The 72,089-nt window shown below is 38.9% G+C and overlaps 1 protein-coding gene and 2 long non-coding RNA genes across 3 annotated transcripts; all 3 read right to left on the bottom strand.

Annotated features, from left to right (window-relative positions):
- Positions 1-19,329: 19,329 nt before the first annotated feature.
- On the bottom strand, positions 19,330-20,451 carry LOC122020529 (probable WRKY transcription factor 75). The gene is made up of 2 exons (XM_042578492.1): positions 19,849-20,451; positions 19,330-19,706 (listed from the first exon to the last, which is right to left on the bottom strand). Exons 1-2 carry the CDS (start codon positions 20,208-20,210, stop codon positions 19,529-19,531), a joined length of 540 nt encoding a protein of 179 aa, XP_042434426.1. The 5' UTR covers positions 20,211-20,451; the 3' UTR covers positions 19,330-19,528.
- Positions 20,452-31,518: 11,067 nt separating this feature from the next.
- On the bottom strand, positions 31,519-33,121 carry LOC122021152. The gene is made up of 4 exons (XR_006122464.1): positions 33,094-33,121; positions 32,962-33,026; positions 31,825-32,051; positions 31,519-31,761 (listed from the first exon to the last, which is right to left on the bottom strand). It is a non-coding gene; the product is annotated as an uncharacterized LOC122021152 (long non-coding RNA).
- Positions 33,122-35,366: 2,245 nt separating this feature from the next.
- Positions 35,367-35,934, bottom strand: LOC122021153. The gene is made up of 3 exons (XR_006122465.1): positions 35,715-35,934; positions 35,483-35,537; positions 35,367-35,401 (listed from the first exon to the last, which is right to left on the bottom strand). It is a non-coding gene; the product is annotated as an uncharacterized LOC122021153 (long non-coding RNA).
- Between the last annotated feature and the right edge of the window lie 36,155 nt (positions 35,935-72,089).

Genomic DNA, 72,089 nt, shown 5'->3' with positions numbered 1-72,089 from the left:
GAAAGGGTCTTGAACCCTTCCTTATAACAGCATGGGTGTACCAGTTGTCAGTTTAATAGAGTCAGTTAGTGAAATTTTGTTTTACCCAGTTTCCGCACAGTACAGCACAGTAGCTTCAGTAGTTAATGTAGCATTCCGGCTCACAGCTTAGTACTTAGGAGTTGGGTCGTTACATTTAGTCATCCTACCACTTGAGATATCAACTCTAACACATATCACTAACTAAACCTGAGTTTTCACTTTGTTCATCTCTTTACTGTACAAATTTTCCCTAATTTATAAATAACTCCTAATGCATACACATTTAATATATTATTATACTTGAAGAACTGAGCAACTTTTTTTTTCAAAATCCTCTCATTGTTAATTAGTTCCTAAATAGAAAGAAATGGTGAGAACCTGCAACAACATAGCATATTGGTGTTGAAATGATTTGGTTTGTCGTGTCCATTATAAATATCCGCTCATGGATGGGTGTCGTGTGGCATCATTTCTTGTTTTTTGAAATAATTTTTTATACACATTCTGTATACAAATCACTAGTTTATCTTTCTTATTAAATCAACGGTTTATTATACACAAGCCATTTTGATCCAACGATGGTTAGCCATGTCATAAAAATCCTAAATACTCCTTAATTCCACCCCTTCACCTTCATCGACTCGCTCTTCAACAACCTCTTTCTTCCTTAGCCTCTTCAATTTCTTGTGCCCTCTTGCTTTCTTAAGCCCTCCTACATTGCTCCTTCTCCTTAAGAACCCATTAAGTCGTTCCTCCTTTAGTCATTTTGGTGCTTTATCATGGCGGAAGAATCATTCATCCCTTGATATGCTTGTACCCATTCATCCTTCACCAAAGCTGATAGAGCAACCATTTGCCTTCAATATGAGATTCCTAAGGATTATCGTCTTATCATTCCTAATCGAGATGATCATCCTCATCTTCCCTCTGAGAACAACATTACTTTCTTTAAAGATCAACTAGTAGCTGGTTTGCAATTTCCTCTACCCTCTTTCTTTTCAATAGTAAGCCAGTATTTTAACATTCTGTTGCAGCAATTTGCCCCCAATGCCTTTCGCTACCTTTGTGGAATACACATGTTGTTTTGTCTTTTTGATATCCCACTTACACCTCGGAATCTTTTTATGTTTTCCTATCCTAAAAAATTGAAACCAGGAGTATTTCGTTTTCAATCCTGACTTAAAATGATTTTCTTTACAGAAATGCCTATATCCAACAAAGATCAGAAGTCACATTTCTTTTTTGTAAGATTTTCCGAACCAGCTCCTTGGTCTACTGCTTGGCAATCTTCCGTTCCCCCTCTTCCTAATGTAAAGGAACTTTATCGGGATCCCACCTTTCTTGATTATGCTAATAGATTGGTTGGTAACCATTTTCTCATTCACAAATGGCTATGACCAAATTTCTTGTATCTGTTTGGCCTAAGTCCTGTTCAAGAGAAAGTTCATTGTTCTTTTAGTAATATGTGATGTCTTCATTATCATTCTTTTACTAACTAAAATACTTTTTGTTTTATACAGTGGATGCCATTTTTGAAGCCGTGGTGGATAGAAAGATTAGTTTGGAGGATGAGGCACTCTTGGCCAAAGAACTAGAGCTTCAAATTGAGTGTGGCCTACTCCCCACCATCTCCTCGGGTGAAACATCTGGAAATCAAGCAAGTATATCTGGGTCGACAGCTGCCCCTGAGGAAGCACCCATAGCTCCACTTCTCTTACCTGAAGATGTTCTCTCCGAATTGGAGGTTACACCTAAGAGGAAACGTAAGGGGCGCAAACTGACCTTAGCGTGTTCTCCCAAGAGACAGACCCCTTCTACTCCAGAAGATATCCCTTCCATGGATATTCAAATGGAATCCCCTAAACCAACTCTATCTTCTTTATATCTCATTCTTGCTACTTCTCCACTCCTTCAACCTTAGGAAGACCTCCCGGCTCCGAGCAATAGTTTGGAACTAGGTTTTGTTATGACCTTTCTAGGACACATTTCTTTACCCCCTCAAGAGACTCATGACCGTCCTTTCTTTATTTTTTTCCTACCTTCTGAACAAACTTCCCTACCTTCCTCATCAACACCCCAATCTACTCTTCCCATATTACTGGGAGGTTCCCTAGCAATCGCTTGGGAGACTCACCATTAGCTCAAAGGACTCACTCCCATTAAGTTAGTAGACAAACTCTCTTTTGAAGAGATCAAGGTAAAGGACCACTTTATTACTTATATTATTTTTTACTTTAAGTTATTGCTAACAACTTGTGTTTGGCCAGTGTTGGTTTGTATATATGGAGTGTTAGGATGTGTAAAATGTGATTGTATCTATGGATTGTAAAATGTGATGTTTGTATATATGAAATGCCATCGCTTGTGATGGTTTTATATAGATATGTAAATTGTAAACAAGGTAGATCTCGAATACAAAATGATCATTTTTATTTTTTTTACCGATAGAAACATTATTTCTGTCCTGTATTCCCTATTTTATATTGGCACTGTGTGTCAATATTTATCGACAAAAATAATAGTTTCTGTTGTACCCCAAGGTCATTTTGATGTGATTAAACAAGTTAGGTTAGGTCCTGTTGTATTTAATCCTGTGTCTAAGTGTGCAGGAACTTAGGAACACATGATGTCGAGCAAAAGACGCAGCTAGCAAGAAGGATGGCACGGGAGAGAGCCAATGGGCTTGGTGTATCTAAGGGACGAGGTGTTGCGGAAGAGTATGCGGGCGGACGAGAAGGAGGCGTGCGACGTTTTCGAGGTACGAGAAGCCGGAGCGAAAGCTTGCTCGAGAAGGCTGGAAGTTGGGTTCGGGTGAGCCATATTCCGGATGGCCGAAATCACCCAAGCGAGCGGAGTCAGAGCGGAAGACCCAGACCGAATCAAGCGAAGCCGAAGCTAGAGGCCCGGAGAGAAAGTCAACAAAAGTTGACTTTCCCCTTTGGGGTGCCCGAAACCATTCCGAGCGCCCGGAGCAGTCTAGGGCGCTCGGAACCATTCCAGGCGCTCGGAGCAGTCTGGGGCGCTCGGAACCCTTCTGGGTGCTCGGAACCCAAGTTTTATCAGTTTCGACATGGCCTTTGACCATTACATCGGGGATAAAGTTTTATCCCACTCCAAGAACCTAGAAGGGGCGCCCTAAGCAGGGCTATATAAGCAGCCCTGCTCCCAGAAGCTAAAACAACAAGAATTATTCAAGCAACACTTGTTCACGCTTCTTTGTCTATTTTAGCTTCATCTTTCTGTGCTTCATTGCTGTAAATGTTTCATTGCTATAAAGAGGCTTCTCCGCTAGAAGGAGAAATTAGCGCGATTTTACTTCTTAGATTAACAACCTTCTTGGTTGTAATTAAGTAAAATTCTCTGTGTCTTTGTTTTTTTAGTTTATTTCTTATTTTATCCTAAAGATAACTGTCCTAAATTGAAGAACAAGGGCAAAAACAAGAAGCCCATCCAAACGAACAAGCACAAAAACTTGAAGGCGATGTGGGACGAAACATCATTCGAATCAGAGATTGAGGCTTTCTCCGGACTTGCATTAATGGCAAGTCATCAAGAAGATGAAAATGAAGTAAACTCGTCTGAAATGAGCATCGAGAGCATCGATAAAGGGGAAGCGATATCAGAAGAAAGCAACAGTTTAGGAGGAGCTACATATAACAAGATTGATAAAGTTAGGTATGATCTCTTCCTCCCGATAAGTTATTTAAATTTGTTAAATTATTATCTAAAGACTATTGCAAACTAGAAAAAGAAAATTAAGAATTAAAAAAAATTCTAGCCAAATCTTGTCTATTAGAAGATTTTGAAAAATTAAAATTGAAAAATGATAAATTGAAAATGCAAGCAGAAAACTTGAAAAATCGTGCATGCTTAAATGTGAAAAATCAAAATATTAGGAAATATAATTTGAACTGGTATTTTAATTACCACAAGGGATAAATTAGAAAATTTTCTCAAAAATATATTCCTAAGAGATTTTTAATTAATTCAGTTGGAAGGAGCCTATATTGGATTCTAAAATCTTATATAAGTTAAAATCATAATTGGAATTAGTGCTTTCAGCGAGAAAATTAAATGTTTGACTTCCTTAAGAGGCTTTGTCTAGAAATTGATTGTTGGTCCAATAACCAAGAAGGCCTAGTGCCTTGCCATAGCCAGGAAGTCAATTAATGAAATAAAATATTTAATTGACTAACTGACAAAAATATTTAAATGTAATTAAATAATGCTTTAAATAGTTACTCAAACATTTTGCAGTGTTTTTAACTTAGAAAATTTTTTCTTCTTAGAAAATTTTTACTTAATTTTTTTTTTGAAAAACTTAATGTTTCTAAAATTATTACAAAATTTTCTAACTGATATTAAAATAATTTTCAAAATTTTTCAAAGTTTTCAAAAACTTGATAAGTTTTTTAAAATTGTTTGAAAACCAGAGCTTTAGAAAAACTATTTTTTTTAAAAAAAAAAAGTTTCCCTTAGATTTTTTTTTGGTACCCCATTTTTTTATGTGATCAAAGGGGGAGAAGGGAAGATTAAGTCTAGGGGGAGGTAGTTTAACCTTTTTTCAATTTTTTGCACTTCTATTGTAAAATTTATTTCTTTTACTTTATGTTGGTTTACCCTAAGTTAACTTGGGTTGCTCACATCAGAAAGGGGGAGATTATTGGTACCCCAAGAATATTTTGATGTGATCAAACAAGTTAGGTTAGGTCATGTTGTGTTTAACCCTATGTCTAAGTGTGCAAGAATTTAGGAGTACAGGACGTCGAGCAAAAGACGCAGCTAGCGAGAAGGATGGCACGGGAGAGAGCCAAAGGGCTCGGTGCGTCTAAGGGATGATGTGCTACGGAAGAGTACACAGGTGGGCGAGAAGGAGGCGCGCGATGTTTCTGAGGGACGAGAAGCCAAAGAGGAAGCTTGCTCGAGAAGGCCGGAAGTTGGGTTCGGGTGAACCCTATTCCGGATGGCCGAAATCACCCAAGTGAGCAGAGCCGGAGCAGAAGACCCAGACCGAAGCAAGCGGAGCCGAAACTGGAGGCCTAGAGAGAAAGTCAACAAAATATTGACTTTCCCCTTCGGGGCGCCCGGAACCATTCTGGGCGCCCGAAGGAGTTCGGGGCGTCCGGAACCCAAGTTTTATTAGTTTTAACATGACCTTTGACCGTTGTATCGGGGATAGAGTTCTATCCAACTCCAGGTACTTGGAACCCTTCCAGGCGTCCCGAGCAGGGCTATATAAGCAGTCCTACTCCTAGAAGCTAAAAACAACAAGAATTATTCAAGCAACACTTGTTCACGCTTCTTTGTCTGTTTTAACTTCATCTTTCTATGCTTCATTGCTGTAAAGAGACTTCTCCACCGGAAGGAGAAATTAGCATGACTTTACTCCTTAGATTAACAACCTCCCCGGTTGTAACCAAGTAAAATTATCTGTGTCTTTGTCTTTTCAGTTCATTTCTTATTTTGTCTATGCAAGTGTTTTATTCTAAGCTATAAGTCCAAGAAAGATATTTATTTTGTTTAATTTGTGCAGGGGCTATTCACCCCCCTCTAGCCTGCTGCCTAGGATCCTAAGAGTTTCTGTCAGTAATCACCGACAAAAACAGTGATTTCCGTTGATAAATGTTGGTTGTTGGTGTTGGTGCAACCTTAGGTCAAGGTTGACCTGGTTGACCCGACTCGAGTTGACCTGACTCGAGTTGTATTTTAATGTTTGACGAGAACAGAAGAGTTGTATTTTGATGGGAGATTGTTGGTGCAACCTTAGGTCAAGGTTGACCTGGTTGACCTGACTCGAGTTGACCTGACTCAAGTTGTATCTTGATGTTTGACAAGAACAGAAACTTGGGAGGTTGTGGGTGCAACCTTTGGTCCAGGTTGACCTGGTTTACCCGAGGTGAGTTGACTTGGCACGGAAAAGTCCAAGCAGGGAGCTTGGCACGGGAAAAGTCCAAGCAGGGAGCTTGGCACGGGAGAAAGTCCAAGTATGGAGACTTGGCACGGAGAAGTCCAAGTATGGGAACTTGGCAAGTGGAAGTCGGAGAGGGCTCGGTAGCTCGTTCTCCGGACTATGGTCAGAGAGGGCTCGGTAGCTCGTTCTCTGGACCGGATGTGAAAGTCGGAGAGGGCTCGGTAGCTCGTTCTCCGGACTAGGTCAGAGAGGGCTCGGTAGCTCGTTCTCTAGACCAGGAAGGCAGATAGAAAATCCTGATGAGTAAAGCCAGGTGAAAGTCCTGGTGAGTGAAGCCAGGCAGACGGAAAAGTCCTAGTGAGTGAAGCTAGGCAGTTTGGAAAGTCCTGGTGAGTGAAGCCAGGTGAAAATCCTGGTGAGTGAAGCCAGGTGAAAGTCCTGGTGAGTGAAGCCAGACAGATGGAAAGTCCTGGTGAGTGAAGCCAGGCAGACGGAAAAGTCCTGGTGAGTGAAGCCAGGCAGATGGAAAGTCCTGGTGAGTGAAGCCAGGCAGACGGAAAAGTCCTGGTGAGTGAAGCCAGGCAGATTGGAAATCCTGGTGAGTGAAGCCAGGTGAAAACCCTAGTGAGTGAAGCTAGGTGAAAGTGAAAGTCCTGGTGAGTGAAGTCAGGCAGTTGGTGAAAGTCCTGGTGAGTGAAGCCAGGCAAGGGAAAGTCCTGGTGAGTGAAGCCAGGCAGTTGGGAAGTCCTGGTGAGTGAAGCCGGGCAAGGAAAAATCCAGATGGATCAAGGCTGATCGGACATCTGGTGTTGTGAAGGTCAAGTAGGTCAAGGGAGTGACCGGATACTTGGCACGAAGAGAAAAGTCTAAGTGGGTCAAAGGGATTGACCGGACACTTGGTAGGGAGTCTTAGCAGGTCAAGGGAGTGACCAGATGCTAAGCATGAGATACCAATAGGTCAAGGTTGACCGGATATTGGTTTGGAAGGCGTGGGACTTGGTTTGGGCAAAAACCAAGAGCTGGATCGATCAGTGGATCGATCCAGTGATACACTGGGTTATCTGATCGGTCTGGTGACCGATCAGTAACCAAACAGTATGCTACTGTATGTTATCTGATCGGTCTGCAGACCGATCAGAAAGCGAACAGAAGTTCGGGAGAAAAGGAAGGGACATGCATGCTAATCGGTCCCTGGACCGATCAGAGGAAGCTCTGATCGGTCCCCAGGACTGATCAGGGTCTTCCTGGACCGATCAGGATATGTCCTGATCGGTCCAGGTATATCCGTTGAGATTCAACGGGTATCTCCGTCTTCTTCGCTGTCTGCTTTGCAGGTGCAGTTGCAGGTTCAGGCTATATAAAGGAGATCGAGGGCTTCTACAGAATAGTTCTTCTTCTTCCTCTCCTCAGCTGCTACCTCTTGCTTCTGTAAGAGCTTGCTGTTGCTGAGCTTTGCTGAGCTCTTCTTAGCTGAAGCTTCGCGTGAGCTTCCTTGGCTGGGGTCTCCAACAGTTGCTGCTGTATTTGGCCCGTGAAGTTGCTGCTTCATCAACATCCGACGAGAAGGCAAGATTGTTTGTTTTTACATTCATATTGTTGCTTCTTCTTGTGTATTCTTGTACTCCTATTCTTGCTGGTGCAAGAAAGATTGTGGCGAGGTTTCTCCACCCAGAAGGAGTATATATATTAGCCGGTTCTCCGGGGACTCATCCACCTACGGATTGATAGGCTTCGTCCACCTTACGGACACGCCGAGGAGTAGGAGTATATATCCGAACCTCGTTACATCGACGCGTGTTGAGGTTTGATTTCTCCACTTTCATTTCTATTATTTTATTTTCCGCTGCGCTAACGTCAACTTGTAGAAAGAAACGAAGATTTGGGGTCGGCTATTCACACCCCCCTCTCTAGTCGCGACCATCGATCCTAACAAGTGGTATCAGAGCGAGGTCGCTCTTCATTGGATTGACACCCGGGGGAGCACGAGCTAGAGAATGGATCAACTCGGAGAAGACATCACAATTCCACCCTTCTACGATCGCGACTACTTCGTGTATTGGAAGGTAAGGATGAAGTATTTTCTTATGACTAACATTGAAAATTGGAGTTGTGTACAATTAGGTTTCACTCCTCCGATGGATAAAGAAGGAAAACCTCTTGAGAAGAAGAAGTGGACGAAGGAGCAAATCCACCAATCCACAATCAACGACGAGGTAATGAAAATATTTGAATTCTCATTACCTAACGATATATTGTGTAAGATAGGTGGTTACAACAATACCAAGGAGTTGTGGAACAACTTGGCCAAGTTGCATGAGGGGAGCTCTTCTTCAAGCCATGAAGAGGAGTCAAGTGAGCTAAGTAGCTCACACCATGGAGATGTGGAATTAGACGTTGAGGGTTACTCAACATCTAAGGAAGAAGAGGAGGAGAGTTCTTCCTCAAGATCAGAGCAAGAAGAAGAAGCTTCTACCTCCGGAAGGGATGAAGGAGAAGGCATACACCCATCCTCAACCCTAGGTAATTCAAGCATTTTAATTTTGAATAAATTACACATAATGTGCTTTGAGTGTAGGGAATATGGACATTATAAGAGTAAATGTCCAAAGAGTATAAGGAAGACTCCACCGGCGCCAAAGGTCAAGGAAGCCGGAGTCCCGATACGCAAGGGCAAAGAGCACGTGGTGTGCTTCCAATGCAAGCAAAGGGGACACTATAGGAGTCAATGTCCGAGGGGGAGGCAACCTCACAAGGACAAGAAACCGAGCACATTGATAGGGGGAGCTAAGGCAAACCCTAAGGTACCTTTTAAGGCACATTATTGCAATTCTAATAAGACACATGCTAGTAGTTTTATTGCAATTGCTAATAATGATAAGCATGTTAATTATAGGAATCAATATATGTGCTTAGGTGCTAAACATGTTAGCTTGAATAAGGACAACTCTAGAAATGTCAACCCTAGGATTAACTCATCTAAGGTTAAGGGAAACCTAGATAGGAATCCCAAAACTACTAGACATATGCCTAGGAGTACCTCAAAGAACAATGACAAATTAAAACTTGAGGTATTAGAAAAGGAGAATCAAGTCTTGAGGTCAAGACTTGACACTTTAGAAAAGACCCTTAAAAATTTAGAGAAGTCAACTCTAGGGTCTAAGGGTCAAAAACCCAACTCCAAGGACATGAAAGGTTTGGGTCACAAACCTAAGTCCCAAGTGGTCAAGCCCACTTACCATGATGTTCCATTCGATTATGGAACAAAACCTAGGACTAGGAAGACCATCACCAAGGTCACAAGGGGAGTCACCCCTAGAGTTGATCTTGATGAGTCCCAAATGACCAAGGCTTCAAAGCCTAGGAGGGTCATTAGGAGGGTTGCTAGGGAAGTCATTCCTAGTGAACATTTAGTGAACCCAATGAGCTCAAATAGGTATTGGGTTCCTAGGAGCGTGATTTCATCACGCTAGATGAGTTAGGGTGTGCCAACCTTACTTGAATAGGTAGTTAACCTAATCATGGCAAAAGGTGGCACTTTAGGAATTTTCAAGGTGTGATCAAGCCTTGAAAATGAAATTAAGAATTATTCCTAAGGTGATTAGAATGTGCCAACTACATTTGAGGAGTTCTCTTAGGTCAGTTTAATTGGCACATAGTGATCTAAACATCCTTGGTATATGATTTTAGGTCTATTACTCTTAGGAATATAGAACCTATGGCAAAATGATCAAAATTATCAAAAATGGCAACTAAGGCTAGAATTAGGTATTTCCTATACCTTTACATGTTATTTTCCATATATTGTTAGTCATATGCCATGTCATGACATCATATTTAATTTAGTATCATTTGAAATGTCATGATAATGCTTAGGTTATTTATATGTCATGCCTTAGTTAGAGTTTCACACTTTATGCCATGACATCATGACATTGCACATGTTCCATTTATGATACTATTTTATGCTATGTCATCATCTCTTGCATTTATAATCAATGAAATTGATTTAAGGACTAAAACACAATTTGATATGGAGATCAAATTGTTGTTTAGAAAATGCATGAGAACCTAGTTAAGATGACCTAAATCCATATCTCACATCAAAATTGACTTGGATGTGTTTGATACACCTTAGATATGTGTGATATATTATGATGATGAGTTAGGATCAAGGTGCATAGTTCTTGTACCTAGATGAGCCTAATTCGAAATTGGAGGATCATAGGGAAAACTTGTGTACAAGTCATGTACATATAGTCCTGAGATTATGGTTCTAAATTAAAGGGTTTAAAATCATTTTAAAATTGATTTGAAAAACCTTGATGAAGCTTTTCTAGTGATAGCATTCATCATTGAGCAAGTTGAAACAAAGTTGAGTTAAACTTGAACTATTTCAAAGTTTTTCGAACTTTGTATCAAGTTTTGAAAATGGAAGTTATTTTCATCGAAAATTATTTTTCCGTGATAATATATGTTATGAGGAATGTATCCTCAAAATTTTACAATTTTTGAAATTTTATGTGATTTTTGAGAGGTTTCTGAATTTCGGAAGTAGAAAAATCAGAAACTTCTGATATCAGAGTTGGGGACCGATCAGAGGGGATTCTGATCGGTCCAGGGCACTTTGGATCGGTCACTGTGACCGATCTAGGGAAGGTCTGATCGGTCTGGTGACCGATCAGGGTGTGCCAGTTTCGACTGTGCTGTCTGAAATTTCTGAAATTTCAGCAATGAAGTTGGTGTTTTGGATTTCTAAAGGGTTGAAACTCTCCAAGACATTGTTGGTGCAATGGTCAAGGGGGAGTTGACCTTTAGGGGGAATTTTACCTATTAGTCAAGGGGAGTTGACTTTTAGGGGGAGTTTTTACTCCTAAAGACTTGAGTGATATGGGATTATCACTAAGTTAATTGTTGACCTTAGTATCAAGGGGGAAATTAAGGGTTTCAATGAAAGGTATGGGACCTTCATTAGAAAGAAACTCTTGACCTTGATTCACTCTTTTTGATGTGTGTCAAAAAGGGGGAGAGTGTAGGTTTGGGGAGAATGTTCAAGGAAGAACATTAGAAAACCTAAGTTAGGTTATGGTTTTGTCAAACATCAAAAAGGGGGAGATTGTTGGTGCAACCTTATGTCAAGGTTGACCTGGTTGACCCGACTCGAGTTGACCTGACTCGAGTTGTATTTTGATGTTTGACGAGAACAGAAGAGTTGTATTTTGATGGGAGATTGTTGGTGCAACCTTAGGTCAAGGTTGACCTGGTTGACCTGACTCGAGTTGACCTGACTCAAGTTGTATCTTGATGTTTGACAAGAACATAAACTTGGGAGGTTGTGGGTGCAACCTTTGGTCAAGGTTGACCTGGTTGACCCGAGGTGAGTTGACTTGGCACGGAAAAGTCCAAGCAGGGAGCTTGGCACGAGAAAAGTCCAAGCAGAGAGCTTGGCACGGGAGAAAGTCCAAGTATGGAGACTTGGTACGGAGAAGTCCAAGTATGGGAACCTGGCAAGTGAAAGTCGGAGAGGGCTCGGTAACTCGTTCTCCGGACTATGGTCAGAGAGGGCTCGGTAGCTCGTTCTCTGGACCGGATGTGGAAGTCGGAGAGGGCTCGGTAGCTCGTTCTTCGGACTATGGTCAGAGAGGGCTCGGTAGCTCGTTCTCTGGACCTGATGTGGAAGTCGGAGAGGGATCGGTAGCTCGTTCTCCGGACTAGGTCAGAGAGAGCTTGGTAGCTCGTTCTCTGGACCGGACGAAGTCGGAGAGGGCTCGGTAGCTCGTTCTCCGGACTAGGTCAGAGAGGGCTCGGTAGCTCGTTCTCTAGACCAGGAAGGCAGATAGAAAATCCTGATGAGTAAAGCCAGGTGAAAGTCCTGGTGAGTGAAGCCAGGCAGACGGAAAAGTCCTAGTGAGTGAAGCTAGGCAGTTTGGAAAGTCCTGGTGAGTGAAGCCAGGTGAAAATCCTGGTGAGTGAAGCCAGGTGAAAGTCCTGGTGAGTGAAGCCAGGCAGATGGAAAGTCCTGGTGAGTGAAGCCAGGCAGACGGAAAAGTCCTGGTGAGTGAAGCCAGGCAGATTGGAAATCCTGGTGAGTGAAGCCAGGTGAAAACCCTAGTGAGTGAAGCTAGGTGAAAGTGAAAGTCCTGGTGAGTGAAGCCAGACAGTTGGTGAAAGTCCTGGTGAGTGAAGTCAGGCAAGGGAAAGTCCTGGTGAGTGAAGCAAGGCAGTTGGGAAGTCCTGGTGAGTGAAGCCGGGCAAGGAAAAATCCAGATGGATCAAGGCTGATCGGACATCTGGTGTTATGAAGGTCAAGTAGGTCAAGTGAGTGACCGGATACTTGGCACGAAGAGAAAAGTCTAAGTGGGTCAAAGGGATTGACCGGACACTTGGTAGGGAGTCTTAGCAGGTCAAGGGAGTGACCAGATGCTAAGCATGAGATACCAATAGGTCAAGGTTGACCGGATATTGGTTTGGAAGGCGTGGGACTTGGTTTGGGCAAAAACCAAGAGCTGGATCGATCAGTGGATCGATCCAGTGATACACTGGGTTATCTGATCGGTCTGGTGACCGATCAGTAACCAAACAGTATGCTACTATATGTTATCTGATCGATCTGCAGACCGATCAGAAAGCGAACAGAAGTTCGGGAGAAAAGGAAGGGACATGCATGCTGATCGGTCCCCAGGACTGATCAGGGTCTTCCTGGACCGATCAGGATATGTCCTGATCGGTCCAGGTATATCCGTTGAGATTCAACGGGTATCTCCGTCTTCTTCGCTGTCTGCTTTGCAGGTGCAGTTGCAGGTTCAGGCTATATAAAGGAGATCGAGGGCTTCTACAGAATAGTTCTTCTTCTTCCTCTCCTCAGCTGCTACCTCTTGCTTCTGTAAGAGCTTGCTGTTGCTGAGCTTTGCTGAGCTCTTCTTAGCTAAAGCTTCGAGTGAGCTTCCTCGGCTGGGGTCTCCAACAGTTGCTGCTGTATTTGGCCCGTGAAGTTGCTGCTTCATCAACAGCCGACGAGAAGGCAAGATTGTTTGTTTTTACATTCATATTGTTGCTTCTTCTTGTGTATTCTTGTACTCCTATTCTTGCTGGTGCAAGAAAGATTGTGGCGAGGTTTCTCCACCCAGAAGGAGTATATATATTAGCCGGTTCTCCGGGGACTCATCCACCGACGGATTTATAGGCTTCGTCCACCTTACGGACACGCCGAGGAGTAGGAGTATATCTTCGAACCTCGTTACATCGAGGCGTGTTGAGGTTTGATTTCTCCGCTTTCGTTTCTATTATTTTATTTTCCGCTGCGCTAACGTCAACTTGTAGAAAGAAACGAAGATTTGGGGTCGGCTATTCACACCCCCCCTCTCTAGCCGCGACCATCGATCCTAACAGTTGGAACAGTATTCCTGACAATGTATACCGACGAAAACTACCGTTTCTGTTGGTAAATATTTTTAGAATTTACTGACGGAATATGTATTTCATGGGAAATATTAACGACGGATGTTTGCGACAAATCTTCTCTCAACAAACGATTTTTTGTCAGAACTCTATCGGTAACCGAATATGCCAATGGAATTCCGACGAAAAATTCTATCGGTAAACCAAGAGATTTTGGTAGTGTTTTACATGGTGAAGGCAAGTGAGAGATCATACCCAAGTAAAGATTTTTTTTTTTAACAAGCACCAGGTATCTAGTCCTTCAAGTGGACTAATCCTAGAGATGACTAACTCATCCCATTGAAAATTTCCACTGACTTAGGGTAAATCTAGAAGTACTTGTAAGATCCTATTAGTAGATGAAGAGCATAAAAAAAAAACTATAACACTCGAGATGGGAGGAAACTACTTCTTATTTTCTTCATATCTAAATTGTTAAATATATAGGGTATTTATAGGGAGTATCCAAGACGTATCTACATAAATACATGAATGAATATTAAATGAGGTGCATGCATTATCCAAAGAGTCATTCATGAATTTTCCAATATTCATGCACATAACTTTAAATTCTGGTTTATATTTTAAATATCCCCTCTTAAACTAGATTCATTACTCCAAGTAAAAAATGAAGTTTCTTGAAAACATCAAATTTCAATGGTTTGGTGAAGATATCGACAACTTGATCTTGTGACTTCACGTATTCAAGCTTCACTTCTTCCTTCGATATACAATCTAGAATAAAATGATACATTGTATCAATATGCTTGCTTCTTTTAAGAAACACCGGATTCTTGGCCAATGCAATTGCAGATTTATTATCAACATAAATCTCCGTCGGATCTTCTTGTGACAGATTCAATTCTTTCTACAAACTCCTTAGCCAAATAGCATGTCAAACACAAGAAGTAGCAGCTACATACTCCGCCTCACAAATAGAAAGAGTCACAATAGGTTGCTTCTTAGAATTCCAAGTAAAAGCTGAATTTTCCATAAAGAAAAAAAACCCAGTAGTACTTTTTTGACTATCAATATCACCATCCCAATCACTTTGATGTAGCAAAGAATTCTTTTGGCAATTTTCAAATGTAAAGGAGTAGGTGTTTCCATGTAACGACTCACAAGTCCAACGCCAAAAAGAATATCTGGTCTAGTACAAGTTAGATACCTCAAGCTTCCAACAAGACTCTTGAATAAAGTTGGATCAACTTTTTCTCCATTTTGATTCATGTGTGGCTTGATTCCACACTCCATAGGTGTCCCAACCGACTTGCAATTTTTCATATCAAACTTCTTGAGAATTTCTTTAGCATATCCTTCTTAAGAAATAAATATGTCATCATCTCGTTGCTTCACTTCAATCCCAAGATAGTAGGACATTATGCCAATATCCATCATCTCAAACTCCTTTGTCATAGCTCTCTTGAAATCTTCAAACATCTTTGGATTATTCCCTGTAAAAATTAAGTCATCTGCATACAAGAAAACAAGTAACATATCACCATTTTTATCATTCCTTGCATAGAGAGCATGTTCATGTGGACACTTGATAAAACCATTTACTAGAAAATATTTATCAATTCTGCTATTCCAAGCACGAGGGGCTTGCTTCAAGCCATAGAGAGCCTTCTTCAATTTTAGCACTTTATTTTCTTCGTTAGGCACTACATAACCCAAAGGTTGATCAATATAGACTTCTTTCTCCAAGTCTCCATTCAAAAATATGGATTTTACATCCATTTGATGGATTCTCCAATAATTTTGAGCTGCAATAGAAATGTTCAACCGAATTGTTTCAAGACGAGCAACAGGTGCAAATACCTCATCATAGTCAATTCTGGCCTTTTGCTTGTACCCCTTGGCAACCAATCTTGCTTTGTATTTTTCAACCTCGCCTTGCGCATTTCTCTTTATTTTGTACACCCACTTCACACCAATTGTGTTCTTGTCATTCAGTAATGATACTAGCTCTCATGTATCATTCTTTGTGATTGCCTTGATTTCTTCATTCATGGCATTTCTCCATTTGTTATCATGAGCGACATCGTCATAAATTACAGGCTCGATTTCTGCTAGTAAGCAAAATTGAGTAAAATCACTAAAATTTACCTCTTCAGTGGCATCATAAATATCACTCAAACTTCTAAATCTTTGAAGCCCTTCACTCGAGCTTGTTTCATTTGTTTGTGAATCTTGTGGTGGTGGTGTTGGTGGTGGAGTATTAGGTGGTGCCATGCCTTCTTCCCCCTCATCATCATCAAGGAAAGAACTATATCCCCTCTCTTTCTTTGTAGTACTCCACTCCCAAACACCTGCTTCATCGAACTCCACATCTCTGCTTATGACAATCTTCTCATTGCTTGGATTATACAACTTGTACCCTTTAGAGCTTTGATCATAGCCGATGAAGAGATACTTTGCATTTTTATCATCAATCTTTGTTCTTTTCTCATCATAAACATGTGTGTAGGCAATGCTTCCAAAAACCCTCAAGTATGAAACACTTGGCTTGTATCCACTCCAAGCTTCTTGAGGCGCCATACCATGAACACTTTTGGTGTGACACCGATTCATCAAGTATAATGCATAAGAGACAATTTCGGCCCAATATTTATTTGGCATATTCTTGCTCTTTAACATACTTCTCACCATGTGGAAAATAGTTCGGTTCTTCCTCTCTGTCATTCCATTTTGTTGTGGTGAGTATGGAGTCGTCATGGGACGATGAATGTCATTTTCTTCACAGAAAACCTTGAATTCATTAGATATAAATTCTCCACCTCTATCGGACCGAAGAGCTTTGATTTGATAGCCACTATGTTTCTCCAACATTAATTTGAACCTTTTGAAGGTTCTAAACACCTCCAATTTTGCCTTTAAAAAATATACCCTAGTTTTTCGAGAATAGTCATCAATGAAAAGCACAAAGTAATTATTCTCACCAAGTGATAATGGTTTGATTGGTCCACACACATCCGAGTGTATCAACTCCAATGGATGTTGAACCCTTGTTAAAGACTCCTTTGGAAAACTTTTTCTCGCTTGCTTGCCAAGAAGACATCCTTCACAAAGTTGATTAGGATGGTTTATGGAAGGCAATCCTTTCACCATTCTTCCTTTGCTCATCATTTTTAGCCCATCGAAGTTCAAATGCCCAAATCTCATGTGTCATAGCCAAGATGAATCTTTGAAACAAGATTTCAAACACATAGGAACATCACTTTAAATATTTAGCAAAAACATTCGGTTCTTTGTCATGGGCACCTTAGCAAGCAATCTTCCACTATCATCTTTCAATGTCAAGTATTTATCTTTTAGGCGAATATCATAATTCTTTTCCAATAATTAACCCAAACTCAAAATGTTACTTTTCATGGCCGACACATAAAAGACATTGGAAATTAATTGATGACTCCCATCTTTTGAACGAATCAAAATCGTACCTTTTCCTTTCACTTGAACTTTCGAAGAGTCGCCAAAAGTTATATCTCCATCAATTGATTCATCAAGTTCCATGAACAAATTTCTCCTTCCGCAAATGTGGCTACTTGCGTCGGAATCAAGATACCATGTACTCTCATTCTCATCTTTATCATTTTTGCAAGCTAGAAGCAAAGTAGGGCCCAAATCTTCTTTTACATCATTGCTCTCCACAAAATTGTTTGTCTCCTCCAAATTATTTCTACATTCCCAAGAATAGTGGCCAAGACGATGACAAGTAAAACACTCAACTTCAGATTTGTCATACCTCATTTGATGACCTCCATGACTTCTACCTCTTCCGTAACTTCTTCTTTGATTGAAGTTTTGACTCCTCTTATTATTATATGAGGTGTTTTTATCACCTCGTCCATCTCTTCCATAACCACGATCTCGACCTTGACCCTGCCCTCGAGATCCTCCATGTCCGCGGCCTCTTTGGGATGTGCCTTGGTTTGTGTCCTTCAATGATAGCTTTGCTTTCAAAGCTTGTTCAACCGATTCTTGAACCAGTTTTATCAATCTTTCTTCGTGTGCTTGTAAAGATCCAGCAAGTTCATCAATGGTCATGGTGTCTAGATCTTTAGACTCTTCGATGGCAACCATGATATAATTAAATCTTGGATCCAAAGATCTCAAAATTTTTCCAACAATTCGATCATCTTTCATATCATCTCCGTATCTTTTCAATTGATTTGTGATAGCCAATACTCTTGAGAAATAATCCGAAATAGATTCGGAAGCCTTCATGCGTAGAGATTCAAACTCTCCTCTCAATGTTTGGAGACGTACCTTCTTCACTTTATCAACACCTTTAAATGAAGCTTGAAGAGTTTCCCATGCTTGCTTGGAAGTAGTTGTTGCAGCAACTTTCTCGAACATCTTTTCATCCAAACTTTGATGGATGAGGGTGAGCGCCTTTTGGACCTTCTTCTTGGCGGATGCCACATTTTCATCAACATCATTCTCCACAGGATCCCAAGCTTCATATGATCCAAGCAAAGTCTTCATTCTTATGCACCAATTATCATAATTTTCCTTGGTGAGAGATAGAACAACAAATGGAGTTCCATTCGACATTTTCCTTCAAGCTTTGTCTCCAAACACAAATGGTGGCTCTGATATTAATTTGTTAGCAGATAAAGAACATAAAAAAAAAAAAAAAACTATAACACTAAGATGAGAGGAAACTACTTTTTCTTATTTTCTTCATGTCTAAATTATTAAATACATAGGATATTTATAGACAGTACCCAAGATGTATCTACATAAATACATGAATCAATATTAAATGAAGTACATGCATTATTCAAAGAGTCATTCATGAATCTTTCAATATTCATGCACATAACTTTAATTTTAATTTATATTTTCAACAGATCCAACAGTCAAACATCTTAGATTTATCATTTTATCAGAGGAAAATAACATACAGTGTGTAGCCCGAGGCCAAGTAAAGATTGTACCTGGAAGGCACCATGCTGTAAGGTCTCTATTTATTTAGCTTGAAATGACTCAGGAAGGCTGTGTCTGAATGCCACATTAATGCTAGGAGACTAGATGGGCAAATATGTATGAAGCTCGGGATGTCAAGGCATATCAGGGGCGTAGGCTGCCGAGATAGATAGGATGCTCAGGAGAACTCAATTAAGAAAGGTGTTTGGGCCACCGGAGTCTCAGAATTAACGTTGGATAGAAGTGCTCTAACCATGAACTAGGGCTGCAAATAAATCAAGCCGGCTCGCGAGCTTTTCGAGCCGGCTCGAAAAATATTCGATTCGTATTTGAATTTATCGAATTCGAGCCGAACTCGAACATGTTCGAACTTTTTTTTCGAACCGAACTCGAGCTTAAATTATATTATTCAAAACGTTCGCGAGCCGCTCGCGAGTCTTAATATTTATTAATATAAGTTAAATATATATTAAATAAATAAATTTTGAGTCTTTCGAACCTATTTGAATAGTTCGCGAACATATTCGAATATTTCGAACCGAATTCGAACCTGAGCCCTAATTCAAACCGAATTCGAATAAGATATTTTAAATTTTTCGCGCTTCGAATCGAGCTTGAACTTGAATATACCTATTTCGAGCCGAATTCAAGTTTTACATTTTTCTATATATTCGGCTCGATTCGATTCATTTGCACCCCTACCATGAACCAACCAATTATGATATTATCCCAAAGGGAAGTGCTCCTCCCAAGGACTGATATACTAATGCGAGGTGAAATCCTCCTGATTTATTTATCTATATCGATCTAATAGGGAGCCAGTGATTCTAAACCGTCTCAAATGATTATTACTACTTTTGCGACAGCAATGGAAGGTGCTTATTAGAGTCACATGCCCTCCTCCGTATTGATCCTGAGACAGATTGACGGATGTGTTGGGGGTGAACGTATTCACCTTTTGTCACAATTATTAGAGTCACATGTGGCATGTTGCCAAGCAAGAGATTCCTATCGATGCAGAAGGCAAATAGAAGAAAACAACCATCAACATCATGGCGTTGCATATTTATTCCATACATGATTTGATATTTCTTGTGTCCGTTCATGAGGATCGGACCATCATATTCTCACATTGTTTTACATAAAACCTGCCCTCTAAAAACTAGTATTTGTTCACATTGTGCATGACTGAATCATCTGAAACATCGACCATTTACCCAAGCTCGATCAAAAGTTGGCGTAGATCTGCATTTGGTTGAGGATGTCTTCGAAGTTGTCAGTCTGCTTCTGTATCGGATGGGTATGCATTCCCTCGTACGTCGTCACCACCATTCCTTCGTCCCTCGACAATCTCTGCACTTGCTTCTTCACATTGCAACCCTGATGCGTGCACCGGTAGTAGCTCCTGTAAATAAAATATATACAAACAAAGCTCGGTCATTAATTCATGGTCACGAAAACCAAGTAGGTTCGAACTCTGACTCGATCGATTGCTTTTTGCTTTTTTGCTTGAAGGAGATCGAGGACAATTAAAGAAACTAGTGTACCTGGCGAACTTGCTGTTCTTGACGGCCTTCTGGCCGTACTTCCTCCACCGGTACCCGTCGTCGAGCACGTCGACTTGGCTGCGAGTTTGGAACGCGAACCGCGGCTTCCTCGCCTTCTTCTCTTTCGCCGACTTCTTCTTCGTCAAACCGTCCGTCGGAGCCTGATCGCCGCCGCCTCCGTGGACCGAGCCTGAGAGCTTGCTCTCACCGGCGCCAGCGTCAGCTAGGCTCCCACTGCCAAAGCCATGTGCGGCGATAACGTTGGGATATCGAACGAACGAAGCCGACGACGACGACAGAGAAGAGGGAGAAGAAGAGGAGGAGAAGTGATCCGTGGGGAAGAGAATCGGAAAACTCTCCATTATTTGTTCCACACGTACGAAATTATTAACTAAAAGATGATCCGCCTGGGGCTGGGCCTTTAAGGGGGCACGGAGAAACTGTGCTCGGCGGCGGAGGAGCGAGGTGGATCGAAGATTTAATGGAGTCGTAGACGGCACGGAAAATTATGCTCGTAGAAGGTGGGCGATCGGTGCAGGAGATTGGTCTGCCTCCGTTTGCAAACATCAGACCGTGCGTGGCGGCGGCGGCGAGTTGGAGTTAACTGGCGATTTGTCTAAGATCAAGGCGACACGTGCATGGACCGGGCGCGTTAAAATTCCACGACCAGCGAGGCCTGCGACTAGTCTCGGATTTTTTATTTTTTTTTTATTTTTTATTTTCTTGGTTTACCGGACACGTAATTCCATGACGACGTAATAGATGAGCTAATAACTGAGATTTCTTGACTTTTGTAGACAGCTTTTTTTCGTTTGGGAGGTTATGCATGCCAAGTATCTTCAAAATATTTATTTTTATTTAAAATTTTAATTTGTTCACTGGTGTGGGTGCTCGTAATGTTTTTTTTGTTTTTTAGTTTTTTTTTTGTGTGGCATGATGTATTTTGTCTATCTCAATTAATTTTGAAAGTCATTCATCCGATCTCATCCGGTCTTAATATTTTTCTATCGATTATTAAGATAAATTAAAAAATAATCATAATATATGGCTTTAACCTAATATTTTTTGATTAATCGATCATTAGAAAAAAATTTATTTGTTAATTTACTAAAATTAAAACTCGATGCTTAAATATATAAGGATATGAGAAAATGTCCTACTATTTTACCATTGTGGTGGAGGCATATTTACAACCTTTTGACTCTCCAAATAGAAGTGGTGATAATTTTACTCTTGATTAAAAAGATGATCAATCGGTTTAAAATCAAAGCGATCAATTTTTTTTTTAATATCAAATCGATTGAATTTTAACATTAAAATTGAATAAATTCTACTGATTAATTTGTTCTATTATTAAATTAATCCAACTTTTCTTATCAAACAATTGATAATGTCATCAATAAATTAATAATATCATCAATCGATCAATTTATGGGAATTGGATAATAGAATCAGATTAATTTATCAATTGAGTTATATATTGTAAGTATCTTAAATTAATTTTGGTATGATTAATTAAGTCAAGTTAGATCCTGTTATATTTTGATATTTTAATATCTAATTGTGTAGGAACTTAGGAGCACAGGAGATCGAGCAAAAGACGCAGCTAACGAGAAGGACAACACGGGAGAGAGTCGACAAACTTGGTGCGTCCGAGGGACGAGACGCTGCGGAAGAAGAGTACCCTAGCGGATGAGAAGGAAGCGCACGGTGATTTCAAGAGACGAGAAGTCGGAGCGGAAGGCGCTCGAGAAGGCTGAAAAATGAATTCGGATGAACCCTATTCCAGCGGCCGAAATCATCCAAGCAAACGTAGCTGGAGCGGAAGACCCAGATGAAAAATCAACTGTACGTTGACTATGGTCTAGGCGCCCGAATCACCTCGGGTGGCAAGGGCGCCCCCGAAGGCGCCCTTGAATGCAGATCGGGTTTAAGTGCGTCCGGACGCTCAAAGCGGGTTCAGACTCTCGGACTAGAAAGGTTATCGTAAAGTCGGCTGTCGTGATCCATTGCACCATGGATAAAATTTTATCCACCTCTAGGCACCTGGAACCCTTCTAGACACTTCGATCAGGGCTATAAATACAATCCTAATCCCAATAGCTTAGAATAACACTTGTAATGATTCCATTTGAGTTTAGCTTTGTAATTATGAGCTTTGACTATTGTAAAAGGCTTTTCCGCCTAAAGAAGATTTTGATAGTGAGCTTTAATTACCTTATATTAGCAAACATCTAATTGTAAACTAATTAACTTCTTTTGTATCTCTATCTTTAGTTTACTACTTATTACTTTTTAAACAAGTGTTCATTAAACTATAAAATTCGAAAAAAAAAAATTATTTCTTTTATATTTGTACAGAGTAATTCATTCTCTTTTATAGGCCGACAAGGACCTTCACATGTGATTTAGATATATTAATCAGATTGATGATATTTCAGTTTAATCCATTTAATCAATTTATGAAATTTAAAATTAAAACTGGGTAGGACTTTTAAAAAAGAAGAAAAAACTGAATTTTTTAATTAATCCAACTTCTGAATTGATCAGTTCGGCAGTTAATTCGATTTAACTAATCCTTTAGTCAACCCTACCTTGATTTAGGACAACTTTGGTGCATTGTTCGCTTATGTTAACGTCATTTTGCAGGTTAAGCTCTTAGGCATAGAAATTTCAACATGCTGTTGCTCTAGCTTGTTGTTTAGGGCTAAAGAAATTATAACTAAAGTCGACCTTTAAAATATTTTATTTCGAATCCTTTTACTTTTTATTATTATTATTATTATTATTATTATTATTTCTCAATAAGACAGGATCCTCTAGTTCTGTCGTCTTAATCTACTCCTAGATCAGAGATAGTGATTGAAGAGATTTAATGGTCCTCACCTATTTAGCATGTGAAGATCATTAAATCCTTTCAATCAGTATAATGGATCAAGATACGATCCGTTAAAAGTGAATAAGAGGGTCTCTATTCTTCCTAGATTTATTATGGTACCACATGAACTGCCATTGACGGGTGGACCTACTAAGCACCTGAGGATCCCTTCCCTAAAATTTTTTAATAACATTATTTTATATAGAAATTTCTTAGTATATATATATTATTTAACCCATTTTTAAAAAGATATTTATAGTTAATCTAATGTTAAATTTTGAGATTTTTTTAAAACACCTTCCTTTTGAGTTCGAATAGTTGGAGGCCTAAGTTTTAATTTTTTTTCCTCCTTTAGTTTTTGCAAATTCCAACTATACATTATGTATTTTAAAATTTAGAGGGATCATTATTATATAATATATTTAATAATTATTTTTATTATTTACTATATAACGCTTTAAATTTAAAATTCTAAATTCGTCCCTGACGTATTGTATTTGATCTGGAGATATCCACGTGCCATTTTGTGGTATTATATTGTCCTAATGTCTTATCCGTCCTGCTTCTTCCCAGCAAGAAGCCTGGCCATTATAATTTTAGTCCTTGAGAGCAATTGCAGCACATGGTCAGAGGATTTGACCTCCGTCACTCATTTTAAAACTCGAGTTATAATCGGAGTTTCTGTGTTGCTTCCTCGATGGAACTGGTGACCGAAGAGACTGCAGTGAAGGTTCCCATTTCATGGAAATTGTCCGTTAACGGCTTTGTCCATTGCCGCTGTACGTCAAGCTGCGCCGTGCCGTGAATAGTTAGTTTTCTGTGCATTATTTAGAGAGAAAAAAAGGTGATTGAGATATAACAATGTTTGAAACCTTTCGTTTCGTTTCGTTTTGTTTTTAAACTTTCATGTCGATTAGTTTTTGACTTTCTGTGGAAGAGATTATACTTGGAGGAGAAGAAAACCAAACAGCAGTTGACTGCCTTAATGTGTACTGAGAATTAATGTAACTCTTGCACGATATATGGTAAAACAGTGTTTTGATTAGATATTTAGATCAATCTAATCTTAACTGCTGCATTTGTTGTCCTTACACTTGCATTCAAACCCAATGACTTCTAATTTTCTTTTAATAATTTAAATATTTAAGTCTCATTCGATAAATTTAGAAAATAGACGACTTTCCTCTGATTTGCCCTACGAAGTTGGTCCGGGATGTAATTAGAAGATGCCACGTAAAAATGATAGCTTGGATGATGGGGTAAAGAGAAACGAGTTGACTCCAATTTTGTCACGCCTCGACTTTATGGTGCACAACTTCATAGCACCTCTCTTAGATGTCCCCGGCTCCCCTGTATCCTGGCTCCTCTGTATCTCAACTCTAGGATACTCGACGATGCCTCAACTCATTTGCGTCCTTTCCATATAGTGTTCTCGTGATATCTCCACTCAAAATCTTGAATTATTTCATGAATAGGATAATTATGACATAAATATCAAATTATTTTAGGAAAAAAACAAGCGGCATGAATATAAATTTTTGATTATTTAAAAAATTAAATAATGATAACGTAAAGATCGGAATATAAGGAAAAAATTTGTCTGTCTTCCTATAAAAGGTAGCCCCTTCTGGTATCCAAGGTACATGTAGATACATACATCTTGTCATACCCTGAGGGTATAGTTCTCGGTACCTTACTCGGTGACAATCTAATATAAAAAATCCTAAGAGGTATATATATATATATATATATATATATATATATATATATTAAAAACAAATCATGAATTAGCACGTTGAGATCTTTGAGCAATTTTATATAAAGCTGGGACCAACTATAATATCAAAATGATCTCTGTGCCTGTAAAACTGAAGGCCAGGAAATGTAAAAAGTTAGTCAAATGACTAAGTGGATAATCAAGAAAAATGTATATGAATTTAATCTTATTTAAGAAATCAAAGAAGTAGAATAAATCATAATATTTTATTATAACTTTAAGTTGTTTTTTAAATTCTTCATTTATACATAAATATATATGTATAGTCATCTTCAGTTATCATTATCTACAATCAGGTAATATTTTTATATCAGAGTCTAGGATCTTCACCTTATCATCATTTGTTATCATAAATTAAAATCAATTCTTTAGTCTTATTATTTAATCAATCGGTATACAAATCATCATGGTAATATCAACATATATATTAATGGTCTAAATATGATAAATCAACTAAAAAGTGAATCACTGGAACCAATATCATCAAAGTGTAATGTCATATGTATAAGATAAAAGTCTCCTTAGAGTATAATACTGTTGTATACATCATCTGACGTACAAGCTATCAACTCTCACCAGTGGAAGACATAATCAACACTGATCGGGGGCTACATCACACCACCACGCCTCAGGTATACAATCAGGCACTCTGAACCGTGACCCACCGACTACCATAATAATATGTGGGTGGCCCAGTACTCCAATATAAAGTTTTGGTATAAAGCTAGACTCATAGTTTTCACTTTTTAATATTCTTGATTTACCATCTTTATTATTTAACTTTAAGAATTTTATTTTTATCTATTTATCATAATTATTCTCTTTTCATATCAAATGGTCAATCAAATTAATATTTTCGTATCAAGTTTATTAATTTATCATCATAGGGTTCACATATAAAAAGCTACAAGTATCAACAGGTAGAATATAAAAAAAGTATGGAGTATAGAAGGTCAAGCAAGTCAAAAAGGCAGGTATCAACAGAAAAAAAATTCAGAATATTTATTTAATTTTTAAAACAACCCTTCCATTATTAATCCTAGTATTAACCCATATGTGAACCAGAAATAATATTAATTATTTTTTACCCTTCACGATTTTATTATTTTAGCCCATTTCACTATTTGTAATATCATTTTAATTCTCTTTTGAAAATAATTATATAAATATATATAATTTCATTATTTCTTTATTCACGCACAAGGATAAATATATAATAGTCAAAAAGAGATGTATCCACTTTATGTACATCAAAAACTTCAAGTGTCGGTAGATCATCATGCTCCACTCGAGCTCGTATCTACAAACATAATATAAAAACAACTTAAATAATCAAAGGGACACTCAATAAGAATAAGAATCAGAATCAGGAAAAAAATTCTAGACATTATCCGTGACTCAAAACTGATAGATCATTATTTTTGATCTTGTTATCTCATACCACTTCACATTCCTAAATGAAACCTCTGTTCTAATCTAGATATCCCTCTTAACTGCACATCGATTAACACAAAGCATAAAGTATACCTTCTAAGGATTTTTGTGGCTGCTAGAAATGAGGGTAGCAATTGAGGTTATTTTCCCTTCGTCACTGGCCATTTTAGCTAGCTTCAGCAAGCTCCGACGAACTCCGACGGTGCTGCCAAGAATAGGACAACAACTAGGGTTACTATTGGAGAAATGAAAAGTAATCAGTTAGGGAAGGTTGAAAACAAATAAGGTTGCTGGGATAGTGAAGGGGAAAGAAAAAACCTTTTCTCTTTTTCACTGGTTGTCTCGGCAAGCTCTGGCGAAGGCAACAACTAGCTCTGATGGATGCTGTGCTTGGCTAGAAAAGAGGGTAGCAACTAGGGCCTTGTTTTCCCCTCTTTTCTGGTGGTCCAACGAGCTCCAGCAAGCTCCGACACACTCTAAGGAGATCCGACAGCTGCCAAGAGCAAGGGCTGGTGGCTGGAGAAAAAGGCAGCAAGGCTGCCTGCTTTGCTCTTCGTTGGAGGAGGAGAAAGGTGTAGGAGGAGGAAAAGAAAAGGAAATGGGGAGAGATTTTCCATTTGTCGCCATTGGAGAAGAGAAAGAGGATGAGAAGAAAGAAGGAAGAATGAGAAGAAGAAAGGGGGAAAAGAAAAGGAATGGGGCGATATGGTCCTAGCATGGGGTTGTCCTTTTCATTCATTTTTTTTCAATATTTAACACATCTAAACCCTAATATTGCTCTTCATCTTCATTCTCTAACTTCAGTGTCAGAGTGATTGCTCCGGGAACCCCCTAACTGTTATTCTAACTCTTTTCTTATTGTCTACCTTTGTCTAGGCTTGCAAAATCACATTATCATTCTCATTGCCATTTATTGATTGGCGAACGTGTTGCCATTGAAGCTAACTCATCGATGATTCACTCGCCGATGTTCCCAGGTAGGATCTAATTGACGTCATTTGTGAAAACACTTAGTTAAAGATCTGAACTGACATGTTAAGATGGATGATGTCAAAAGACCTAACATCATCGTCATGGCAACAAAGGATTTTTGACAAATTAGTAGCGGCGACAGTACAAATGGCATTAAAGGAGCAATCCTCACATGCTCCTCCACCGATGATCAATTCCTCAACCAAGTCATTGTGAGGGGTTAGCACCATGGCACGGGTGGTCGTGTTGCACAAGAAATCTTTAGATCTAGCGGTCACGAGCCATGGTCCTAACCATGGGCACCTGTGGCGTGGCGGCCGAGCCTACCACAAGCAAGCCGTGGCATGGCGAGCAAAGCTGCCATGGCCCATGGCACTTGCCACAGACACACCGTGGTAGGGAGGCAGACACTGCCACTGGCCATGGCGCTAGCCACGGCCGCCCATGGAGCTAGCCACGACCGCCCATGGCGCTAGCCACAGCCGCCCATGGTGGGGAGGCAGACCCTGCCACGGTCCATGGCGCTTGCCACGACCACCCGTGGCAAGGCGACAGACCCTGCCACAGGCTGTGGCACTGGTCACGGCCGCCCATGGCAGTGTAAATCTCTTTGGCTTAGTCTTTTCGCTCTCCATTTTGCTCAAATCTTCATTCCTATCATCAAAATACACGAACAGTATCTAGGAATAATAAAATATGAAAATAAGCATAAAATCAGGTTATCTCAAATCATGCATACAAAAGTAGGTCGAATGTAGTGCAAAAATACAATGAAAACCCTATATACTTCATACTTATCAAATTTTCCTAGACTAAACTTTTACTTGTCCTCAAGCAAACATCAATATCAAGAATGCATGTGAATTCATATTTCCTAAATTTCAATAAGTTCATCTAATCCATAGTATCATCTTTAAGTGAAGGTATTCAATTAGTTTCACCAAGTCTAACGAGCTAGCTTAGGTGCACAGTGCATAATTTGTTCCTAAGGTTTCAAGTTCCTCCCTAAGTCAAGTCTTCATTTCATTGTGTTCCCATAGTTTCTAGCGTTAGACACTTGCCTACCATACACGAGGTTCGTCTCCTCTTTCCAACACAAAATCTCAAAGGTATGCTTGATATTGAGAAAAATGGATAGATGTTTCCCCAGTAAACTTAACTCGGTCTCAAAGGGGCATCTTATTATTTTCACCCACGACAACTATTTTTTTAATCCCTTTATTTCCACACCCCTTTTTTCATTTTCTTTTCTTGTCACTCAAGTGTTTTATTATATCTTAATCAATTCCTTTTCTTTTCTTACTTGGGATTTTGATTTTCCAAATAGACTTTCACAAATCGACCATGATCCAGTAACTAAAATAATGGGAGAGGGTCACCGATGGTCACTATAGTACTAGTCCAATAAAATGAATCATGACTATGTTGTACTACATAAATCTTTCAAAAATAAATCAAAAGTGAAGTGTGATGGTCAAACTATCAAGTAGACATATAGTGAAATAAAAATCAATTCAACATCGTTTCTACAAAATTTTACTACTAGATAGAAAAATATGAATCACCAAAAATGAGAGAATACATACACATGATAGCACTAATACTAAACACATCAAAATATTACTTAATGGACAAAACATACATGGTGCTTCTATAAAATTGTTTAATGGACAAGAGCTAAACATGATATGATGCAAGTTAGAAAAAAATTTTATTATACAAAGAGAAAAATGACTAAATTAGCCATCAACCCAAAGTATATACAAATCTCCCAAACCTAAACTTTTTGATGACTTTAATAATTGCAAAAATATATTATGGAAGAAAGTTTAGAGAGGTTACCAAGTGATGTACTCCAAATGCCTAAGTCATTAAACCCTCAATCTCGTAGTTGCACTGTAGGATCGAAAGCGCTAGAGAGAGAGGGGGGGGGGGTGAACAGCGCTCGTGGCTTTCGCTTTCATTTTTAAAACTATCGAGTAATACGTAGTAGAAATAAAAGAAACAATGTAAACACCAAAATTTACTTGGTTCGGAGCCTGTGGCGACTCCTACTCTAAGACCCGCGATCGTTGATCGCTTTCGGTGGACAATCACTATAAGTTTGTAAATTATTTACAATTTGAAGTACAATATTAAAATAGTAATAAAGATTATACCGACAACGAAAACAGTAAACTTGAAGCTTCTGGTCGTCGGAGTCTTGTTACAGCTTTGTCGGGTCGTTCTTTGAGCAGAGCACGGAAGAAAGATTATGATTTCGAGTTCTATGCAAGCTACTGCTCGAACCAGGCTTAAGTAGCCTGTTGAGGGCACCTCCAACTACGTGGAGGGCGCTTCCAACTACGTAGAGGGCGCCCTTAAGCACCGGGTTAGCCACGTGTGGATGAGCTTCGCACTGCTCGCAGCTTATCCGCCTGAGAGAGCCGCTAAGCCCATGGAGAGCGCCCTTCACCCAGCGTCCAGGGCGCCTCCAGCTCCATGGAGGGCGCCCTCGGCCTGCTTCCTGCGCTGCTTTGGCCAAGGCACCTCTAAGCTCCATAGAGGCGCCTCGAACATAGTTCATTCGAGCTTTTAGTTCTTTTTCACTCCCTGCAAGATACGTTAGTACAAAATATAAAACATATCATACAAAATAGAGTTAGCACTAATAAAACAAGATTAACATAAGAATTTAACAATCACTGAACTGTCCAGTTCTAACTTCAGATTTTCGTCTGAAAACCCTAGGTCGAACCGACGCCTACTGTTCCCATACCGGGGAACGCGTCCTCATCTACTCCACTCAGGAGAGTTTACCTATTGCCAGACCGGTCCTCCAGACCGAATGGCAACGTCTGAGGCTCCAGGACTTTCTGTTGGACGTTCGCTCTACGACCCGTCCAGTCTTTTCACCTGGTCCGCGACCACCAAGACTTTCCACCTAGAGTCCCCGACTCTAGGGTTTTTGCCCGAAGCCCTTGCCCCGCCAAGACTTTCCGCCTAGGGTTACCACCCCCTAAGAACTAGGGTTATCACCTCCTAAGATTTTTCACTTACCTAACCGCAGCTAGGACTTTTGCCTAAGTACATTTAAGACTTTCCTGCAAACTCATTCAAACATGTTAGACCACAAATAACCTTAACTTTGAACCCTTTGTCATTTCAAAACTCAGGTTCGATCGTCGGATGCTTCCCGCACTAGCACTTCTACAAATCTTTGAATCCTACAAAAAAAGATAGATAAGAAAAACTAAGTAGAGGGTTTGTGTTAAGAAACTAAAAAGAAACAAAAAAAACCTTAATGGTAACTAGAAAAAACTTAGGTTTCCTTCCAAGAAACGCTTGTTTTAAGTCATTAACTCGACCACCCCATTATATTCATTTAAATCTCGCACTTAGAGGGTAAGATATTTCAACACCCTCTTACCAAGGGCTCTTATTATGGAGAGAGCTTTCATTATAAGAGCTATAAAGTGAAGTATCACTCTTTTCATCTTTATCTTCTTGAAAGTTCTTTCGGGTGGTCGAAAATAGTTCAGTGTGAGCTTCCAAATTTTGACCTTGTAAAATTCTACACACCCCAAAAAAAAAACATACCTCCCACAAGCATGCTATATAAGATAGAACTAGAACCATATTAGGATGAACTGAGTATGTATCAAAAATTAAATCATATCCAACAAAAATCAACTGTAGGTACCTCTATGAAATTTTCTAAAAGATCACTAAAAATACTAATCTTGTATTGATGAGAGTTACTAAGAGTTCCAAACATATGGATGTGATTTCCCCGTGGTCTTATAGTGGCTCTAGCTCTGACCCAAGTGGTGGTGTCTCTGAAGGTGATAACTCTTCAGGTTTTGTTTCCACTACACAAAACCCTTCACATCTATCATCAACCAATTCCATTCTTACATATTCCATAGTGTCAATTGGTTATGTGATCAAAGGAGGTGATTCCCGGGATGTTTCTTCTATAGTACATATTCCTATACTTTTATCTACCACATCATCATCATAAATGGTGAAGAGTCCACTAACATCAATATTATCAACCAAAGGATCGATAACTTCATCAAAAATTTCAAATTAATCATCCTCATCCACTACAACAAAAACAGTCAAAGACAACAGATAAAATTCATTGTCGTAGCCCTTTAAAAATTATTTTAATTGGTAGTGTTGTTAAAAGTATACTCAATGACAACAGTTTTACAACTGTGTAAAATCGTTGTCTTTTGATGCTTTTAACAATAGTTAAATACCGTTGTCTTTCTTAAGGACCTCAATATTAGTTGATGAATCGACAACAGTTTTAAACTGTTGTCTTTAATTGCTTTTATACAACAGTCTAAAAACTATTGTATATCTTGATTAAAAATTACTTTGACAATAGTTAAAAATTGTTGTCTTTAATTTTTTTTCACACAATGTTTCAAAATCGTTGTCTTATATTACTTTTTTCAATAGTTAAAAACTGTTGTTTTTGAATTTTTTCACACAATATTTCAAAACCATCGTCTTTAATCACTTTTTCTAATGGTTAAAAATGATTGTCTATTTACAATATATATACATAAAAAACAACCAATCTAAAATAAAATATTTACAATATATATACATCCAGTTCAATTTAGAAGCATTTATTTACTACAATATGGCTCAACCACATCTATCGTTAGAATCAAACCATAGTTGATGGGAATATAGGAAGTTTGACAATATTCATAGCAAGTTCAGCAAAGCCATTAACAGATGAGTCACCAATCTAAGAAACATGGCGCTGAAGAAGATAACTCCATCCTCCACTTAATCATGATGCATCTTTGCCCTAAGGAAGACTCATTGCAATGGCTCCGAGAATTATAAGCTATAAAATTATCAATTGTTATATCAAGATATCGAATTAGTTGAATTGTTTGCTTTCACTCACCTAGACTACTTTGAAGATATATACAAATGAGTTGCACTTTATCAGCAGCCATTCCCTTGAAATGCAAACTTTTAGCAACTCCATCTTGCTGATCCCATACCTTGAAGTGGTTAGTGCAGCAGGATGATTCCCTCCCCTATCAAATTTGACATCGAGCTCTTCCCCTAGCTTTTGGCCAATGTGGAATGACTGGAAGGCTTCCCCTATCTCATCCCCTTAAAATGGACCTTTAGTAGAGTAAAAGTAATCCTAAAATCAAAGTCAACATTCAATGCAAGTGCATTGATGGAAAAAACAAGTTCAGCGCTAAATCAAATCTTGGAATTATTATAACAAAACTAACATATTGAAAAAAGCATTCGCACTAGTAGAATACATGCTTTAAATTGTAAAGGTAAAAATTGATGAAAAATCATATAAAATTAGAAAATTAATATTTGTGACTATGCACATAATGGTAAATGAGGACAAGAAACCTGGGTAGGCATCAAAAGAGCAGGTGAAAAATCTGATGTAATGTGACTGCTATAGACAGCAGCACTGACATCAAAGCCACTTCCAATTTTTCCTTGAGCTAAACAATGAACACTGTGGGCAACAATGTGTACTAAATCAAGATTTGAATCAAAGATTTTGTCGTCTAACTGGCTCCTGCTTGAAAATGGAAGAATAACAACTCCAAGGTAATGAAGGAGTGCTACAACGACTGATGTGGGCATTGCCGCTGATGAGCCAAGTCTTGTTTTTGCAACCTCAGGTTTGCATTCCTCTCTAGCTAGGAAGTGTTCCATTAGAAGCTACTTGGTTAAATATTATTGAAGAAAAAGAAGGAAGCGAAGCCAATGCATCTTGAGTTAAAGGTAAGCCATGCGGTTCAATCTAAAGATAATATTTGCAGATAATTTATCCATATATAACTTTAACTATGTAAACTGACATTTACGAACAAAATACAATAGAAGATAAACCAAAGATGTGAACATAAATTGATTAATTACAAATAAATAAATGCAAGTCTGATAACATAAAAAAGTGTTAAAAAAATAAATTAAGCTATTAAAAACTAGATCCATCAGGTGCTAAGGGCAAACAATCCAGGAGAAAGCAATTTCTCCAAAAAAGAAAGATGGGAGTCACCTAATTTCTATTCTGATTTATGTAAGAATAGAAATCATTGCTTCCTAAGATTGTAATATCAAGACCTGCATGGAGAAGTGTAAAAATTAGAGAAAATATATTATATCTCTAATAATAAATTTAAAAACATACCTTGTAGAAGTAGTTTTTGTAATTTATCATTTTTTATTTCAAAGAGTATTTACCTTGGATGTAGGTATAACATATTGCACAGCTTGCTCCACAAAAGAGTTGACTGAGTCCCTAAAATCATAAGTTAATAGAGAACTAAGCAATTTAGCTTGTATTAGAATGCCTCATTTCTATGCAACCTTTGTAATATTTATTGATCAATATCTTTGGAGGGCGAAGAATCAACCTTTATTGAGAATCAACTAAATCCTTTCTTTGTATAACTATAACCTACATAACCAATTAACTCTATAATCATGACAAAGCAATATGTTGTTATGTCCAGCAGTAATTTCGTGATGTTTAGACCAAAATTGATAAGGCTGCATCAAATCCCACTAGCCTTGTGATTGCACAAATAGATGCGCATACAACAAAAACAGTGAAAGACAATAGATAATAATCAATCTTTGGGTCTGATATGATTCATATCATGCCCAACGTAAAGATTTATAATATACATTTTCATCAACAATGGCAACAAAGGGTAGGCTTATCTAGCTATTAGAAGGATGTGTAATGGAGACAAATACAATTTTTGAGAGATTTTAAATTCATAGTTGAAGTTATATAACCTAGTTTCCATATGTATGAAAAAAATATTAGTGACCAATCACTGAGAATAAATCTTAATAAGTATGTTCAGTATGAAAATTTTAGGTATAAACTAAATTTAGCTTGATAAGGTTATATGACTATAGAGCTGGCTAAAACTGCGCTCTCATATTGTATGAAAATTATATAAAGATCAAATACCTTACAAGTGATAGATTATGTGTCATCATTTAGAATCAATTGTGCAACAACATACAAAAGATCAAACAAATACTTATACTACCAATATGGTTCGACAGTTCAACTCACTCAAAATAGAATCAATGAGCCAAGCTAGCTTGCTTTTAAAAAGTCACAAAATGATTTTACCAATTAGTAAAGTATTAGCAAACAAGGGATATCATAGTTACTCAATTCTGAAAAAGGTTGCAATGTTTGAAATGAGCAAAAGGCTAGCAAACTTCTCAATGTATTTTGATAGAAGAGAATCAAAACTAACATGGGGCAACTGGAGGTACAGTGTTGCATATTGTTTTTCATCCATCTGTTTTATCTACAATTTTGACGGGAGGGAATTAAGTTCACACAAGATTTTAATGAAAAAATATTTGCTTAAGACTCATATGGAAGGAGAAAATGCTTATTTGCAACCTGATGCTTGAGTTTATGCTTCCAATTTACCACCTTATTGTGATACAATGTGAGACCGGCCTAATGGCATAATATGATCTATCATTAACTGGTACTGCTAGAGACTAATCTGGGCAGCATTCAATACCTGTTTCATTCACAATGCTCAATTACTCGACTAAAAATAACAAATAAGATGTCTTAAACTTTGACAACAAATTCATACTTATTGCTAGTTTAAATGGATGATAGAAACCAAAAGAACTGGATATGTAAACACTAGCACATGAAAAGGAAGAATGACAAAGGCATTTGACCTTGTGATGTAGTACATCTACATTTGCTAAATGTTGGGTCAAAGATGGAAGTCTTTGCACAAAAAGGCATCGAGGAATAAAAGCACAATTGCTTGCCATTGCCTATGCTTGAAGGCAGGCAATGCTTCTAAGTATGGCATTGTATCAAGATAACGACCTTGAAAAAAAAATTAGGGTGAATGCTTTACCAAAACCTAGTGTATATGTTTTTTTAATACAGTGAAGGAATTGCCACTATTTATATAAACTTAGACCTTTTACAATCAAAATACTTGATCATGTTCATTGTATGCTCTTTGGAAAGAGGATACAGAACAAAAGCAACAGAAGGAACATCAGTGAGTGATAGCACACCAACTATTTTCCTTTGGTAGAGGAAACTCTTAGCAATCGAACATAGGTCTATCAGACTCACAGATAAAGCTCATAATTTACTAAAACATAGTTCTAAATTACATACTATGGAAAAGCAGGGAAACAAAATCAATAATTTAAGAAAAATGAGGTGACAAATTAGCCAAACTAGAAAACTGTCTTAGCTCTTTGTGCATGTTGATAAAGGTGAAATTATCTCCTAAAGTTTCAGCGGCCAAAATAAGTAGCTTGATGAAAAAACTTATTTTCAGTCATTAATTACAAACTAACTGTTTCTTGCGATGAAAGAAAAAACACAATCAACACAGCAGAACTTGAGAAATTCGATCACTACACAAGTGCAATGCCATCAACCTCACCTGGATTGCACTACTAGTAGAACTTCTCGACCTCTGCAAACCAAAAGGAGCCATCAAAAACCACCAAACAGAAAGAAGAATGAAAAATAGAGCAGGAAAGGAGTAGCGTGATACCACAACAATGAGTAGAAGAGCAATGGTTTCTTTCCTAGCCCAGTAGCAGTATCGACTTTGTAGATGAGTTTCAAAATCACATAAGGGGATAGAGGGAAAGAAAATGAAAGGAAGAAGAAGAAGAAAGAGCAGACAAATGCTTCCTTTCCTTTTGATTTCTTTTGCAATCCTTTTTTTTTTCTTTTCAATTTTTATGGCATGCCTAAGAATGGGGATCACATCGGTTGCGTACCTTGAGTTGGACTAGTCATACAAGCATCCGGGGTTGCCGGCAGCCACATCTGCCACGGTAATAGGAGGAGGAGAACATGGAATTGGAATTTCCAATGAGGCGGAGTTGGCTTCCTGAGGGTATGGTTGGTGGGTAGGACCCGACAGTGATCTTGGAGTAGGAGAGCACATCGTCATGGAGGGAGAATTAGCAGAGGCGTCACCCCTTCCTACCGTGCGGTCGACAGGATGGCCGACAGGATGGCGTGAAGAGATCGTATGAGGAGAGAGAAAGAAAAATGGCTTAGGGTTTAGAAACACTAATTGTGCAAAGGCGGGTCCCGCCGCCCAGCGGCCCCCTAGGCCTGGCCCCACAGGAATCCTAGGAGGAAGTAAATCAGCGGTGAATGCTGGCCCGGTTAAAGCGTGGTGTCTCCGGAATTTAATACAGCCGGCCCAGATTATTCATCCAGTGCGCGTCCGTGGACCTTCGACCCTACAACTCATTGTGCAAGGATGCCACGCCTTAACCGGTTGATCCAGCCCGCGGGGGCGGGTTTAGAAACACTAATGATCTTTTGGGAGGAGGTGAGGGAAGGGGAAGGAAGGGGAAATAAGGGGAAAGGTAAGGAAGGGTAATTTTTAACCTTTGTTATACACCCCGAATTGGGGTGTAAGGAAGGGGAAGGGAAAATAAAAATTTTTTTATTCCAATTTTTATCCCTGTTCTTAATAGTTTAAGAAATGTTCTAATATCTAATTTTGCTATGTCGTTAGAGTTCAATTTCCTCGCCTTCTTCACAGCTCGCTTACTGTCAGATTATTAGAGGAGAGGATTCGACACGTCTTCTAACTGAATTGAAAGGAAAAATTATTTTTATCGTTAAAATTTAAGAGGATATCTACTATTTTTTAATTTTTCCATTAAAATTTAATAAGTTTTTAAAGAATAGGAATTCTCGTTATCAGCGTTATCTTTCAAATTTTTTTATTTAAAGTTTCTAAAATCATTATTTTCATTATTTCTTATTTAATTACTTAATTATCGATAATTCCTTATTTTGTTATAAATAGTATAAAAAAACTAATTTTTTTATTAAAAAATAGCTAATTTAAATGATAATATAAAAAATTAATTTTATTATAAAAAATATCTAATTTATATTTATAAAATAAATATTAATAATATGAAAATTTTCTAATTTAAAAAGTATGGGTATTTTTGTAACTTTATCTATTTAACCTTCATTCCCCTTCCTTTCCTCCCAAACAAAGTAACACATGTTACGTTAATGAATCTTCCCTCCCTCCTAAACAAGGAGAAGTTAAATACTTTACTTTCCCTCACTTCCCCTTCCTTCCCCTTCCGTTAATGAACCTTCCCTCACTCCATCCAAACAGAGGGTAAGGGGGAAAACACTGCGCCAAAAGGTTTTCGGAGAGGGAAAGCAAAACTGCGAAGGGGGAAAGTGACAAATGAATAAAGTCAAAGACAACAGTTTTGTCAAAACTATTGTCGTAGCTCCTAAAAAGTGCTTAAAGACAATGATTTTATAAAACCGTTGTTGATTTTAAAAAAAAAAATCTCTCAATGATAACAGTTTTCATAAAACTATTGTCTTTTGTATTTTATGGGAGCTCAAAGACAATGATTTTGTCAAAAATCATTGTCTTTGACCAAATTTACAACAGTTTCTTCTAAAATCATTATCTTTGTGGTGTTGTCTTTTAACATCTTTATTGTTGTGATTGAAAAAATCTTCATCAATTTGTTGTAATGTCTGTAGAAACCAAATCCCCCATTGAACCATTAGCTCTTCAAAAACTTATGTTGTGGTCTTCATCTGACTGGGAGCAAGAGTTTGTAAGTCTTGGGATTCTTCCCAGAAAGTTGGCTCAATGTGTTAAGATTGACATAGTTCATCTAGTATTAAATCATCTTAAAATTCTGACAGACTCTGAGATGCTTGAAAATATTAATCAACACCTTACATGCTTCTATAATCAAAATTTTGATGATTCACCCAATCTTGATTGTGGTACAGAGGTGGGTTAGGGATATGTTGTTGTGCTTGGAAATACTCATACCACTTGGGAATTTCTTGGAGTTGAAAGTTCTGAATCTGATGATTTTCCAAATCATAGCTATCAGTGCTAGAAATTGGATCATTCATGACTTGATGTTTAGCTTGAAACAAAAACTGAAGTTTCATAGGAGAATTAATAGCATTTTGGAAGATGTGACAAATAGCAGCCGGAAGAGACGTGCTACCACACACTTTATAAAGGTACTAAAATTGATCATCATCAGAATCATAATTTTCATTAATAGGAGATCATCAGAATCAAAATTCACTTAAAGGCTTACTTGACATGTTAGTGCTCATGGTATCTAAAAAAAATTATAAGAAAAAATAAAAAAATATATAATTAAAGATAAGAAGGAAAATGCATAATGAAAATGATAAAGGAAATATAGAAATAAAAGCAAACAAGTAAAATAAAAATCTATTAATAAGTCTAGATTAACTCATATGCTAATCAATTAATGTTAATCAAAATAGTCTCCTACAACGATGCCAAAAACTTGATGTAATAAATCTGTAAGTGCATAAAAGTGTCATCAAGTAATAATAAGATTGAATCCACAGGGACCGTTAATTAAGCATTAGTTAACCTCGCATAGTGAATTAATTGGAGGTTGATTCACGAGTGCTTGAAAACTAGATTGAAAGAAGAGAGAGAGAAGGAAAGAGTGAGAGAAGTGAGGGGGAGGCAGAGAGATCACGGAAGGAGGTCGGAGTAATCTAGATTAGAGAGTAGAGAGATCATAGGAAGTGGCAGTGATGATCAGAGAGAGAGAGAGAGAGAGAGCATAGGGTTTTCAAAGCTGGTTCAATGGTGAAGGGCAATCCTAGGATATCAGTTTCCCCCAAATGAATGTAAACAACTAATCTATGTATGGTTTCCCATCCTCAAGGGGTATTTTATGTAAGTCATCCTATAGTAGCCGACGTGAACTTTTGCTTTTACAATGGCGTATCAACCCTAATCATGGTCTATAATAAATTAAGTTTGATCCATTAAGCTCTATGATGACCTAGGGCTCCTCGCGATAAATCATATTGCACTTTCGTATCTGACTCTCTGCATCTCAATTTTTTATGGGTTAGAGGGTCGGGTTCTCCTTTTAGTTCATCCCCAATCACTCGTGGGATATGAATCTCATGCTTTTGACATCGAGATCATGTTAATACGATAGATCCAAACCATAAACATATATTTTCTCAAACAAGAAACATGCAAACATATAGATTAACCAAAAAGATATTCATATAACAAAAGGGCTACTCCCTACATCCTAAAACCATGAGAACTACTGTAACAACTCAAATTTCCTCATTTCAAGTCCCAAAAGTAATTTAAAAATATTTAAAAATGTCATAGAAATATTCTAGAGATTTTTAGAAATTTTTAGAGTATTTTTATGCAATTTTTGGAGGTTGTTTGGTATTTTTACTAGACGAGAAAAGTTTCGTCAAAAAAAATATTCAAGCCAATGTTCGAACCAGCAACCCCCGACCAAACCAAACCTTGATCGAATCCAGCTAGCCAACTGTTCTGCAAGCGTTTTGTGAACGAATATGGAATGAGATATATATAAGTTATAATTGAAACCCTAGTTATAAGAAAAGAGAACTTAGGTTTTCTTTTTTTGGTTTTCCCGAATCCTTTCCCTCTCCCCTTCTCTCGAGTTCGGCCGCGATTTCTCCTCTCTCGGGCGAAGATGAAGCCGAGCTAGGGTTTCCTCCCTCCGGCGGCCGGCGAAGGCTTCCTTTCGGCGAACCTTGGTGATTTCGATCCTCTCGTTGAGGAGAGCTCGTAGGGACGAGGAAGAGGCCGGGAAGCTCAAGCTCCTCCGAACCCTAGAACCTCCTTCTCGGCTGTAAGTCCAAGAAAATCTAAGGTAAGTTGCTACTCACCTGCAGTAGGATAGTTTCGGATACCTATTCCTTTTGTTTTTGAATTTTCTGTGAAGTTTGTTGCTTGTGAGGTTTGCTGCCATGAATTGAGGTTTCAGATTCTTGTCTCGTTGCTTTGGAACATGTTGTACATAAATTTGAGTTTACTAAGAGTTTTTGAATCCTTCCTTTGTTTTTGGAAGGCTGTATAGAATCGGGATTTCTAGAGGAATAAGGGTAGCTTCGAGTTGATTTGGTGTTTCTGTTGTTTGTGGGAGGGGTCGTGAAGATGGTGGACTTAGATGCTTTCCTGCCGTGAGTATGATAAGTTTTTAAAACCAGCAAGTTTGGTTTTTATTCTAGCATGATGTTTAGACCTTTCCTTGCGGTATAATTTTCCTTTGCTGGATAATTTTTCCCCTGCTGTTTGCAAGCATGAGCAGTTCCTCTTTGCTTTGCTGTTGTGAGCACGAGTAATTTTCCTGGAGTCGCTGTGCAATCCGGTGATTTGTATAGCTTGAGCAAGAATAGTTCTTTAATTAAAAGCATGTGTTCCATTAAATCCTTTTAGAAGATTATGAGTAGTTATAAGTGAAGAGAGACCAAGGTCTTGATAGGAAAAGATTAATATTTTAAAGTATAAGAAGTATAAGTTTTATAGAGTTTCAAGTTCTAACTAGTTTAGACCTTTTTAGTGTTATTTAATGGGCAAGGACAACCTTTTGTTAAAGTATAAGTATTAGTTTTCTTGCTATGAAATGGGCACAAACAGCCCCACTTTGAGTTTATGTTTAGATGTTTTTATTACGGTTTTTAGGAAGCGTGATCAGCCCTGTTTTTTTTAGCATGGCAAATTCAGTTCCTTGCATTGATAAGTATGAACAGCCGTAGCTATTAGCATGCAATTAGAGGCTTGTTATTACAAGAACAGTCCATAGATCATGAGCATAAGCTTTACAAAGTTTCTGTACATGTATTATAAGTATGCAGCTTTGCCTCTAGTTAGTATGTATGCAGATATTATAAGTATAGTATGCAGATTTTTATAAGTATTGTACGCAGATTTTTTATAAGTATTGTTTGCAGAATTTGATAAGTATTGTATGCAGATTTTAATTGTTAAGCATTTCAGAATCTTGTTAGACAAAGTATGCAGATTTATTTCTGTTTAAACTGCGGTTTTGGAACTTCCCAAGCACAGCAGTTCCAGTTGTTATAGAATTCAATTTTAGTTTGTTTAAGTATTCAATTTTGGTGTGTTAAAGTATTTTGAGATCAATCTTGTATGAGACATCCTTTTATTAGAGGTATTAACAAGTATAAGGAAGATAAAGAAAAGAAAGAAAAAGGGCAAGACCTTAAGTAGATCTCAAAGTCAAGACTTTAGGGATTTTGGCACACAAGGTGCTAAAGAAAATGCCGAGGCATTATATATTAGAAGTAATAAAAGATAACAAGTATTTTACTTTATTTAAGAGGCTAGTACCCGACTTCCGAGGTTGTCGTTAAACAAATCCAGGTGTCCAATTCCGAGGTCTTGGCCCTGGTAGATCGAGGTCTGCTCTTTTAGGATTGGTGGCTCGCTACCCCAACCTATTAGGGAACGCGCATAAGATGGTACTACGCCTGGGCCAAAGAAGAAAGTTGATTATTATTTTGAATTAATAAAGTATAAGTTTTTGGAACAAATGAAACAAGCTTCACTTATGTTTAGAGTCAGCGAGTTTAGTTTCTTTTAATTCGAAGCATGCAGTATTAGTTTTATTTGTTTCCTGATTAGTTTATTGAGTATGATTAGCCTTGTCTTTCAGCATGCAGTTTTATTCTTGTATAGCATGATTAGCTATTAGTTGAGCATGAGTAATTTCTATTGCTATTAGATTAACATGAGTAGCTATATATGTTTTCCTTTTAAGCATACAGTTTCTAGTTTCTTCTCGTATACATGCACATTCGTGTTTTTGTGAGTTAGACAGCGCTTACTAAGCATTCGCTTATAGTTTGCATTTCCTCTTACTGCAGATACAGGAAAGGAAAAGTTTTAGCAAAGGAAGGCGACAAGGAGGTGTTCGATGATGTGTGATGCCTGGACTATGGAGAGATCTGGGGATTTGTCAAGAATTTATTAAGACTGTTTTCGTCAAATTGTTAAAAGAATTTAGAACTTGTACATGCTATTCTATGGATCGTTTTATCGTGCTTTGCGAGAGTTGATTATTTTGATTATATATGAACTGCGTGGTTGTTTGATATATGTTCCAGCCGCCTGTGGCTGAAGTATACTATATATGTATCTCATTTTATGGTCACCGGTACAGGGGAGATGCTACCGAAATTTTTCGATAGAGACTCCTCGTGGTTTCAATCATACCGGTTAAGTAGAGTTAGTAGTTAAGTAACGGTCACCCTTAGAGAATAGTAGTAGTAAGAAGGGTGGTCGTTACAACTACTCCATAACAAAGGTATTACAATCTATAACAAATTAGAGAATATAGTTAAGAGATGTTTAAGGAGAAATCTTCGGAGTAGTTCCTTTTGTCAGAGGTGGATGGAGCGTCAGAGTCAATAAAGTTGATAGCTCCCCAAGAGGGGAAACCCTCTCCCAAGGAGGGGATGAAGTCCTCCCGTTTTAGCCACCCTGGCTGATCACATCAAATCCCCTTTTATAGGTGCTAAGGTCGATCACGCTGGGCATGGACAGCCGTGTCGCATGAGAAATCTCTAGATCTGGCGGCCATGGCCTGTAGCACTAACCATGGATGCCCATGGCGTGGCGGCGGAGCCTGCCACAACCCATGGCACTGGCCACAGGTAAGCTGTGGCGCAGTGGCTGAAGCTACCACGGGCACACCATGGTGAGGAGGCAAACCTTGCCATGGATCGTGACGCTAGCCACGGCCACCTGTGGCACTGGCCATGGCTGCCCATGGCGGGGAGGCAGTGTTGGTATAGGAAGCACCAAATGATCAAACCTAAGTTTTGATTACGGAAAAGGGTGAAAAGTTAAGATTTTTTGTTATTCTAACAAGTTGAACTAAGTGTACAGGAAAGTCTTAAGAGATCTTAGGCAAAGGAAAGTCCTAGATGAGGTTAGACAGGTGGAAAGTCCTAGCTACGGTTAGGAAATGAAGTACTGGTCCGGGGGACTGGACAAAGTCTTGGCGGGTTGAGGATGTTGGGCGAAATCCTAGAGTCAAGGGCACTAGATGAACATCCTGGGGGTCGCGGACACTAGGTGGAAGACTGGATGGCTCGAGGATCAAATGTCTAGTATGAAGTCCTAATGTCTCATACGTTGAGCACAAGTCCAGACGATCTAGAGGATCAGTCTAACAAAAGGTAATCTCTCCTGAGAGGAGTATGTGAGGTGCATTCCTCGAAGAGGGAATAGTAGGCGTCAGTCTGACTTAGAGTTTTAGCAAAACTCAAAATCAATACCGGAGAGTCCGGAAGCTGTCAAAACTTATTTTTTATATATATTTGTTGTCTATACTAACTCTATTTTGTAAAAAAAAAAAAGATTTGGCAAAACGTTGGTTCGGGCTCTCAAAGGTGGTCTGGACACCAAGAGATGCTCCATGCGCCTGGGCAAGCTTCGTCGAGGCACACCCCGGGAGGGTGCTTGGTCAGGCACTCGGGTGGTCTGAGTGCTCGCATAGCCAAAACTCATCAACACAATGAGCTAGAGCGTAATGACTGGCTGACCCACTTCAATAGTCCAGATGTCCGGGGAGGGTCCAGGTGCCCAAACGTGGATAAACTTTGAGGATGAAGTTTCAACGAGAGCTCACTACGTCAGCACAGTCCAAGCGCCCGAGAGGAGATCCAGGTGCCAAGATGGGGCTATAAAATGAGGCTTCAACTAGTAGCTTGAACAGATCATTCCAAACATCTTCCTCTTCTATGCGCTGCTCCAAAAAAGTCTCTACAATGCCTAAAAGTTGCTTCGATGACGACTACATTCAAAATCCACTTCTAAGTCATTGGTATTATTTAATTTCAAAGTTACTTATACTTAAATTATAAATTCTCTTATGTAACTTTCCAATTAACTAGTGATTGCCCAACGAAAGCACTCTCACGTGTGGACCTTGGAGTAAGAGTCGCCACAGGCTCTGAACTAAGTAAATCTTGGCTTGTTCGCATTGTTTTATTTTCCATCTCCTTATATTCGGTTGTGTTTTACTCGATCATGTTTTTAATAAAAAGTGAAAAAACCATGAGCGTTATTCACCCTCCCCCCTCTAGCACTTTTGATCCTACAATTGGTATTAGAGCGGGATCACTCTGAATTGGTAAAACAACTGTTCCTACAATTTGTATAAGAGCGGGATTACCTTTTTCCTAGTTTTTGCATCTTGAGATTTTCAGAGTCAATCGGAATCGATGCTATCACCCCTTCTGACAATTTTTCTCAATCAATTTTATTGTTTCTTGAAGTTGGTGCAACACCACTTGAGTTCTTCAATTTTCATTCTTCCTGCACTATTAATCCAAGACTCGGTCTTGGAACATTCATTATTTTTTTGTGTGAGATATTTTCTATCAATGACCCACCAAGAAGGCTACAGTACCACTCACCTGCCTCTTTTCTCTAGCGAGGACTTTGGATATTGAAAAAAATAGGATGGAGTACCATTTGAAGATGCAAATCAAAATATGGATAATCATCCAAATTGGATTAACATTTCCTACCGAAGACAAAGTACTCATCCCATGCGACAAGTGGAACACACCAACAAAGAGAAAGATCAAGGTAGATCCAAAAGCGACATGTACTCTCTAATGCGGCCTAACCAAAGAAGAATTGAACCGAGTCGGCCCTTTTTCAAGCGCAAAAGACTTATGAGAGAAACTAATCGATCTGCATGAAGGGACCTCTAATACTAAGGTAAGTAAGAGTGACCTAATTTCAAATAAATTGTATAATATAAAAATGAAGGAGGGTGAGACAGCAAGTCAGTTACATGCGCGCATCCAAGACCTTCTCAACTGCCTCCACGCAATCAGACAGAAAGTGGAGAACTGCGACGTAATCAGGTACGCACTAAATTCCCTTCCGAGGAACACTTTGTGGACTTCCATGGTAGATGCTTACAAAGTTTCTAAGGATCTTTAGCTAATTAGATTAGACAAGTTATTTTCTGAATTCAAACTTCACGAACAGACTAATGCACTGCCTATCGAGAAAGGTATTACTTTGGTTACAAGTACAAGTAGAACAAGGGAACCAAAAACCAAATGATGGACAAAATCTAAGTCTGAAGACGAATTAAACTTAGAAGATGATAATGAAATCACCGCCGAGCTCATGAAACTGGTAAGAAAACTGTACAAGAAGAAGGACTTCACCAAACGAGAGATCAAGAAGGTGACTCAATCGAACATGAAGGTCAAGTCTAAAGTTTCCTGCTATAGTTGCAACAAGAAGGGACACTACAAGCCGAAATCTCCAAACCATAAGCAAAGAAGAATGAAGGCTTTGAAAGCAACATGGTCCGAATCCTCGGAAGACTTTGACGAAGAACATGAGCAAGCGAGCTTCCTTGCTCTACCAGTACAAGTTTATGTTGCAGAAACCAAGTCTGAGTCTAGAATCAGAGTTGAATCAAAATCCAAATCTAGCTCAGAAGATGATTCCACTGTAAGTCCATCAATAATTAGATTACAAAATTTAATTTTTTTACTTATCTATAAAACTAGTAAAATCTAACATTCGGGTCAAGTCACTCCAAAAGGAGATAACACCCCTTAAGGAAATGACTAACCTAGTCTCTTGATCGAGTCTGTTCAAGTTGGAACTTCAACTCAAGTCCAACAATTTGAGGAAGAAAATTCCAACTTAAAAAGTCAAGTCAAGGAACTTAGGGACTCGTTGTAGGATCGATACGCACTAGAGGCGGGAGGGGGTGAATAACATTCGTGGCTTTCATGCTCGTTTAAAATTGATTGAGTAAAATGATAGTGAAATAAAAATAGAAATAAAGGAAGAGACAACACTAACATACCAAGAGTTACTTAGTTCAGAGCTTGTGGAGACTCCTACTCCAAGGCTCGCACGTGAGAGTACTTTCAACGAGCAAGTACTAATCAATCCGATGATTACAAGAATAATTACAACTTAAGTACATGCAATTTGAAATGTAAACAATACTAACAACTTGGAGAATCAGATCTTTAGCGCAATTGTCATCAGAGCAGCTTTTGGGCATCGAGGAGGCATTTTTTGAGCATCCTGAAGAAGCGAAAGTTGTTCGGAATATTATTGTCAAGACACTGGTCAAAGGCTACTTTTATAATCTGTTCTGGGCACTTGGACCTCCTCCCGAGCGCCTGGATAGTGCTGACATGGAGTGCTCTCATCAAAAGTCGATCGGTAAAAGTTATTCGCTTCTGGGCACCCGAACCATGATGTAGGCCCATCCAATCCTCACGCTCCAGCTCGGCAAAGAGATAACTTTGGTGGTCTGGGTGCCCAGACAACAATGTTTTGCCAACTTCAATTTCCTACAAAATAAGGTTAGTCCAAGAAAATAATATGTAAGGAATAACAAGATTTGGTAGCCTTAGGACTGTCGGTCCTGACTTTGAGTTTCACTGAAACTCTAGGTCAGACCGATGCCTACTGTTCTCTTTTTGGGAAATAATGCATCCTCACCTACTCCTCTTAGGAGAATTTACCTTTTGATAGATTGATCCTTCAGACCGTCTGGACTTTTGCTCAGTGTCCGAGACTTCAGGTCTTCATGCTGAATGTCTGATCCATGACTCATCCAATCTTCCACCTGGTGTCCGCGACCCCTAGGATTTTCACATAGAGTCCTCGATTCTAGGATTTCACCCAAAGTCCTTGACCTGTCGAGACTTTACCCAGCCCCCCCGACCAAGACTTCGTTAACTAACCACAACTAGGACTTTCCACCTGCCTAACCATAGCTAGGACTTTCCACCTGCCTAGCTGCAGCTAGGACTTTCCTTTGCCTATGATCACTTAGGACTTTCCTTGACACTTAGTTCAATTTGTTAGATAATAAGACAGCTTAACTTTGAACCCTTTTCCATAATCAAAACTTAGGTTCGATTGTTTGGTGCTCCTTCCACCAACACTCGTTAGAACAGTTCACTTTTGGTTCCAAAAATCTTGACCTGATTCTTGGAAAATAAAAAGTCATATATAATGGATCCAGACACAGATATAAGGCCAAACATAAATTTAAATCTTACTTTTCCTTAGTTAATCAAATCAATAGAAAACCGGTCCAAGCATATGCCCATAAGTCTAATTTAATTAATTAAGTTAGACTTAATCAATATTTCATCCCCAAGGATCAAATTTACTACATTGATAGACTTTATCGAGCCTATGATCCAGGGGGAGCCAATAAAAAGATTACTTTTGTTATTAAATAGAATTACGTGATGCTTGATTTACCGCTTTCTTTAGTTATGCTTAGATTAGGATAAGTAAGGACTTAGGCTTGATCAACACTTGATTAATTAGACCAAGGATTCTTAGGAGAAAAATTAAATATTTAATTTTTTTAAAAAGGTTTGTCTAGAAGTGATTGTTGCTCCAATATCCAAGAAGATCTAGTGTCTTGCCATGACCTAGAAGTCAATTATCGAAATGGATGTTTAATTGACTAACTATTAAACCTTAGTTTAATTCAAATGTAAATTAATTCTTAGATTTTAATCTAAATTATAGATAAAATTAACCATCTCACAAAACTTATAAGGTTCCCTGATTGACAATTTAGAAAAAAGGTGAGATGGATTTAAATTTAAAATTAGTTAATTAATCCTTAAATCAAATCAAATATAATTAAAACTTAAATCAAATCAAAGCTAATTTAAATTTAAATCTAATCAAACTTAATTAAAATTAAAAAAACCCATAATTATTAATAAATTTTTAAAACTTAATTATTTTTTAAAAAATTAAAAAGTTTAAACTTAAATATTTTTTAAAATTTAAACTTAAATATTTTTTAAATTTTCAAACTTAAATATTTTTAAAATTCAAACTTAAATATTTTTTAAAATTTTAAACTTAATTTTTTTTTTTACTTTCAAACTTAAATATTTTTAAAATTTAAACTTAAATATTCTAAAATTTAAACTTAAATATTCTGAAATCCAAACTTAAATATTATGAAATTTAAATTTAAATATTTTTTCCTTAAACTTATAGATTTTTCAAATTTAGAGAAAATATTATCAAATTTTAAAATTAAGATTAACTTAACTTCATCTCATACAAATCCGCAAGTTTAATATGTTTGATAACATAGAATAGGTGAGATGAAAAATCAGAAAAGTAGATAATCATTAAACTTATTTTTACATGCTTGGACTCTAGGATCATGGCCATTAATTAAGAAATTAATCAAAGTATTAATTAAATTACTTAAGTTCACTGTCCCTTACAAATTATTTAAACTTTTTTAAGAGTGAGAGAAATAGGGGGTTAAAAATTTATCAAAAATTAAATATTTTTAAAAATTAAGTTTTTTTAGAGTTATATTTCACAAGAAAGTTTATAAGTTATGTTCTTTTAAAATCAATTACTTCTTCAAAATTTTAACAGAAATTCTTTTTTAAAGCTATGTATTCAACTAAATATTTTTTTACAAGGAAAATCTTTTTAAAGCTAAATAAGAAATCCTTTTCAAAGCTAAGTATTTAGCTAAGTATTTTACAAAAAAAATATTTTTCAAAGCTAAGTGTTTAGCTAAGTATTTTTCAAAGAAATTCTTTTTAAAGTGAAATATTTAGCTAAGTGTTTTTTTAAAAGAACTCTTTTAAAGATAAACATTTTTTCAAAAAGAAAGTTAAGTGACACTTTAAAGGGGAGTTTAAGGAAAAAAGATTAAAATTTGGCTTTTCAAATTTAAATTTTTTTACAAATTAACAATTTTTCTCTCTACTTAATACTCTTTTTGATATATGTCAAAGGGGGAGAGAAAGGTTAAAGTTAAGTCAAAACATAACTTAAGTTAAAATATATGTTTTTGATCTCTTATATTAAGGGGAGCATGTTTACTTACATAACTTTTTTTTGCCATAAATTAAGGGGGAGCATTTTTACTTTGTTATGTTGACACATTATTTCATTTATGCTCAAATTCTTTACTTATGCTACATTATTTTTTTTATACTTTATTTAACTTTAAACTATGTTGTCATAATTAAAAAGAGGGAAATTGTAGATGCAGGAAGCACCAAATGATCAAACCTAAGTTTTGATCATGGCAAAGGGTTTAAAGTTAAGATTTTTTTATTGTTCTAACAAGTTAAACTCAGTGTATAGAAAGTCCTAAGTCATCTTAGGTAAAAGAAAGTCCTAGTTAAGACTAGGCAGAAGGAAAGTCCTAGCTGCGATTAGGCAATGAAGTCTTAATCCGAGGACTGGGCAAAGTCTTGGTGGGTCAAGGACATTAGGTAAAATCCTAAAGTCGAGGGCACTAGGTGAAAGTCTTGAGGGTCGCGGACACCTAGTCGAAGACTAGACGGGTCGGGGCTCGGATGTCCAACATAAAGTCTTAATATCTCAGACGCTGAAAAAAATTCAGACGGTTTGGAGGACTAGTCTGGCTAAATGTAATCTCTCTTGAGAGAAGTAGGTGAGGATGTGTTCCCCAAAGAGGGAATAGTAGGCGTTAGTCTAACGTACAGTTTCAGAAAAACTCAAAGTCAGGACTATACAGTTTAGAGGCTATCAAAACTTATTTTTTTTATATATTTATTAACTAGACTAACTCTAGATTTGGAAAAAAAATTGGTTCGGGCACCCAAAATCTGAGTGCCCACCTAGGCAGGCTTCGTAGAGGAGGACCCCAGGCGGGTGCCTAGTTAGGCACCTGGATGGTCCGGACGTCCGGAGTTGCTCCAGTCACCCGGACTACCAAAACTCATTGACACGCTTAGCTAGAGTGCGACGATTGACCGACCAACGTCAGCGGTCCAAGTGCTCGGAGGGGGTCTATGTCAGTATGATGTTTTGATTAGAGCTCACTATGTCAGTATAGTCCAAGTACCCGGGGGAGGGGGGGATCTATGCGCTCAGATGGAGCTATAAAAGGAATCTTTGACCCGCAGCTTGAATAGATCATTCCAAACATCTTCCTCTTTTGTCGCTGCCCCGAAAAATCCTCTACGACGCTCAAAAGCTGCTATAATGATGTCTACATTCAAGATCCGCTTTTAAGTTGCCGGTATTGTTTAATTTCAAAGTTACTTGTACTTAAATTGTAAATTCGCTTGTGTAACTTTCCGATTAACTAGTGATTGCCTAACAAAAGCACTCTCACATACGGGCCTTGGAGTAGGAGTTGCCACAGACTCCGAACAAAGTAAATCTTGGCTTGTTAGCATTGCTTTATTTTCCATCTCCTTATATTCCACTGTGTTCTATTCGATCGTGTTTTAAACAAAAAGTGAGAAGGCCATGAGCGCTATTTATCCCCTCCCCCTCTAGCGCTTTCGATCCTACAGGCAGACCCTGCCACAAGTTGTGACGCTAGCCACAACCACTCGTGTTAGGGTAGGGCTCTTTGACTTGGTCTTTTTACTTCCTATTTCACTCCAATCTTCATTCCTGTCATCCAAAATACATAAGAGCAGTATCTAAGAACAATAAAATATGAAGATGAAGCTTAAAATTAAGTTATCTCAGATTATGCATGTAATAGTAGGTCGAATGTAGTGTGAAAATATGATAAAAAACCTATATACTTCACACTTATCAACCTCTTTACTTAATAGTATTAATCTAACATTAGTAAGTAATTGAGATAACTCTAGAGATTGTATGACCAGGAGACCCTTAGTGACAAAGGGTATCCCTTTAACCAGACTTTTTAGGGTTCTTTCTTTACTTAATGGTGTTGAAATTGATGTAAACTCTTTAGTGTGATCTTCATGAGGTCATGCCAGTATTTGGTTAGAATTCCTACAAGAGTGTAAACATGGAGGTAAGGTGATGAACAATTCATAAAGACATTCACTATCATCATAATAAATCGAAATCTTGGAATCATCCTCAAATCCAACTTCTCTCCCTTCTCTCTTGCTCTCACTTGCTTTCTCTCTCTCCCCCCTCTTTCTAGTTCTCTTGCATTCGTGAAACCAACTTTTGATCGTTTAGATGACTTACTTTATGAAATTGACTAATGTTTAATCAATAGTCCTTATAAGATCAATATTTTTATAACTTGACGACATTCCATGCACATGCAGATTAACAACACAGATTAAGAAATATAATAGTACTACATATCCTGAATATCATATCTATAAATTTGAAAATACTTCTTTGTTACATCAGTATATGGATGACATCAAGTGTCAAGTTTTCTTGACCACACTCTCGAGCTAGGTGTAAAAATGGTTTAGTTGACTCCTTGCCTCTTATATTCAAACTTTTGAGGAGTTAAAGTTGTCTCCATGTAATACTTCGCAACTAGTTGAAGATACCAAAAATCGCTGCTTGATTTGTTCGCCCTCAGACAAAAATTCAAAGAACCTCTGAAAGAATATTTGTGACGGTTTAATCTAGTGACCATGGATGCTTCTCTGGTTACCCCAGAGGTAAAGGTCAGTGCTTTCTCACAAGGTTTGATCGATGGAAATTTTTTTAGGTCTTTGGTGAAAAAATCTCCATCCAACTTCGAAGGATTACAAGTATGGAAACTTAAGTATATTCAAGTGAGCGGGCCCAAACAACAAAACAAAAAGCGAACTTCATTTCTCGTTTCTGCTCAACCCGAATGCAGGGCACCTCCGCCACCTTTGTGGAACTGAGAATTCACAAATGGAAGAGGAAAGGGTGGTGCAGATGGTGGAAGTGGTCTCGACTCTTGAATCTGGTCAAAGGATTCTCGAGGAGGGTCATTATTGCACTTATCATCAATCAAATACTGACTCCACTTGAGAATGCCAACAATACGGGAGGGAGATAATACAAGTAGTTGATCAGCGAAAGGTCAACCATATTTGGCTCAATAAAAGATCTCCTAAGCCCCACAAGCGCCATCACCATTCCTTTTCTAAGGATGTAACGCCCGAAAATTCTCAAACTTGCATTAGAATTATTCTATAATTTTTCTGGAATTTTTAGATATTTTTCCGGAATTTTCCGAGTAGCGGAAGTAGCAAAAGTAATTAGATAAGCAAAATGGTTTAAGCGGGAATCGAACCCGGGACCTCTCGGGTCCGCTAAACCTTTAGTTAGCCTTAGTAACCGGTGAACCCAGCAGGGCCGTGCTGAAAGAAAGAGGAACTAATTATATTTATATTAGAGTTGGGTTCAATAATCCACTTAATATAAATTAAGAACTTAAGTTGAGTTTGGTTTAATTTGGTTCGGCAGCCCTCTCCTCACAAAACCTCACGCCACTTTCTTTCTCCAAACCCTCACGCCAAACACCTCTCTTCTCTTCCTCCTTCTCTCGGCGCCACACCAAGAAGACCTAGGGTTCTCTCCCTAGGGCCCCAAGGTCACTTTCCGGCGACGATTTCAGCACAAGGACGTTCCCCTCCGCGAGTAGAGCACGTGGACGCGAGCGAATCGTCGGGAAGTCGTCTCCACCGGAATTTCTAGCGATTAGATTTGTAAGAAATCTAGCACACAAGGTAAGAAACCCCTCACCTGCAGTATAATAGCTTCCGTTTGAGTTTTTATGCTTTAGTTAGGATGTATGCGGATTTTTATCGATATCTAGGGTGTATTTAACTCTCTTCGCAGATTAGGGATTTAGTTGAGCACCTCTAGATGGGCCGGGTACGTCTTCCCTCTTCAGATAGGAGGTTAGACATTGTCGGGTGCCTAGAGGTGGTCTCCCTAAAAGGGAGAAAAGTTAGAGCATCCTAGGTGCTCGATTAAATGTCTAGCTCAGTAATAGACAGTTTAAATAACTTATTAAATGCACTAGAAGCATTTAAAACAGCAAATTAGTTTATTTCAACTTATGTAGGACTACAGTCCAATGGGTGGGCTCCCACAGTCGCCTCTAGGTTCAGACAACCTAGTTCTAGGTTCAGATAACCTAGATTTAGCAAAATAAGTATATAGCATTCAGTATTTTACTTTCAGCAGTGGCACTGTACCGGATTAGATATCCACTGGGCTGGACTCCCATAGTCGTCCCTAGGTTTAGCTAACCTAGTAAACCCTACCAGATTCGGACCTTGCAATCCGGAGTTTGGATAGGGATGCGCGCATGGCAAGTACAGTTGTCAGGGCCCATCAGCAGCATGTTTAGTATTTTCACTTATTATATGTATAGCTTTTCAAATTCACAATCAGTATGTGAGTTCAGCTTCGTTTCAGTACCAGCTCAGTTAGTTTAGTACAGATCATGATCAGTTTAGTTCAGTTCCATGATTTGGTTTCAGTTTCAGTTTTCATGCTCAGCTCTATTTTCGCAAGTATGATAGCTTGTGTTCAGTTCTTGATTGCTATGCTTGTATGATCACATGCCATGCCATGTTTAGCCTAGTCAGTGTATTTCAAATAGCATGCTTTAAAAACAATATCTGCATCGTATGCATGTTTTTGTGAGGTAGATGGTTTCTTACTAAGCTTTTTAGCTTACAGATGCTACTTTTCTTATACTGCAAATACAGGTAAAAGAAAAGTGGACTAGTGGAGGCTGGAGGGCAATGCAGATCAAGATGTGTGTGGGAGGAACCTGGAATAATGATCCGAGGGATCTAGCAAGTTTATCTTATGTTTTAGAATATTTAGCAAGTTAACTGCCTTACAACTTTAGAGAGTTATCTATCAGAACATTGTTAGTTGTTTTTCAGCACTTAGCGTGGTTACTTGTCATGAAGTAATGAATCATATCTCACATCATGTTTAGTATGTTAGCCATTACCTAGTAGAACGTTCATTTAGCTTTTATGGTGTTGTATAATGATTTTGGCACGCATCAGTGCTGATATCAGAGTTTCTGACACGAAATCAGAAACCCCTGATCGGTCAGCAGATCGATCAGGGGGTCTCGGATCGGTCGGTAGACCGATCAGGGAGCTGGTTTCGGCAGTCCTAACTCTCTGTTCGCAGCTGGATCGTTCGGCAGATCGATCCAGCCGCGAACAGAAAGAATCCCGATAGTTGGATCGCGAACAACACACCACTGATCGGTCAGCTGACCGATCAGTGAGCCACTGGATTGGTCAGTCCGACCGATCAGTGAGCCACTGGATCGGTCAGTCCGACCAATCAGTGAGGTCCTGGATCGGTCGGCAGACCGATCCAGGTGCGTACAGGAACTCTAGTGAATCATGGATCGGTCAGTCGACCGATCCAAAGGTCTTCCCCGTGCTAGTGTCAGTGGACCGATCAGAAGTCCGGTGTCAGTGGTAAATACCTCCCCTAGCATGTGTACAATTATTAGGTACATGTAGAACATTCAGTTACAGCGTTCCCAGCAATTAGATTAGCAAAATTTTAATAAACCCAGTTTTCCGCACAGCATATAGACAGCAGAAACTGTAGCGACCGGCCTTACAACTTAGTAGTAGAAGGCGGGTCGTTACAGAGTGGTATCAGAGCAGTGTTCCATACTTCCTACATACACATCAGCATTGTATCTGCAGCTTCCAAGTAAGAATACCTCTACTCTCCTTATTGTTCTTGCTTTCTAGTTACAGTTCATGTTTATATGCCTACTGCTTGTTAGTATATGATAGTTTTTAAACATGATATTAGTAGTTATATAACTGTGATTACATTAGTTATGTTACGTTCTCTATGTCTTTAGAAATGGCACGAGGACGCCCAGCTAGAAGGGCACTAGCTACTGAGCCCCAGCAAGAGGCAGACAGTTCAGTGCCTCCTCCAGACCTTACAGCATTAGTGGCTCAGCTAGCTGAACAGCAACAGGAAATAGTCACCTTAAAGGCTAATCAGCAGAATACCCCCACAGTCACCCCGGAACCGAATTTGACGACTCCGGTAGTCTTAGAGGTTCCACCAGCTCAGCCTACAGCACCAGCACCAGCACCAGCAGCCCCAGCAGCTGAGCTAAGAAAGGAAGCCTATCTGATCCAGTGGCAGCGAGTCAAGCCAGAGAATTTCTTAAGCACTAGTGAACCATGGGATGCACAAGCCTGGTTCAAAACACTGGAGAGCACGATGGAGCTTCTGGACTGGCCAGAACACGAGAAGGTGAAGTGTGCCTTCTTATGCCTGACAGGAGACGCACGCATGTGGTGGGAAAGAATCAGAACGAAGCGCCCAGTGAACCAGATGTTATGGGCTGACTTCGAGAAGGAATTCTTCGAGGAGTTCTTTCACATACGGGTTACCAACCGTCACTACGACGAGTTCACTGAGTTTCGTCAGGGAAACCTTTCAGTTAAGGAAGCCGTGAAGAAATTCAACAAGTTGGCTCGTCTATTCCCAGAGCTAGTCAGCACAGAGAAGGAACGAATCCGGTTGATGCTCAAGATGCTGAGGCCAGAGATAGCAGTGAACGTGGCTGGTGGCATACATAGGCCACAAACCACAGAGGAGTTAGTGAGCAGTGCCTTGACCACAGAGCATTACCAGAACAGCATAAAGCAGCAGAAGCAAGTCTCCTCAGAGTCCAAAGGCCAAGGAAACTCTCACACTCAAAAACAGCAAAGCCACAGCTCTAACTGGAAAGGGAACTCCAACAGCAAGCGCAAATCAGGGAGTGACCCAAAAGGAGGACCATCTAGCAAGCGACCCAGCTATCCAAAGTGTGCTACTTGTGGGAAATTCCACCCAGGGGTTTGTCGCAAGGGCACACGAGGATGCTTTGAATGTGGACAAGAAGGGCACATGGCCAAGCAGTGCCCAAACAAGACCGGTCTTCCTCAGCCACAGCAGATTCAGTATGCAGGCCAGCCAGCTCAGTTATATCAGATGCAGGCCGCTCTAGAAGGTCTACTTATCAGCCAGGGTAGATTAGAAGCCCCTCCAGCGATGGCGAATGCGAGGATCTACTCACTCACCAGAGAGGACGCAGCCAATGCCTCGACAGTTGTCATAGGTCAGATTAACATTTTACAGTGTAGTGCTACTGTTCTATTTGATACTGGGGCAACCCATTCATATATAGTCAGGATATTCTCCGAAAAGTTAGAAATACCCTCAGAAGTACTTAGTGGTCAGTTTATGACGGCCCTACCTTCAGGAGAGATCATGGCATCCACGCACTGGCTCAGAGCAGTGCCGGTCATTATAGCAGACAGAGAGCTCTTTGTGATCTGATAGTGCTAGAGATGACCGACTATGACATGATCTTTGGAATGAACTTTCTGATCAGATACGGTGCTACCATAGAGTGCCGTAAATAGAAAGTCATCTTCCAACCTGAAGCGGCAGTGCAGTTTGAATACAGCGGAGAACCAAAGAGAAAGGCCAAGAAGTTTCTCTCAGCTATGAAAGCACAGAAGCTACTGGATTCAGGATGTACAGGATTCCTAGCACACGTAGTCAACGCCAGCCGGGACAAGAACCAACAGCTAGCAGAGGTTCGAGTCGTATGTGACTACCCAGCAGTCTTCCCTGAAGAGTTACCAGGCTTAACACCAGACAGGGAGATTGACTTTGAGATAGAGCTCATCCCCGGTACAAATCCTATCTCCAAAGCACCTTACCGCATGGCTCCAGCAGAACTAAGAGAACTTCATGAGCAACTACAGGAGCTGCTTGACAAAGGCTTCATACGCCCTAGTCACTCACCATGGGGAGCGCCTGTATTGTTCGTGAAGAAGAAGGATGGAAGCATGCTGCTATGCATAGACTACAGATCAACGAACCAAGTCACGATCAAGAACAGTATCCCTTCCCGGAATCGCTGTTCGACCAGTTAAAAGGAGCAGCGGTGTTCTCTAAGATAAATCTCAGATCGGGTTATCATCGGTGAAGGTTAAAGAAGGGGATATACCCAAGACAGCATTCAGAACCAGATACGGACACTACGAGTTCGTAGTCATGCCCTTTGGCGTGACCAATCCAGCTACATTCATGGATCTCATGAGCAGTATTCAGGAGTATTTAGATAAGTTTGTTATTGTGTTTATCGATGACATTCTTATCTATTTAGGAACTCAGGAAGAACATTCAGAGCACCTGAAACTAGTATTGCAGACCCTTCAGCAGTACCAGCTATATGCCAAGTTCACGAAATGTGAATTTTGGTTAGATCAGGTGTCCTTCCTGGGTCACATCATCTCAAAGGATGGTATCATGGTAGACCCCAGCAAGATAGAAGCAGTAAGTAACTGGAAGAGACCTAAGAACGCCAGCGAAATCAGGAGCTTTCTGGGATTAGCAGGATATTACAGAAAGTTTGTAGAGGACTTCTCCAGGATTGCCTCCCCACTGACAGCTCTTACCAGAAAGAACAGGAAATTTCAGTGGACGGAGGACTGTGAGGAAAGCTTCAGCGAGCTAAAAAGGAGATTGACTAGTGCTCCCATTTTGGCTCTACCAGACAACACCAGCAGCTTTGACATCTATAGTGATGCCTCTAAGTTGGGACTAGGAGCAGTACTGATGCAAAACGGCAAGGTGATCGCCTATGCCTCCAGACAACTCAAGGATTATGAGAAGAATTATCCTACTCATGACCTTGAGCTTGCAGCAGTAGTGTTCGCTCTCAAAATTTGGAGACATTACTTATATGGAGCTCAGTGCAGAGTGTATACAGATCATCAGAGTCTGAATTACTTCTTCACTCAGAAGGATCTGAATATGCGACAATGCAGATGGTTAGAGCTGGTCAAGGACTACGATGTAGACATCCTCTACCACCCAGGGAAAGCAAATAGGGTAGCAGATGCACTTAGCAGAAAGTCCAGTGCTACCTTATTATCTCTAGCAGCCATGTCACCACCCCTACAGAAGGAGATCGTAGATTTCGGACTCGAACTCATCGTTGGACAGCTCTCTACTATGACCTTAGAGTCTACCTTGCTTGGTGATATTCAGTCAGCTCAGGAGCAGGACCCTGAAATTCAGAAAATCAAGCAAGGGCTAGCAGAATCAGAAAGTAGAGAATTCAGAGTGTCCGATAGCGGGGTGTTGTATTTTGGTGACAGACTCTGTGTTCCAGATCAGGAGGAGCTACGGAGACGGATTTTAGATGAGGCTCACAAGACTCCCTATGCGATGCATCCAGGTTCCACCAAAATGTATCAAGACCTGAAGAACCATTTTTGGTGGCCCGGGATGAAGCGAGACATCGCCAGATATGTTAGCATCTGCCTCACCTGTCAGAGGGTCAAGGCAGAACATCAGCGACCAGGAGGAGTTCTGCAGCCTATACAGATTCCAGAATGGAAGTGGGAGGATATCTCTATGGATTTCATAGTGGGACTGCCTAGAGCCACGAATGGTTTTGACGCCATCTCGGTAATAGTCGACAGGTTGACTAAATCAGCCCACTTCTTAGCTATCAAGATATCCTACTCCATGGAGAAGCTAGCTCAGTTGTATCTCCAGGAGATCGTCAGACTACATGGAGTCCCACGAACCATCATTTCAGACAGAGACAGCAGATTCACATCACACTTCTGGGAGTGTGTACAGTCAGCATTGGGCACGAAGTTAAAGTTCAGCACAGCATTCCATCCGCAGACAGATGGTCAGACAGAGCGAGTAAATCAGGTACTCGAAGATATGCTCCGAGCGTGTGCCCTAGACTTCAAGGGAAGTTGGTGCAAATATCTGAACTTAGCAGAATTTACATACAACAACAGCTATCAGGCCACTATCGGCATGGCACCTTATGAGGCTCTCTATGGGCGGAGGTGTAGATCTCCAATCTGCTGGTATGAGAATGGTGAACAGAAAGAACTAGAGCTTCAGACATATCTAGTAGCAGATACCACAGCAGCTATACAGCAGATCCGCCAGAGGATAGAGACAGCTCAGAGCCGCCAGAAACACGGCGCAGACCCTTAGAGTTTTCAGTTGGGGATTCAGTGTTCCTCAGAGTAGCTCCCATGAAGGGAGTAATGCGTTTTGGGAAGAAGGGCAAGCTAAGTCCCAGATACGTGGGACCATACCTTATCACTAGAAGAGTGGGCAAGGTAGTATATGAGCTAGAGCTACCTCAGGAAATGTCAGTTGTCCACAATGTATTTTATGTCTCTATGCTGAAGAAGCATATCCCAGATGCCACCCAGGTGATTGAGCCCCAGTCGGTACAAGTCCGCGAAGATCTTAGCTATGACAGTCGGCCTATTCAGATAATAGACCGAGCAGTTAAGACATTACGGAACAAGGAAGTACCGTTAGTAAAAGTCATTTGGCAAAGTCACACAGCAACAGAGGCAACTTGGGAGACAGAAGCCAGCATGAGACAGAAGTACCCAGAATTGTTCTAAGTTTGAGGATGAACTTTTTATAAGGTATGGGGGATTGTAATGCCCGAAAATTCTCAAACTTGCATTAGAATTATTCTATGATTTTTCTGGAATTTTTAGATATTTTTCCGGAATTTTCCGAGTAGCGGAAGTAGCAAAAGTAATTAGATAAGCAAAATGGTTTAAGCGGGAATCGAACCCGGGACCTCTCGGGTCCGCTAAACCTTTAGTTAGCCTTAGTAACCGGTGAACCCAGCAGGGCCGTGCTGAAAGAAAGAGGAACCAATTATATTTATATTAGAGTTGGGTTCAATAATCCACTTAATATAAATTAAGAACTTAAGTTGGGTTTGGTTTAATTTGGTTCGGCAACCCTCTCCTCACAAAACCTCACGCCACTTTCTTTCTCCAAACCCTCACGCCGAACACCTCTCTTCTCTTCCTCCTTCTCTCGGCGCCACACTAAGAAGACCTAGGGTTCTCTCCCTAGGGCCCCAAGGTCACTTTCCGGCGACGATTTCAGCACAAGGACGTTCCCCTCCGCGAGTAGAGCACGTGGACGTGAGCGAATCGTCGGGAAGTCGTCTCCACCGGAATTTCTAGCGATTAGATTTGTAAGAAATCTAGCACACAAGGTAAGAAACCCCTCACCTGCAGTATAATAGCTTCCGTTTGAGTTTTTATGCTTTAGTTAGGATGTATGCGGATTTTTATCGATATCTAGGGTGTATTTAACTCTCTTCGCAGATTAGGGATTTAGTTGAGCACCTCTAGATGGGCCGGGTACGTCTTCCCTCTTCAGATAGGAGGTTAGACGTTGTCGGGTGCCTAGAGGTGGTCTCCCTAAAAGGGAGAAGAGTTAGAGCATCCTAGGTACTCGATTAAATGTCTAGCTCAGTAATAGACAGTTTAAATAACTTATTAAATGCACTAGAAGCATTTAAAATAGCAAATTAGTTTATTTCAACTTATGTAGGACTACAGTCCAATGGGTGGGCTCCCACAGTCGCCTCTAGGTTCAGACAACCTAGTTCTAGGTTCAGATAACCTAGATTCAGCAAAATAAGTATATAGCATTCAGTATTTTACTTTCAGCAGTGGCACTGTACCGGATTAGATATCCACTGGGCTGGACTCCCATAGTCGTCCCTAGGTTTAGCTAACCTAGTAAACCCTACCAGATTCGGACCTTGCAATCCGGAGTTTGGATAGGGATGCGCGCATGGCAAGTACAGTTGTCAGGGCCCATCAGCAGCATGTTTAGTATTTTCACTTATTATATGTATAGCTTTTCAAATTCACAATCAGTATGTGAGTTCAGCTTCGTTTCAGTACCAGCTCAGTTAGTTTAGTACAGATCATGATCAGTTTAGTTCAGTTCCATGATTTGGTTTCAGTTTCAGTTTTCATGCTCAGCTCTATTTTCGCAAGTATGATAGCTTGTGTTCAGTTCTTGATTGCTATGCTTGTATGATCACATGCCATGCCATGTTTAGCCTAGTCAGTGTATTTCAAATAGCATGCTTTAAAAACCATATCTGCATCGTATGCATGTTTTTGTGAGGTAGATGGTTTCTTACTAAGCTTTTTAGCTTACAGATGCTACTTTTCTTATACTGCAAATACAGGTAAAAGAAAAGTGGACTAGTGGAGGCTGGAGGGCAATGCAGATCAAGATGTGTGTGGGAGGAACCTGGAATAAAGATCCGAGGGATCTAGCAAGTTTATCTTATGTTTTAGAATATTTAGCAAGTTAACTGCCTTACAACTTTAGAGAGTTATCTATCAGAACATTGTTAGTTGTTTTTCAGCACTTAGCGTGGTTACTTGTCATGAAGTAATGAATCATATCTCACATCATGTTTAGTATGTTAGCCATTACCTAGTAGAACGTTCATTTAGCTTTTATAGTGTTGTATAATGATTTTGGCACGCATCAGTGCTGATATCAGAGTTTCTGACATGAAATCAGAAACCCCTGATCGGTCAGCAGATCGATCAGGGGGTCTCGGATCGGTTGGTAGACCGATCAGGGAGCTGGTTTCGGTAGTCCTAACTCTCTGTTCGCAGCTGGATCGTTCGGTAGATCGATCCAGCCGCGAACAGAAAGAATCCCGATAGTTGGATCGTGAACAGCACACCACTGATCAGTCAGCTGACCGATCAGTGAGCCACTGGATCGGTCAGTCCGACCGATCAGTGAGCCACTGGATCGGTCAGTCTGACCGATCAGTGAGGTCCTGGATCGGTCGGCAGACCGATCCAGGTGCGTACAGGAACTCTAGTGAATCATGGATCGGTCAGTCGACCGATCCAAAGGTCTTCCCCGTGCCAGTGTCAGTGGACCGGTCCGTGGACCGATCAGAAGTCCGGTGTCAGTGGTAAATACCTCCCCTAGCATGTGTACAATTATTAGGTACATGTAGAACATTCAGTTACAGCGTTCCCAGCAATTAGATTAGCAAAATTTTAATAAACCCAGTTTTCCGCACAGCATATAGACAGCAGAAACTGTAGCGACCGGCCTTACAGCTAGTACCCAGAAGGTGGGTCTTTACAAAGGAGCCCCGGGATTCTTCCTAGCACTGTAAAGAGGCAGATGGGTAAAAAGATAAAGACAAAAGAGGTAAAGGTAAGATTGATCCATGAGGAATTTTAAATGTAATCTCAGGAGGCTCCACGGATGGAGATTCTACTTGGGCCAGAAAGGCTCGTGTCAAAAGATTGGGAAGTTAAGCCATTAGCACCAGTCGAGGGAGATAAAAGGGCCCTTTAATTAGTTTTGGCCCTGAATATTTACCGGAATTGAAGCTCCTTGTGACGACGCCTTAGTAATAGAGGCTTTTATCGACATTTATCGAGTCAAAAGAGTATTCATAGATATAGACAACTCTATTAATATTATTTTTAAAATAGCTTTTGACTAGATGTAGTTGGCTGGAGAGGGACTTCATCCTTTTCATGCCCCTTTGTATGTCTTCATAGGACATGAAGTGAGCCACCCTCTGTATTTCTCTATAAGAGGAATTATTGGTGAGGACTTGATGCACACCCGTTATTATAGTAAGCATAGTTTCCGCCTATAATGTCATATTAGGGAGGCCAGCATTGAGCACATTTCAGGTGGCAGTCTCCACTTTTCACCAAAAGATCAAATTCCCAATAAGAAACCAAGTTGGGAAAGTAAAAGGTGATCATCTAGTAGCCAAAAAAATGTTACGTAGATGTAATTCAAATTGACTCATGGAAGATTTTCCAAACTCAGAATACTAATATCTAGGTCATTCAAGGGGAGTCGATATCTCAACTGAAGGAAAAGCATGAGAATGTGCAAATTCAACCTGACTAGCTAAACAGGATCACCCGAGTAGTCGCTAATCTCCCTCCAGAGCTCAAGCAGGAGTTGATTATTTGCCTATCATGAAATCATAACGTCTTTATCTGGCCATCTAAAGATATTATAGATATTTCCCCAATTGTAATGGTTCATCGGTTGAACACACTTCCATAAGTTCGACAGATTTGACAGAAGAAGCAAAATTTCTTGCCAAAACAAAACCAAATGATCTAGGTGGAAATTAACAAGTTAATGGAAGCTAGACACATACAAGAAATTTAATTCCCGACTTGGCTCGCCACTATTGTCCTAGCGTCTAAGTTTGGAGTTAAGTGGATGGTTTGGATCGACTTAGCTTCCATGACCTTAATAAAGTTTGCTAAAAAAATTGTTACCCCCTCCAACATCGATCAACTAGTGGATTCTACTTTTGGCTGTGAGCTCATATGCATGTTGGATACTTATCAAGGTTACCATCAGATTCCTTTGGCATCCGAAGATCAAGAGAAGGTTAATTTCATTACCTCCAACGGAACTTTTGGTTACACTATTATGTCGTTCAGTCTAAGAATGTAAGAGTAACCTACCAATGGATTATGAATTAGATTTTTAAACATCAAATTTGGAGGAATATTGAAGTATATGTGGATGATATTTTAATTAAATTTGTCCGATCTAAGACCCTGATTTCAGATATTGACAAAACATATAGTAGCCTCAAGTGATATAGACCAAAGTTTAACCCCAATAAATGCATGTTTAGACTGAAGAGTGGAAATTTTCTTGGATACATTATAATTGAGTGGAAAATCGAGGTGAACCCTAAGAAGGTCTAGGTGCTTCAAAACATGTCTCCTCCCCGCAACCTTTGAGAAGCACAACGACTAGTGGGGCATATTATGACACTCTCTTGGTTCATCTCTCGCTCGACGATTTGGAGTCTCCCCTTTTTTAAAGTACTAAAAAGAGCTTCTAAATTTAAGTGGGATGAACGATACAATGAGGCTTTTACTGAATTAAAGGAGTATTTGTCTCGCCTACCCCTCCTCTCTAAGCCAGTGGTGGGGGAAATGTTATGGGTATACTTATCGGCATTTGAGGGAGCAGTGGTCATGGTTCTACTCTGACAAGAAGACGACATACAGTACCTGATCTACTTTATAAGTCACTTCTTGAAGGATGTTGAAAGTAGATATACCTACCCCCAAGGCGTAGCACAGACGGTGGGCACATGACATCTCTGGCGTAATGGCCAGGGGTTGATTCTCAGGAACTGACAACCTGGGGTTTACCCCACTATGTGCCTGGCACCTATGTACTTGCATGTACCTCCCTCCATATCCATAAGGCCGATACTACATTTGAAAGCAGATATACCAACCTGGAAAAATTGGCACTTGTATTGACCCTGGCTGCTTGCCAAAAGGATCATATTTTCTCTTTCATCCAATCATCGTCCTTACCAATAGTACCCTTGGCCAAGTGCTAATGAATCTAGAGGCCTCTGGTAGGCTGGTAAAGTGGACCAGTGATGTGAGCAAATATAATATCCATTTCTGGCCATGGACAACCATCAAAGCTCAAGCCTTGGTGGATTTTCTAGCAAAAGTTCCCAATTAGGAAACAGATGGAACTTGGAAAATATAAGTGGATGTGTCATCCACCTGACAAGGCAACAGTGTGGGTATATTGCTAATTTCCCCCAAAGAGGATGTGCTCTAACTCTTGATTTGACTTGATTTAATAAAGCCAAGTATGAAGCTTTCCTGGCAAGACTACAAGTATCTAGGCAAGTTAGGGCTATTGGTACAGTTGATACCAATGGTTAAACTTATGTTTTGATGAATGACAAATGGTTAAAATTAGGTTCTGTGTGATTTAATGCTCTTACCAAGTGTGTAAGACTTTACGAGTTTAGAAGACCTGATACCAGGCTAAAATTGAACTAGGTCTGTTGGACCTAATTACTAGTGGGAAGCCCAAATAGGTCTGAAGGATCTGATATCTGACAGAAAATCTAGCTGGGTCTACGAAACTTGATAGCTAGTCGAAGTTCAGTTGCATCTATGGACTTGACAAGTGCGGGAAGACTTGGTGAGTCAAAGGAGAGTCAAAGAATTCTAAATGGTAAGTGAGGTAAGTTACTAGAGAAGAGTGCTCCAGTGAGAACGAGTCCCAATTAGGGACTTTAGGCGTTGGTCCAGTTAGATTCATTTTAGAAGTCTAAGATGAGACTAAAACTAGGTCTTAGTCTAGAGAACAAGATATAATTAATAATATTTATAATTGTTCTAACTTTATTTTGCAGGTTTTATTATTTTTCTGTGCACTAATATGTCTTTGTACACCCGGAGGTGTGGAGGCACAAGGAGGCACAAAGGCACCTCAGGAGGAAGAAGGTGCCTCCCCGTGTGGATAAGGATTACGACCGTAAAGGATAGAGCCTCGGCAAACCAAGTTGTCTCTAGTGGGAAGGAGGCACCTCCAAACGAATAAGAGCCGCTGTCTTCGGTGAAGATCAGATCATCATCTATAAAAGAAGCTGATGATGTTGGTTGCTACTTGGAAAACCTAATGGTTCCACTGTACAAAAATTTTATACAAAGGTCTGAACCTTTTCCTAGCTACCACGGAACTTAACACGTTTGATCCAAAGTTTAATCTATTTGTTCTTTTAGGTTTAGACTTGGATCTCCTGCGGAACTTAACACGTTTGATCCAAATCACCTAGGTTATTAATTCCATTAAATATTAATTTCCAAAATTGGCTTCCAGGACTGCATGGCGAGGCACATGGCCTTCTTGGATATGGGAACAACCACCACCGCCTAGACAAAGCCTTTTAAGGAAGGCTAATATTTAATTTCCTTAAATAACTTTAGGTCAACCGAAAAGAACAATCAAATCACAAGGAAAAGAAAAAAATAAAAGAACACAACATCATAAATAAATTAGAAATACTAGAATCGCATGCCTCTTGTATTTGGTATTTTTACAAAGAAATAAAACTAGTATGATGCGAAAATTAAATACTAGTATACCTTTTCTTTTGCAAGCAAAAACCTCTAGGTCTTCTACCGTATTCCTCTTCTAACCTCGGACATTGTGTGGGCAACGATCTTCCGAGATGAGAAACCACCAAAGCACATTCTTCTCCTTTCTTCAAGTTTCGGCCAAGCACAATGCTTCCAAAAGATGAAGATCTTTTTCCACCAACCAAGCTCCAAGGGATGTAAGCTTTCTCTCCTTCTTCTCCAAGCTAGAATCCGGCCACCACTTGATCTCCAAAGAAGATATGAGGTTCTGCCACAAAGGATGGAGAGAAGAGAAGAAGAGGAAGAGGTCGGGCACACCAAGGAAGAAAAGAGGGAGAAAATAATAGAGGTTGTTCACTTTGAAGTCTCCTCTACCCCCTCTTTTATAATCCTTAGTCTTGGTAAATAAGGAAAATTTAATAAAAACTTCCTTAATTCTTTTACCATTGAAAAAGAAAATTTATTTAATTAAAAACAATTTTCTTCTCATCAATTCATATGGTCGGCCACCATAAGGTATAAACAATGAGAGTTTTAATTATTTAAAACTTCCTAATTTGTCTTCAGAAATTTATAAAATTTCTCCAATAATTTAATCCCTTCATGGTTAGTAAAAAGGAAATTTTATAAATTAAAATATTTCTTTTAAACATGTGGATAAAAAGAAAGTTATCTCTAAAAATTAAAATCTCTTTTAATCTACAAATAAGGAAAGATATCAAATCTTTTCTTAATCTCTTGTAGAAACTTATAAAAGAGAATATTTAATTTTTAAACTCTCTTTTAAATCATGAACATGGTTAAAAAGGAAAGTTTTCTTAAAATTTAAAATCCAGCTTTTAATCAATAAATAAGGAAAGATTTCAAATTTTAAACTCTCTTTTAAACATGTAGATGATTTACAAATAAGGAAAGTTTTTACCAAAAATTAAAACCATCCTCTTAATCTATAAATAAGGAAAGAGATTAATCTCTTCTCTTAATCTTTTGTAGAAAGCTATAAAAGGAAATTTTTAATTTTTTAAACTCCCTTTTAAAAACATGATATCCACATAAGAAATAATTTTAATAAAAATTCTTTTTAATATTCTAGTTGCCGGCCACCTAAGCTTGGGACCCAAGCTTTAGCCGGCCACCAACTTGGCTCATCCACTTGGTCTTGGCCGGCCCTAGCTTGGGTTCCAAGCTAGCTTGGCCGGCCCCATTGGATGGGTAAGAAGGTGGGTATGTGGCGGGTATAAATCTCTGTATACAAGAGGCTACGATAGTGACCGAGAGGAGGAATTGATTTTGGTATCCCGATAAAATTAAGCATCCCGTGTTCGCCCCGAACACACAACCTAATTTTATCAATAATAATTCATTCCACTAGAGAACTATTATTGAACTACCGCACCAATCCCAAATTACATTTTGGGCTCCTTCTTATTATGAGTGTGTTAGTCTCCCTGTGTTTAAGATGTCGAATATCCACTAATTAAGTGAGTTACTGACAACTCATTTAATTAATATCTTAGTCCAAGAGTAGTACCACTCAACCTTATCGTTATGTCGGGCTAAGTCCACCTGCAGGGTTTAACATGACAATCCTTATAAGCTCCTCTTGGGGACATTCTCAACCTAGATTACTAGGACACAGTTTCCTTCTATAATCAACAACACACACTATAAGTGATATCATTTTCCAACTTATCGGGTTTATTGATTTATCGAACTAAATCTCACCTATTGATAAATTAAAGAAATAAATATCAAATATATGTGCTTGTTATTATATTAGGATTAAGAGCACACACTTCCATAATAACTGAGGTTTTTGTTTCTTTATGAAGTTAGTATAAAAGAAATGACTTCTAATGGTCTTACTCAATACACTCTAAGTGTACTAGTGTAATTATATAGTTAAGATAAACTAATACCTAATTACACTGCGACCTTCCAATGATTGTTCCTTTCCATCTTGGTCGTGAGCTACTGTTTATAATTTATAAGTTACGGATAACATGATCCTCTGTGTGTGACACCACATACCATGTTATCTACAATATAAATTAATTGAACAACTACATTTATCATAAATGTAGGCATTTGACCAATGTGATTCTTATTTCTAGATAAATGTTTATACCAAAAGCTAGGCTTTTAGTATACATCCTAACAATCTCCCACTTATACTAAAAGACTAAGCTGTCATATCTGCTGCTATACATCTGATTCCCAACCCTTCAACATGCCCATCAAAAGCACTTTCCTTAAGGGCCTTAGTGAAAAGATCTATAGGTCATCATCTGATGCAATCTAGGCAGCAACAACTTCTCCTCGTTTATACTATTTCTCGTATTAGGTGGTACTTGCGCTCTATTGTGTTTACTTGCCTTATAGACTCATGGTTTCTTCGAGTTTGCTACTGCACCACTATTATTACAATAAATTGTAATAATCTTTGGACAAACCAGAAATCATATCTAAGTCTATCTTGAGGTTATTGAGTCATTCAGCTTTTATGACTACCTCAGAGGTTTGCCATATACTCAGCTTCTATGGTGGAGTCCAGAAAAACACCTATGCTTATCACTCTTCCATAGCTATAACTTTACCTCCTAAAGTAAACACAAAACCCCGAGGTTGACTTACTATTGTCCCTATCCGACTGGAAGTCAAATCCGTGCAACCCACAGTGACCAAATTAACTGCCTTGTAAGCTAGCATATAATCTCTAGTGCCTTTAAGGTACTTCAATATATACTTTACTACAGTCCAATATCCTTGTCTAGGGTTACTTTGATATCTGCTAACTATGCCCTTGGCAAAACAGATTTCTGATCTCGTGCATAGCATACATTAGGCTTCTGACAGCTGAAGCATAAAGAACTACCTTCATTTCCTCTATCTCCTTTGATGTCTACGGAGACATTTCTTTAGATAAAGTTACTCCATGCTAAAAAGATAAGAAACCTTTCTTGGAGTTTTGCATGCTTAAAATGAACAAGGATTTTTTTCGATATATGAAGCTTGGGATAAGTAAAATATTATTTTCTTGCGATCCCTTATTACTTTTATTCCAAGAATATATACATTCTCCCAAGTCCTTCATATCGAATTGTTTGGACAACCATACCCTTACTTCTGACAACATTTTGATATTGTTTCCAACTACCAAAAATGTTATCTACGTATAGTACAAGAAATACCACCACGTTTCCATCACACTTTTTGTATACACAAGACTTATCCGGTTACTAAATAAATCTATAGGTCTGGATTATTTTGATAAACCAGATGTTCCAAGACCTTGAAGCTTTGCCTCAATCCATAGACTGATTGAGCTTGCACACAAGATGCTCTTTGCCCTTTGCAATGAACTCTTCTGGTTACTTTATATGGATGCTTTCTTCAAGACTTCCATTAAGGAATGCTGTCTTGACATCCACTTGCCAAATAGATAAAAGAATCCAGATAGACTTAAGCATGGCTACCAGTGAAAAAGTTTCCTTTTTCATCAAGCCTTGCTTTGAAAGTTTCCACCTTCCTATCTATCCATCTTTTCCTATTGTAGACCTATTTTTACCCAATGGCTTTTACACCATCTGGTGGTTATACAAGCTTCCAAATTTTATCAGAATACATATATTCTAATTCCGTATTCATTGCTCTTTGCTAAGATGTTGCATCTTTATCTTGGAGTGCTTCATCATGTGTCCGGGATCAGACTCATGTTCATTTGGGATCAAGTCCAAAAACTCTCCCAAAACAAGAATCTTTTAGGTTTGCTTGACAACCCTCCCACTACGATGAGCCACTATTTGTGTATCATTTATGATACGTGTTGCAGTTTCTTGTGATATTTCATCATGTACAGTTGGTACTAGATTAGACATGTCCTTTATAATTTCTTTAAGAACAAATTTACTTATGGGCTTGTGGTTTATTACATAGTCCTTTTCTAAAAATCGGTCATTGATTTTAACAATGACCTTCTGATTTTTTAAGACTATAAACCTACTTTCGTTTCTTTAGGATAACTCACAAACAAGTGAACTCCTGCCCAACTTATCAGTGTCTCTCATGTGCTAGACCACCCAAATCCGAATATGCTTCAGACTAGGCTTACGCCCATTCTGCAATTCTATGGGAGTAGAGAGTTCTGACTTTAGAAGGTATTATGTTCACTTCTATTTCTAGTGTATATCCTTAAAACGAATTTGGTAATTAATTCATCATCAATCTACTTATTTCCATAAGAGTCCTATACATTCTTTCTACTACACCATTCTGTTGGGGTGTATTAGGTGCATTTAGTTGGGATTGAGTCCCGACTTCTGATAAGTGACTCCTAAATTATCCCAAGAGGTACTTGCCACTACGATCTTACCATAGTGACTTGATACTTTTACTTTAACATTTCTCCGCATCAGTCTTGTACTCTTTGAACTAATCAAAGCACTTAGTCTTGCGGCACATCAAGTAAATGCATTTGTATCTTGAATAGTTGTCTATAAAATAGACGAAATATTCCACACTAACTCTTGCCTTGATAGTCATAGGATCACACAAATCAGAATGAACTAATCCTAACATATCTTTGGCTCCATACCCCTTAGATTTAAAAGCTTCTTGGTTATTTTTCCTTCCAAGTAAGACTCGCAGGTTGGAAAGATTTCCACTACTAATGAACCAAAAAGTTCATCAGCTACCAATGAATCCTACTTAAGTTAATATAACCTAGCCTTAGATGCCTAAGATATAATTGGTTCATTTCCGAAGGTTGCTTTCTCTTAAAGTTAGAAGATGTGTTACTAATTTCCATTTGTTGCATCGTGGGAGTTATTAGATTATAAATTGTCAACCAACATACCAGAATAGATAACTTCCCTATTTTTCTTGATAACAACTTTGTTATCAAAATAGACACAATATATATTCTATAATAGTTTAGAAACTGAAATCAGGTTCTTTCTAAACTTAGTATGTAAAGACAATTTCTAATAATCCATATTTTATTCCTATTAGAGAATAAACCTCTCCCACTGCAACAGCTGCTACTTTTGCAGTAGTGCCCATGTGGATGGTGTTTTTATTTTCATTTAGTTGTCGGGTTTCCTAGAACCCTGTAATGAATTACAGACATGATTAATGGCTCCTGTATCTACACACCAGGTACCGGTAGATAATACCACTAAACATGTATGAATAAAATACACCTATCTTGTTCTTAATTCTAAGAAGATAGTCTACCTTAATATCCAAGTCCTATTTCCAATCATTACAATTGGGACTACTAAGTCTTTTCTATAGTATAACAACTAGGGGATTGACAAACATTTTAAATCCTAAGAGTCACAAAAATATTTGGTCAAGATCAACTCCTTAAAATTCCCATGAATTTTGTATGCCACGATAATGTGGACGTATACAAAATCAAAGAGGAGATTTTATCCATTAATTTTATTATCTCATCAACTTTACTTTATGACGAATAAAATTAATAGTTGATCTGTCTTTGATCAAATATTTGGTCAAAACTTTTGAATTTAAAATAACATTGATTCCTTAAACAATATTATTTAAATTCATCAACACCTCAAACACCGTGAATTTTGCATGCCACGATAGTGTGGACGTATACAAAATTTAAACATTTGTAAGAGGAGGGTTTTACCCATTAATTATCTTGTCAATAAATCTTTATGACAAAATAAAATTACCTCAAACACCGTGAATTTTGTATGCCACGATAGTGTGGACGTATACAAAATCAAACATTTGTAAGAGGAGTTTTTAATTTTATTATCTTGTCAACCTATTTATTTGATAAATTAATAGTTGGTTTTCTTCGGTAACACAAATAATAGCAGTGACTCTGATGGGGAGGATACTATTAGACGTGCCTAAGTGTATACCATTATTTGACACTAAGTCCATTAATAAGATTGTGCCCCTTCCGATGGGGAAGATCACACGCTCTTAATTAACTTCCTATAGTCATCCAAAATGGAAGTTTAATCTAGTGATCCGCAAACAAGCTCATCCGATATGGAGGAAGGCACTCAGAGCCAACGCGCAAGCTTGTTGCATCACTTATAAACCAATAATGGAGACCGTGGAATTTATTTAAAAATAAATCCCTCTCCCACTTAGTTATTTAAAGTGAGGAATTTTGACTATGCTAGCCTACTTAACATGCATACTAACAAGCACACACAGCACAACATAAAAAGCAATAAATAGAAAAACTAATTTTCAACTATTATGGCTTTTATCTATTGCTGTCCTCCGTGTGTCGCCAACCCTAGCTGCTGCCATCTTTGGCCACCGCCACCGGGTCTAGTTGTCGTATCCATCTTGCTCCTTGTTCCGTTGCGCCTCTGATCCTCAAAAGGTTCCACGTCTTGCAAGATTCGATCCGCGACATAAATAGAATTTTACATTTTTTGATCCTATATTCCTCGAAGGAATGTACATGTAAACTAGATCGAATATGAAATAAAATTTACATCCATCGATCCTATATTCCATAAAAGGAATGTACATGTAACTAGATCAAAAAATAAAATCCTAATAAAACTAAATACAGCTCCTGCTGTATTTTATAATACAATCATGCACACACAATAAAATGCCCTTGACATGTCCAAGGGTCCAATCACACACACAATATCTATAAGCCATAATAGTTGGATCCTGCATCCACAAAGTTAGCACATCCTACT

Source organism: Zingiber officinale, chromosome 9A (genome assembly GCF_018446385.1).
Source record: "Zingiber officinale cultivar Zhangliang chromosome 9A, Zo_v1.1, whole genome shotgun sequence".
Lineage (NCBI taxonomy): Eukaryota > Viridiplantae > Streptophyta > Magnoliopsida > Zingiberales > Zingiberaceae > Zingiber > Zingiber officinale.
Note: the sequence above shows the minus strand (reverse complement) of the source record. Positions and strands in the feature narration are given on the sequence as shown.

What these genes read in the sequence shown, in the direction of transcription:
- LOC122020529 (XM_042578492.1), bottom strand. Translation starts at nt 20,210, where the DNA reads ATGGAGAGTTTTCCGATTCTCTTCCCCACGGATCACTTCTCCTCCTCT. An exon ending in AAGAACAGCAAGTTCGCCAG is followed by an intron (nt 19,707 to 19,848) that starts GTACACTAGTTT and finishes TTTTATTTACAG; the next exon opens with GAGCTACTACCGGTGCACGC.